At 41.0% G+C, this 72,089-nt stretch overlaps 1 protein-coding gene across 1 annotated transcript; it reads right to left on the reverse strand.

Moving 5' to 3' along the window:
• Positions 1–473: 473 nt before the first annotated feature.
• On the reverse strand, positions 474–49,261 carry LOC140725422 (ubl carboxyl-terminal hydrolase 18-like). Its single transcript, XM_073040862.1, has 13 exons — positions 48,688–49,261; positions 46,358–46,531; positions 44,331–44,478; positions 43,216–43,312; positions 38,917–39,062; positions 35,199–35,278; positions 28,111–28,260; positions 17,775–17,870; positions 17,431–17,583; positions 16,575–16,706; positions 14,493–14,566; positions 8,579–8,630; positions 474–3,037 (listed from the first exon to the last, which is right to left on the reverse strand). Exons 1-12 carry the CDS (start codon positions 48,916–48,918, stop codon positions 8,588–8,590), a joined length of 1,524 nt encoding a protein of 507 aa, XP_072896963.1. The 5' UTR covers positions 48,919–49,261; the 3' UTR covers positions 474–3,037; positions 8,579–8,587.
• Positions 49,262–72,089: the final 22,828 nt, after the last annotated feature.

A 72,089-nucleotide genomic window follows, 5' to 3' on the forward strand; every position in this document is an offset into this window, starting at 1 on the left:
CAGTATAATTTGAGTTGTTCTTCTGGTACTTTTACTTGGGTGCCCAATTCTTCAGACAGTAGTCTTCCTCCATCATGGACCCCACTTATTCTCTCCATCTTCTTTTACAAGATCAGCCTTGTAAAATATTCTTAACACTAATATTTATGTAACTGTGTGAGTATTAGGAAGAAAAGATATTAAGAACATTATTTAATAGTCCCACAACTATTTTTTACTCTCCTTTCTAATTTTGTACTGACAGCAAAGTTGGATTGGTTGCATTGGAATCCTTTCAGAGAATACAGGTATATAAATTGTAAACGACTGAAACACAGAAGTGATCACAAATCATCCCAATGATGACCGATTTCTAACCAGAAAATAAACCATTTATCTGAAGCATCTGTTTTCTGTCAATTAATCAATATTCCAGCCATGCTATGCTTAGCTACACTTAATTAAGCTTAACTTTAACATTAAAATAGTGTGCCATTGTAAAAAATGTCCAGAGTTCGCCAATATTTTTTCTGCAAATGTTGGATTTTTCCACAAAAATCTACAGACTTGTTTGCATTAGAATCATTATCAGCAAAGGAAAGTTTATCATGTAGAATATTGACATCATCCAATGTTATCAAATTATTGAAATGAATTGTATTATTTTCAATTTCTGTTTACAAATGAAATATATACAGCCAATATCACTCCCATAAGAATTTGCATTCCACCAGTAAAACAAGGCATTCTGTATGTTGACTGTGTATTCTCATATAATATTGAATTAAAAAATAGAAATCTACAGGATTATTGCCTGGGGTGCCATGAGTTTAACAGCAATTTCAGTTAAACAATAGTACTATATTGTGAAAGCCGTAAGCAATGTTGACATTTTCCTTAACCCAGTCTCTCTCTCCCACAACCCTCCAAGACTGTTTGGCATAAACAAGGTGCAATTGGTCAGGTTTCCATGTCAACCCAGTGTTCAAGCTAAGCCATAAGCTTTGTACAAATTAATCATAGGCTAAGGTGATATGACAATTAAGAATAAATACTTCATTTTTAGAAAGAATGTTTGTAAGAAATAATCCAATTTAAAGTTTACTCTCAGAGAAAATATTCTACTTTCTACAGAGATTGAAAATCAGTATTCAAGTCCATCACGACAAAAACAGAAGTAACTTATCAATTGTTAAATTGATTAAAATTTCTCCAAATGCAAGTACAAAATGTAACAACTGATTTACTGAAGACTAATAAACTCAGTCATTATTATTTTAGAAGTTATTTATTTTACATATTCTGATATGAAGTCTCTTGTAATTAGTATATAAAAATACAAAATCAATTCAGTCCTTTAATATAGTTTTTCAATCTTTCTCAAATATAACTAAAACAAAAATTTTGCTTTTAGTATTGAGGTTCAAGCTCAACATGAAATCCAAACAACAGTCATCACCCAAAAGTCTGTTCATTAATCATGTGCTGACATATGAATATTATTGTGGTAGAATATAATAAACAAGTACTGTATCACTGCCCACACGTGTAATGCCTTTTTCTTTGTCTGAGCCGGTAATTAATGAGAGAGGCTTCGGATAAAAAGATCTGAAGATGTTGTGTGATGAGAATTCACACTGAGCTGCAGCAGGGTCAGTCGCGTCTCCAGCTGGGAGTGATTGGAAATCAAGTTCTGCTCCCAGAATTAGCGTGGCACATGTGCACGTGCTTGTGCCACCTACCGATCCTCCTCCTGCTTCAGTCCTCGCTACCTTTCTATCACTGTCCCAGTTGCCCCCCCTTTACTCCATCCCTTCCTTATTCCATTTGATTGCCCTACTCTTCAGTATTCCTCTCCACCACCTCAACATCCACTGCCACTCATTCTCTTTGCAGCTGTTCCTATTGCCAGTTACTCTCCCCAGCTGCTTTCATGAATCCTTTCCAAAATCTGGAACTGAATTAGGTTTTACCACCCTTTCTGACCACTTGAGTTTCAAATCAAAATCTCCTGAATGCTGCAGTAACATTGCCCTCCGGTGCCAGACCTGTGTTTACCTGTACTGCAACCAAGTTTTACAGTATGATCTGTGTTTTCCCACTATTCAGAGTAGTGTTAAGGAAAAATACTGCATTTTCCTGTATCGTATCCATTATACTGTGTAAGATCTATGTTGTTCAGCAGCGAAAGATCTAAACTTACCAGTCTTATAACCATAACACGATGATCAACTGATCAGTAACATTGTTCCCCAATATTAAATGGTGGCCCACCTATTCCAACCAATACTGTAATTCCAGTTTTATACAGTGACAGACCCATGCCCACTGGTACTACACACCTTCATCTACAACTGCAGTTGGACTGATCTGGTACTCTCCCTGGTCCTAAAACAGGTAACTGATCCCTGGTCTTTGCCAACACCATTGGATTTCTAGCCTGTTAGAATCAAACAGACTGTGTCCAATAACATCAGAGTTTACTCCTTTTTAGTATAGGCTTGTCTGTTTCTGGGAACTGTTGACAAGCTTACAGCTGGAGCTGATAGTCTGGTTGACAGAAGTAGACCTTGTCAGGCTGTGGTGACTAAAATTTTTCCCAGGCTAGACAGTCTTACTGCACAGACTGCTGTTGTGTATTTTGGCTACAACAGCAGACCAGGATGCTTGCAAAATTAGAATTTAATAATTGGAATGGTGGAAGTCTGTCAAATCAGATATTTCTTTTTTTCCTGTAGCTTCTAATGGTTCCAACAAATTCAGAACAGGCCTGGAGAATCCAATTAGAAAATTCTGCTCTGCAGATACTTATTTTAGATCAATTTTAACTTATAATAGATTTAAATTAACTGGCCTAAGAGCATAGGATGCCATTTTACTAAAAATCAAAGCCATTGAAGATCACTGCAGACAACCCGCTAATGCCCAATTTAAATTTATGAAGCATTTCATTTAAATCTTTAAACAAATATAGGAAAGATAGTCAACAAGTAATGAGATACGAGATTCTGCAATATCTTCTTGACAGTTATATTCCTTCAGGTCTGCCGTGCTGTAGCTGCAATCAAATCAGCATGATTTGCATTATAAAAAAGGAAAATAAATTTAGAATAAACTTGGAAAATTCAGAAGTTATGACACAAATATTTATACTATATATTAAAATATGCCATGTATATCTAAAACCAATGTAGATGCAGCTGTTATAAATTATTTTGACAATTTGAAGATTTAACGGTGCTTTTGTATTATTTCAGTTTGGCACAATCTGAGAGTTAAGAGTTTATTAACATTAGTAAGTTTGAATTTTCAATAAGGAAAATCAATAAAATGCAGACATTTCTCTTAAAAGACCATAAGATATAGGAGCAGAATTAGGCCATCTGGCCTACTGAGCCAGCTCTGCCATTTCATCATGGCTGATCCAATTCTCTTCTCAGCCTCATCTCTCAACTTTTTCCCTGTATCCCTTCATGCCCTGACCAATCAAGAATCTATCAATCTCTGCATTAAATATACATAAAAGACTTGGCCACAGTTGCCCATGGCAAAGAATTTCAGAGATTCACCACTCTCTGGCTAAATAAATTCCTCCTCATCTCTGTTCTAAAAGGATGTCTCTATATTCTGAGGTTGTGTCCTTCGGTCTTATACTCTACCATAGGAAACATCCTCTTCACATCCACTCTATCAAGACCTATTACTATTTGATAGGTTTCAATGAGGTCACCCCTCATTCCGCTGAATTCTAGTGAATACAGGCCCAGAACCATCAAACACTCTTCATATGACAAGACACTCAAAACTGGAATCATTTTCACAAACCCCCATTGACCCCTCTCCAGTTTCAGCACATTCTTTCTAAAATAAGGAGCCCAAACCTGCTCACAATACTTCAAGTAAGGCCTTACCAGTGCTTTATAAAATCTCAATATTACATCCTTGCTTTTATACTCTAGTGAAATGAATGCTAACATTGCATTTGCCTTCCTCACCACAGACTCAACCTGAAAACTAACCTTTAGAGAATCCTGCACAAGGACTCCCAAGTCCCCCTGTGCCTCAGTTTTTTTGTATTTTATCTTCATTCAGAACACTTTCATTTTTTCTGCCAAAGTGCATGACCAAACCCTTCACAAGTGTATTCCATCAGCTACTTCTTTGCCCACTCTCCTAATCAGTCCAAGTCCTTCTGTAGCCTCTCTACTTCCTCAGAACTACCTGCCCCTCCTCCTGTCTTTATATCATCTGCAAACTTTGCAACAAACCCCTCAATTCCATCATTCAAATCATTGACATATAATGTAAAAAAATCAGTCCTAACACAGAATGACCCCTGTGAAACACCACAAGTCACCAGCAGCCAACCAGAAAAAGTTGCATTTATTCCCACTCTTTATTGCTTGCCAATCAGCCACTGATTTGTCCATGCTAGGATCTTTCCTGCTTGTTATTTCGTCAAAGAATTCCAACAGATCTGTCAGACAAGATGTTCCCTTGAAGAAACCATGTGCCTCCAGTTACCGAGAGACCGCATCCTTAATAATCAACTTCAACATCTTCCAACCACTGAGCTCAGACTAACTGGCCTATTGTTTCCTTTCTTCTGCCTCTCCCCCTTCTTCAAGAGTGAAGTGATATTTACAATTTTCCAGTCTTCTGGAACTGTTCTAGAACCTGGTGATTCTGAGGCAAAATTCAGTTTGCCAGTTCATCCGCCATTTTCTTCAGCATCATTTTCCAGTGGTCTGATATCCACTCTCACTTCTTGCTTATACTTTATATATTTGAAGAAACTTTGGGTATCTTCTTTAATATTATTGACTTGCTTACTTTCATATTCCATCTTTACCTTCTTAATGACCTTTTAAAATTGCCTTCTGTTGGTTTTAAAAGCTTCCAAATCCTCTAACTTCCCACTAATTTTTGTCCATTATATGCCCTCTCTTTGGCTTTTATGTTGGCTTTGACTTCTTTTGTTAGCCACAGTTGTGTCATCTTTCTCTTTGAGATGTATATATCCTGTACCTTCCAAATTGTTCCAGAAATACCAGCTATTGTTGCTCTACCATCACCCCTGCCAGTGTTGTTTTCCAATTAATTCTGGCCACCTCCTCTCTCAGGTCTCTGTAATTCCCTTTACTTCACTGGAGTACTGACACAGCTGACTTCAGCTTCTCCTTCTCACATTTCCGGGTGAATTCAATCATATTATAATCACTTTCCCTCAAGTCCTTTTACTTTAAGCTCTCTAATCAATAAGTGTTCATGGCACAACACCCAAAGCAGAAAAGCTGATCTCCTAGTGGGATAACCATGAGCTGTTCTAAAAGCTATCTTCTCGTAGGCTTTCTAGAAATTCTCCCTCTTGGAACCGAGCACCAACCTGATTTTCCCAATCTACCTGCATATTGAAATCCACCATGACTATTGTAACATTGCCCTTTTGACATGTATTGCAGACCATATCCTTACTACTGCTTGGGGATCTGTATATAATTCCCATCAGGGTCTTTTTATCCTTGCAGTTCCTTAGCTCTATCTACATTGATTCAACACCTGCTAACCTATGTCACTTCTTTTTAAGATTTGATTTCATTTTTTAAACCATCAGAGCAATGCCACCACCTCTGCCTTCCTGCCTGTCCTTACAATCCAATATGTGACCTTGTGCATTAAGCTCCCACCTATCAGCCATGATTAAATGATGCCTATCACATCATACATGTCAGTCTGTAACTTTGCTACATCTACCTTATTCTATATACCACACACATTCAAATACACCTTCAGCCCTGTATTCACCCATTTTAATTTTGTCCTCTTTTACGTTGCAACTCATCTTATTGACTGCAATTTTACCCTATCAACAGCCTCTCCTTACTAGACATTTCCTCTATTTGTAAACCAGCTACCTCATCTTTAGTACTATCATCCACCTTTCCTACAATACTTCCTGCACTGAAACGTACGTTGCTCAGGACACCAGTCACACCATGCTCAACCTTTTGATTCCCAACTTTGTCTGAGGTCTTATCAACATCTGTCCACAACCTCTCCACTAACTGTTCTGACACTCCGGGTTCTATTCCTCTGCAACTCTCGTTTAAACACCACTGTGCAGAATTAACAATCCTTCCTGCGCAGATATTAGCCCCCTCCAGTTCAGGTGCAAACTGTCCCTTCGGTACAGGTTGCACCTTCCCTGGAAGGGAGCTCAATGATCCAAAAATCTACACCAGCTCCTTAGCCACATTTTTAAACTGTATAATCTTCCTAGCACATGGCATCTAACTCCCTGAACCTTCTATGCAGAACCTTGTCACTCGCCCTACCCGTGTCATTGGTACCTACATGGACCACAACCTCAGCTGTTCACCCTCGCACTTAACAATGCCGAGGCCTCGATCCAAAATATCTGAGACCCTGGCACCTGGGAGGCAACATACCATCCAGGAATCTCGTGCTCACCCACAGGCCTCCTGTCTGTTCCCCTAAGTAATAAAACCCTATCGCCACAGTGAGCATCTTCTTCCCCCTTCCCTTCTGAGTCACAGAGACAGATTTAATGCCAGAGACCTGACCACTGTGACTTTTCTCTGTTAGGTCAACACCTCCCCCCCCACCCAACAGTATTTAAAATGATATACCTGTTGTCGAGGGGGATGGCCACAGGGGTACTCTGCACTGGCTCCTTAACCCCTTTCCCCTTCCTGGCTGTCACACAGTCTCTTGTGTGCTACACTTTGGGTCTAACTATCTCTCTATATGTCCTATCTGTCACCCCTTCAGCCAGCCGAATGATCCACAGTTCATCCAGTTCCAGCCCCACCTCCTTAACGTAGATTGTTAGAAGCTGCAGCTGGATGCACTTCTCACAGTTGTAGTCATCAGAGACCCTGGAGGTCTCCCTGCCTTCCCACATCCTGCAAGAAGAACATTCCACTACCGTGCCTAGCGTCTCTACTGTTCTAACTGCACAGATATAAAGGGAAGGAAAAATTTAAGCTAGAGCTTTTCTTACTTTTTGCTTTCTCTGAATGAAGCCTCTCTTTGCTGAAGTCGAGCTAAAGCCTCAAGATCATCACTTTGATAGTGTCCACTCAGACGACAGCCTTTGCACTTGCCTTTGCCTATCTTTAATTTGCTCTTGTTAAAGAATCACAAACGTGGATTGGTCGCAGGTTAATGTTTATTAATCGACCGCAACCCACTCATTGCTGTCTTTTCTAATCGGGCAGTGGGCCTGATTGAAATCCCTTCCTCTCAATCTTCCAATGTCCAGATTGGTCCAGATGACAGTGGATAAGAGTCAATGTCTTTGTGGTGTAATGGCAGTCTAAGATGCTGAACTGGAAGCAAATTTAGCATGCTGATGTTTAGGTTAATTTAATTTCTCAACTGTCCCATTATAGGTAGATTGTTGGCTTATTTGGTTGTTCTTGTTCAGAGCATGGCCTTTTTGCAGTGTTGTTTTACATTTAATATTCAGCATTTTACAGTAACATAATTTGTATATTGATGCCAGAATTGAATTACATTCTAATCAAACAGTTCCACAAGACGATCTATCATTCTGCAAACCTTACCTTTATTTTAAGATAGTGGCAATATCTTTTGTAAGTAACTTGCAAGAATAACTAAATCTGTGAAGAAGTATTTAACTCAAAACAGGAGCTGTCAACCAGAACTCCTTATTTGTGCATTCCTTTCTCCTTTTCATCTCACTATTCTCCCTACCTCTTTACAACAGAGATCAAATCTCAATCCAGCAATGATCCCCATCAAAATTCTAACAGATACACTGTAGGTTAACGCAAGTATCTTTAGAAGTCTGCTATGGAAAAATTAATTGTGCAAAAATCAAATACAGTATAACAATTAGCTTTATTCTCATTAGCAACTGCTGTATAACTAAAAGATGAAAACATTATTTCTAAATTCACATGATCTAATACCCTATATATCATATCTCTTATAAGACCAACTTTAGCCTAAACCATAAGAGTGGTTATGGTCAGATACTCATCAAACCAACTGCTTTGATCTTTAGCTCCAGATGTGTTAGATTGTATTTTTATTATTTCTTTGCAGGATTGGGACTTCACTGCATTTTTTTGTCGAAATTGCTCTCAAAAGAAGAGCTTATTAGGGGCCAATCAGTTTGGTGAATGAGGAGTCCAATACTGGGAAGATTTGGTAAAGATGCAAGATTTCTTTTTTGACAGAAAACTAATGAACTTGATAAATTTTATGTCAATCCAATCCTCAGTACTGAGAATAGCTTTAAAATAAAAATTCTGATCTAAATGACTAATGGAATTTAAATTCTCTATCTACCAGGACGCTATCAGAGGTCATATTTAGGGATCCACAAGAATCAATAAGGATGCTACTATGCCCCTTGCTTTCATGAATTTCATTTGTTTTTTATATTGTAAGCAGAAGAATCACATTATACTATATGTACACTAAAATGAGATTGAAGTGGTTAATAACAATGGAAAGATCCTTTATTTAAGCAAGATCATTGCCTGAATCTCTTTTCAAGTAAGGAAATATATTGTATATTTTCTTAAGCAATGAATGACTTACGTACCTAAGGTAATCACTCCATTGCACGGTAAAATAGAAGATAAGCTGTTCCACCCCTTTGTAGAATGCAAAACAATAAAGTTAGATAGTTCAAGGAAACACACATACATCCTTGCATTAATAACCATTGCATCAGGATTGCGATGTTTGATCTAAATCTAGGATAGGATATTCTGTTGGTGGTAGCATGGAACTTGCTTGTAACTTTGTCCATTGCTTGGAAACAGAGGATGGCAATGGTGTTTCGCATTGAAAAGTGAGACCTTGTTACATATGTGTTTCAAATTTGTCAATAACCCATTGTGGACTAGATTCTAAATGTTAAACTTGGCACCAAATCCTGCATGCCCATTTCAAATTTGGGAAAGCCAAGTATTTGATTGATCCAAATGAAACTCATAAACCCAAGACATCAACATTGTTTCCATCTCCCTAAGTGCTGCCCGACCTGCTGAGTATCTTAAGCATTTGCTGTTTTTAATTTCAGATTTTTTTTTTTGCTTTTCAGATACAGTATTTGACAAAATTAATCCAAAAATTAGTTCTGGACTTTCAAGATTCAAAAATAATTTTCACTCCAGGGTGAAACAGGCAAGTTTGCAAAGACTAATAATTTCAATTATACTGAACAGTTTTGTATTCACTCTTGGAATGCAGACAATGCTGTCAAGACCACTATTTATTTAATGGATATTATCAATTCTCCTTGGGGAACCACCTTCTTGAACTGCTGCAATGCATCTGTGATAAATAATGTCCGTTTTTCAACTTCTATACATAGCAATGTTTATTCTATATTGTACTATTTTGGTGCATATTTTTGGCAGAGGATAAACTTAAAATACCCATTATTCGATTCACAGTAAGCAGACAGCAGAGTAAATCGCTGTTTATCAGGAGAAAACCCAGATAGATTGTCTTTTAACGACTTGGAACAAAAGCCGCACGACTGCGCAGGCGTGTGACCTCAGAGAGCGGAAGGTTTAAAAAGAACACCGCCATATCCAGTGGGCAGTGGAGTGAGAGGGTGCAGAGTGATAGGCCTTTGGCTCAACGGGCTTAGGCGGAAACGGGAAGAGGCTTTCTGCAACCGTTGAGTCTTATAGTAAAGGGGTAAGTTTATTTATTGAGTAATAACAGTAGCATTAGAGGTATGCATCTAGGATTAGTGTTGTGCTTGGAGTGCCAGATGTGGGGCCCCTGGGAGACTCCCAGCCTCCTCAAGGATTACATCTGCACCAGGTGCATTGAGATGAGGCTCCTTAAGGACCGTGTTCGGGATCTGGAGCTGCAACTTGATGATCTTCAGCTAATTAGGGAAAGTGAGGAGGTGACTGATAATATCTATAGAGAGATAGTAGACAGCACCTCTGTGACAGTCCCCCCCCAGAAATCGATATATCGTTTTAGACACTGTTGGAGACGTTGACCTGACAGAGGAAGACCACAGTGAACGGGACTCTGGCACTCTGCCCAGTGCCGTGATCAAGAGAGCAAGGAGAAGTGCAGTAGTTATAGGGGATTCCATAGTGAGGGGAACAGACAAAAGATTCTGCGAGCCAGACAAGGATACCCGAATGGTGTGTTGCCTCCCTGGTGCTAGGGTACGGGATATCTTGGATCAGGTCCAGAGTATTCTGAGGAGAGAGGGCGAGCAGCCAGAAGTCTTGGTACATGTTGGTACCAATGACATAGACAGCAAAAAGAGAGAGGAGGTCCTGATGGAAGATTACTGGGAACTAGGAAGAAAATTCAAAAGCTGGACCTCCAGAGTAATAATCTCAGGATTTCTGCCTGAGCCATGCGCTAATGAAGGTAAGAATAGCAGAATTCAGCAGATGAACATGTGGCTAAGTAACTGGTGCAGTGGGCAGGGCTTCAAGTTCTTGGATCATTGGGGGAGATCACTGGGAGATTTTGGGGGAAGGTTTGACTTATACAAAAATGATGGGTTACACCTGAACTCAAAGTGTATTAATATCCTGGTGGGATTGTTTAATATAACTGTTAGGGAGGGTTTAAACTAAGTTGGCAGGGTGAAGGAAAACAGGGTGTTAGGGTCAAGGAAGAGGAAAAATGAAATGTCAAAGATACCATGCAGCAAAGATGGGAAGAAGGACAGGCAGGTGAATAGACAGGGTAATTTGCTGTGCGATAGAAATATAGTAAAATTGGTAACAGATACTGATCTAAATGTACTATACCTAAATGCCCGCAGCATTAGAAATAAAGTGGATGACCTTGTTGTACAGCTACAGGTTAAAAGATATGACTTAGTGGCCATCACTGAGTCATGGCTAAATGATGGATCTGATTGGGAGCTGAATGTCCAAGGATACACAGTGTATAGGAAAGATAGGAGGGTAGGTAAAGGGGGTGGCGTGGCCCTGATGGTAAGCAATGATATCAAATCACTAGAAAGAAGGGACATAGGATCAGAAGAGGTAGAATCCTTATCAGTCAAGTTAAGAAATGGCAAGGGTAAAAAGACACTAATAGTAGTTACATACAGGCCTCCAAACAGCAGCCGGGATGTGGACTACAAGTTACAGCTGGAAATAGAAAAAGCATGTCAGAAAGATAATGTCAAGATAATTATGGGAGATTTTAATATGAAAGTGGATTGGGAAAGTCAGGAAGGTACTGGATCTCAGGAGAGGGAGTTTGTAGAATGCCTACGGGATGGTTTCTGGAGCAGCTTGTCCATAAGCCCCGTGGGAATCGGCTGTTTTGGATTGGGTGCTGTGTAATGAACTTGAGGCGATTAGGGAGCTAGAGGTAATGGGACCCCTTGGAAGTAGTGATCATAATATGATCAAGTTCAGTTTCAAATTTGAAAAGGAGAAGCTGGTATCAGGTGTATCAATATTTCAGTGGAACAAAGGAAATTACAGTGATATGAGGGAGGAACTGGCCCAACTTGATTAGAAAAGTAAGCTAGATGGAGGGACAGTAGAGCAGAATAGGATGAAATTCCTACAAGAAATAAGGAGAGTGCAGGAAAAATATATTCCAAAAAAAAAGAAAATCATGAATGGAAAAATGGCACAAATGTAGCTAACGAGACAGGTTAAGGCTAAAATAAAAGCAAAAAAGACAGTGTACAAGGAAGCAAAAATTAGTGGGAAAACTGAGGACTGGACGACTTCTAAAAATTTACAGAAGGAAACTAAGAAAGTCATTAGGAAAGAAAAGATGAATTATGAAAGGAAGTTGGCAATTAACATAAAAAAGGATACTAAGAGTGTTTAAAAAATATATTAAGAGCAAAACAGTGACAGGGGTAGATATAGTACCGATTGACTGGAGAAATTATAATGGGTAACAAAGAGATGGCAGAGGAACTAAATGAGTATTTTGCATCAGTCTTCACAGTGGAAGGCATTAGCAACGTACCTGATAGCCAGAGGTCTCAGGGAATAGAATTAGGTACAGTCAAGATTACTAGAGAGAAAGTGCTTGGGAAGCTAAACGGTCTAAAGACAGATAAGTCTCCCGGACCGGATCAGGTGCACCCACTGATTCTGAAGGAGGTGGCTTTGGAGATTGTGGGGGCATTGGAAATGATCTTCCAAGAATCAACAGACTCTGGCATGGTTCCAGAGGACTGGAAGGTTGCAAATGTAGTTCCGCTGTTTAAGAAAGGAGGGAGGCAGCAAAAAGAAAATTACAGACCTATTAGTCTGACATCGGTAGTTGGAAAATTATTGGAGTCGATCCTTAAAGACGAGGTTATGAAATACCTCCAGGTGCATGACAAGATAGGCCCAAGCCAGCATGGTTTCATGAAGGGAAGATCCTGCCTCATCAACCTATTGGAACTTTTTGAGGTCATCTCAAATAAGACTGACAAGGGAGAGGCTGTGGATGTTGTGTATTCGGATTTTCAAAAGGCCTTTGATAAGGTGCCACATAAGAGGCTGCTTAATAAGATGAGAGCCCATGGAATTACAGGCAAGATATTGGAATGGGTGGAGCATTGGCTGATAGGCAGAAAGCAAAGGGTGGGAATAAAGGGATCCTATTCTGGTTGGTTGCTGGTTACTAGTGGTGTTCCGCAAGGGTCGGTGTTGGGGCCACTTCTTTTTACACTGTATATTGATGATTTAGATTATGGCTTAAATGGTTTTGTGGCTAAGTTTGCGGATGACACCAAGATAGGTGGAGGAGCAGGAAGTTTTGAAGAAACAGAAAGGTTACAGACAGACTTGGTCAGTTTAGGAGAGTGGGCAAAGAAATTAGATACCATGTTGAGAAATGTACAGTTGTACATTTTGGAAGGAGAAATAATCGGGCAGATTATTATTTAGGGAGAAAATTTAAAAATCGGAAGTGCAAAGGGTCTTGGGGGTCCTCGTGCAGGATACCCTAAAGGTTAACCACCAGGTTGGATCGGCAGTAAGGAAAGCGAATGCTATGTTGGCATTCATTGCAAGAGTTATAGTGTACAAGAGTAAGGAGGTGTTGGCTCTATGGGGCACTGGTGAGACCTCATTTGGAATACTGTGTGCAGCTTTGGGCCCCCTATCTTAGAAGGGATGTACTGATGTTGGAGAGAGTTCAGAGAAGATTCACGAGGATGATTCCTGGAATGAAGGGACTAACATATGAGGAGCGTCTGTTGGCTCTTGGACTGTATTCATTAGAGTATAGAAGAATGAGAGGGGATTTAATAGAAACATTTCGAATGTTGAAAGGGTTGGACAGAGTAGATGTGGAAAGGTTGTTTACCTTGGTGGGTGAGTCCAGGACAAGAGGCCACAGTCTTAGAACTAGAGGGTACCCACTTAAAACAGAGATGAGGAGAATTTCTTTTAGCCAGAGGGTCGTGGATTTATGGAATTCATTGCCACATGCAGCTGTGGAGGCCCAATCTTTGAGGGTGTTTAAGGAGGAGATTGATAGGTATCTTATTAGTCAGGGTATCAAGGGATATGGGGAAAAAGCCGGAAATTGGAACCAGATGGGAGGATAGCTTAGCTCATGGTGGAGTGGCAGAGCAGACTCGATGGGCCAAATGGCCTACTTCTGCTCCTTTGTCTTGTGTGATCTTGTGATTATGTTAAAATGTGAAGTTTTACATTAATATGTTCAGTATAAACAAAAAGTGATGCAAATATTCAGAAATTCAGACAACATATTTTAGAGTAAATAATTGAGCCAATATTAGAAATGAAACAATTTTTCAGATGCAGGAGAAATAGTGAGGGGGGGGGGGGGGGTGAAGGCAAAGATAATACAAAAGCTTTGTATTAGAGATAAAATGACAAAAGAGGTGAAAGAAGATGGAAATGTGACCGGGTAAAGAAATAAAAGTTGGCCAGCAGGAGTACAGCTGCATCAAAAAAGTTTAGTTTATCATGACTGCCTGGCCTGCTGAATATTTCCAACAGCCACAGTATATTAATTTAGTTTTAAATACAATACACCTTCTAAAGCTTTTCTCTGGAAAAAAAATGTTAAAACAATGATAAAACCGTAAAATTTGTAACAGAAAGAAACCATTTTGCTCTACTCTGCCATTTAATCATGGCTGATTTCGTTTTTAAAATCCCATTCTCCTGCCTTCTTCCCATAACTTTTGACCCATTTACTAGTTAAGAACTTATTAATCTCTGCTTTAAATACATCCACTGACTTGGCCCCCACAGCACTGTAGCAATGAACTCCACAGATTCATCACCTTCTGGCTGAAGGAATTCCTCTTCATCTCAATTTTAAAGGGACATTCTTTTATACTGATGCTGTGCCCTTGGATCCTGGACTCTCTTATTGATGGAAACATTCTCTCTACATTCACTCTATCCAGGCCTTTCAGTATCAATCCTTTGATATGATCATTAAAATTAAATTAGAATTAAATTAGGCACTGATATCTAAATTATGCAAAGTACATGGGATACATTGCAATAACATACCTTTCAAATCCACTTGAAAATTCTGAATGAGTCTGTGCCGATCCAAATGTACTTTTTACATCTTCCCATGTGACCTATCAGAGATAATTAATAATACAAATTAGTGCACACGATGTGATAATCCAGGTATAACGATACTAGCTAACTGATGGAACACATTTCACATAAATGGCAAGTGTCAGACTCAGATTCCATTAAGTTTACTTCTCAATTTCATGAGCAATTAAAGGACTGCAGTTTCAAAGGTACATTTAATGTCAGAGAAATGTATACAATATACATCCTGAAATTCTTTTTCTTCACAAACATCCACGAAAAGAGGAGCACCCCGAAGAATATCAGTTAAATGTTAGAACCCCAAAGCCCCCACCCAGCTCCCCCCATGCATAAGTAGCAGCAAGGCAACAACCCACCCCCCACCAGCAAAATAAATCAGCTCCCTCCACCAAACACACGAAGCATGCAGCAAAGCCTCATTAAAGACACAGACTTGCAGTACCCCAAAAACTCTTTCCCTAATTGTGTATCATTTGTGATTAAGTATTAAAATGAATATCAAGCAGTTGTAAATCAAGGCAACTGGACAGGCTAGAAAACGTTTTGCCACTCATCCAAGAGGCTTCTTCAGTTCTAATCCATGGTGGGTAGTTTTCTGGTTTATAAACTCTGAGTTGTTTAAAGGTTTCCCAATCACATGAGGGTTGTTAAGAGTCGTTAAGGTAACGCCACTAGTCCTACCTTTGCATGAATGCAGGAGTGAACTGCTGTGGAGATGCTGGGGCAGAGACGTTAGGACTGCATGTTAGGGGGTGGGGTATGACACCACCTATCAGCTACTTACAATGGCCCTCTCATCACCTCTACAACTCTTAAAGGCCTTCATGTGATTGCTAAACAACTCACAGAGTTTATAAGCTGGAAAACTAGCCACCATGGATCAGAACTGAAGCCTCTTGGATGAGAGGCAAAACGTCTTCTAGGCAGAACAGCACGTCTAGCAGCCTTGATTTACTACTGCTTGATCAACGATGACCCAGATGACTGTGAACCTTCACAGATATATTCTTATTGAAGGAATTTAATGACGCCACACTGATTTTTTTTTTAAGAAGCTGGATTTATTAAAATAGGGAATAGGTTTACTAAAGGTATTAAGAGAAAATCTTCAATGCTGGAAATCCAAGCAACATGCATCAGATGCTGGAGCGACTTAGCAGGCCAGGAAACATCTATGGAAAAGAGTAAACAGTCAATGTTTCAGGCCAAGATGAAGGTTTCGGCCTGAAATGTTGATTGTTTATTCTTTTCCATAGATGGCAAAATTCACAATGCATAAAGTTAGTATTGGTGGAAATTGAAAGAAACACAGAAACATGGTGGGTAGTTTTCCAGATTATAAACTCTGAGTTGTTTAAAGGTATAGCAGTCACATGAAGGCCTTTAAGAGTTGTAGAGGTGATGAGAGGACCATTGTAAGTAGCTGATAGGTGGTGTCATACCCCACCCCCTAACATGCAGTCCTAACGTCTCTGCCCCAGCATCTCCACAGCAGTTTACTCCTGCATTCATGCAAAGGTAAGACTAGTGGCGTTACCTTAACGACTCTTAACGACCCTCATGTGATTGGGAAATACACCATAGATATATCAAACAACTATGGAATTACAAACATTTTGCTTCTTTGGTGGATTAGAAATTATATTTTTCTTAAACATTTTTATGGTAACGATAAGAAAAACCCATAGATGCAATATTCCACATGTAGTTTGACTTTAACTGGAATGGCATCGTTGGAGTCCTGAATTAAACAATCTTGCATAAATAACTACATTTAGACCATAAGACATTGGAACAGAATTAGGTCATTCAGCCCATCAAGTCTGCTCCACCATTCCATCATGGCTGATCCCGGATCCCACTCAACCTCATACACCTGCCTTCTCACCATATCCTTTGATGCCCTGACCGATCAGGAAATGATCAACCTCTGCCTTAAATATTTAAACATGAAACACTGATACATGTACTGAATAATCCAATAAATAATTTCTCTTATATATCATTGAGACAACTGATACTTACCTTACTGACAACTTCATCCATGAAGCAATACCAGTCCATTTCTGGGAATCTCCTTATATAAGCATAATAATGACCAAATAACGCACTGCCTGTATGTACAATCACAGACAAGAGATGGTACTGAAGCTTGCTCTACAAAAGGGAAAAGCAGTCCATTAGCAGCAGCTTATTTGTAACAGAAGCATTGACAAGAAAAGACAATGCACAAGTTACCATACAAACACGATATAATGGAGAAAGAATAAGTAGGAAGAGCAGTCAAAAGTCAAATTTGGAGAAATAGGTTTTGGGGAAACAAAACGAGAATTCTTTTGGTATGATGAATCTATTGACTTTTAAGTAAAACAGCACTGGGAGCATACAGGAGGTGGAAGATTTGGACATTGTGAGGGATTAGCAAGGACTAGGTGATGGGTTAGTAGGTCTTAATGGCACATGATGGTGTTGGACCAATGGGGGAGAACAGGAGGTCAGCAAAAAAGATGGTTATTTCTATTTGGATGTGACCGAGGAAACAGGAAGGGCTGAGGTAGAAGATAGTACAGTGGTGTCTGCAAGTGATCTTAAATAAAATAAATTAGAAACTTTAAACTCAGATGTGGGATGAATTGAAATCCAAGTGTACAGGTCACATGAATACTATGGTTCACCCTATGTATTTGCCCGGCATTACAAATGGGTAAATAATATTGCTAAGAAAGGATTAAAGTTAGGTTCTTTGAAAAACCAGAAGGATCAGCACAAGAAACAAATTGTTTGAATGTGTTGACAGTGGTTGAATTGGTGGAAATGGAAAGGGAAACATTCAGAGAGGCAGAGTACCAAAAAGATGGTATACAATTTGCATTAAACACACCGTTTGGCTATGAGACTCCTCCATAAAATTTTTCATATCCAAGGTCTCAGGAAATTCCATAAAATCATAAATTTTCACTGTTCTCCCTGCGGAAACTTTGAATCGTTTCAGTTGTAAACACAGTATTTGTGGATAAGAAACCTTACTGTAGCTCTGTAAATAAATGAAGATATTGTTAATATTAACAGTAATTAATTTACTTGTTAAGAATTTTCATTTTCTATTTAATGAAAAATACTAAATTCAGCTGAGAATTACTCAGCACTTCAATAAAATTAAGTTTTACTATTTGACACTAAAATTGTTAAAGCTTTTAAATTTGACTTCAAAAGATTAGTACTTGCCTTGCTTGTGATTGTCCTTGCTTCACATTTATTACAATAGCACTTATTATAAGCGTCTAATATTTGGGGTTCAAAGAAGGAGGCAAGAGAATTCTCCTGTTTACATGGAAAATAAAGATGTTCAGTATTAAATGAGAACCCTTGATCCACCTATCACAAAGAAAATAACAAATTTATTTTTTTCGGATGAGACATTAAAGAAATGCAATGAAACAAATTAAGGATGAAAGCAGAAATGGACTAATTGAACATTCAGAAGTGAATTTTTGCCAATATATTTTTGGACTTAAATTTTCTAAGATATCTTTTGGACAGATTTCTTATTTAAACAAAATCAAATGTGAGATCAGATTCTACACAGCCCAGCTAGAAGAGCTGCTGCTTCACTGCTCTGCCATCCTTGGTTCAATCCTGACCTCCGGCACTATCAGAGTAAAGTTTGCACATTCTTCTACAGACCAAACGGGTTACTCTGGAATGCTTCAATTTACTCCCAGATCCCAAAGAAGTGCGGGTTTGTAGGTTTTATTTGCCACTGTAACTTGCCCCTAGTGTCAATAGGCGTGTAGAATGTGGGGGAATTGTTAGGAACACGAAGAGAATAAAACAGGTGTGTGCTTGGGTTTCCAGCATCTGCGTATTTTCTCTTGTTAGTGAACCAGTTGGATGTTTGGGTGATTGATCAACTGGTGCAAGCTCAGTGGGTCAAAAGGCCTGTTTCTGTGCTCCTTGATTCTATAATCCCAAAACTATACTATGGCCCAAATAATCAGCTGTCCCATTTGGCTGAACTTTCATGGAAATAGTTAAAAGGCATAACAAAGAGAAACTACTGGTTAACTAAGTAACTAATGATGTATTTAAATGAAATACAGAACAAATGTGAACACTACCAATAGAACTACAGCACTATACAGCTGTATATTCGTTTCTAATTGTTATTGACAGAAGAATCCATAGCTGCCACGTTCTTTTGATTGACTAAATGAACAAGATCAGCGCAGACACTAAGTACAGATAATGGACACCTTCATTACCTTCATGCATAAAGTAAAAATATATAATAAAATCATCAAAAGTCACTGCTTTTTTTTAAACATCAGTCTCCATCAGTCCAAATAGATAACACAACAGATGCACACACAACTGATGATATTTAAAAATTGTTCACTTCATAATGCCTTCTGGCATCTCCAAACCTGAGTGCTTAAAACCACAGTGAGCAAAATAGTTCTGAATTATCTTACTGCTTATTATTTGCCAGCTATCAGTGATAAAAATCACTGCTTCTTGAGCAGAAACACACACAATTGATGCTATTTAAAAATTGTTCACTCTAAGCATTGTGTAGAGTCTAACAGCCAAACAAGTGCACGTGACTGACGTAAGAAACTGTACTGCAGCAAGCTTCTGTCCCAATTAAGTAGCATAGTGTCACAAATAAACAAAGGGAATCACAGCTATTTTCTTGATTAGTTTTTATACTTTAAGAGTGTCCCAAGTAAGCAGCTGCTCCAATTAACTAATAGCCCAGTTAATCAGAATCCACAGTACTCGTAAAATTGAAACAGTCAGTCCATGAAGCTGTGCTGACCTATATACATAAATAAAATTCTATCTTCATCAATTTGTTTGTCACCTCAGAAAACTCAATTGGATTCATGAGACATGACCTGCCTCTCATAAAGCTATGCTAATAAGAGTATGCTACATCAAATGTTCATAAATCCTGTCTATAAGAATCCTCTCCATTAGTTTGCCCTCCACTGATGCAAGACACTCTGGATGATAATTCCCACGATTATTCCCATTATCTTCCGCAATATTTGCCATTCTCCAATCTTCCAATTCCACTCCTGTGGCTAGGGAGGCCACAAAGCCAATCGTTACACTCCAGCAATATCTTTACTCACTTCCCAAAGCAACCCGGGATATACCCCAGTGGTCCAGTGACCTTATCTATGCTAATATTTTTCAGAAGCTCCAACAATGCCACTTTCTTACTGTTGACATGCCTAACACAGTGGTTGCCACCCCCTTGGCTCTCAGACCATATCCCCAACGTTCCCCCTCTCCCTTTTCAGCCATTACGTAAAAACTATAAAGAATTTTGATTTACAATACACAATGGAAGAAAATAGGAACTGCAAATTCAAAGCAGTAACAAACAATTGCAAAAATGATTTAATACTATTTAAAGGTACAAATAAATTATTAATTTAATTATAATGAAAACAATTTTCGTGAACAGTTTCAAAGGTTACATTAGTAGTCCGACTATTCACTGATTCATTGCTTTTTCACTTTTCAATGGGATGGATGGGCTTGGTGCAGTGATATCAGCTTCTCAACATCAGGCTGAAAGTCACTCAGAAACAGTCTCAGACCCCTACTTTCAATAATTTGCAGTTTGTTATGTTGCTTTGAAAGACGTTGGGAACTGAAACATCACTCAACTAAATATGATGTTGGAAAGGTAATAAAAGAACATCTTGAGCTTTCTCCACAGTGCAGTAGAGTGCTTAAGATTTCTTTCTGCAGCCAAAATCTTAGTATCTTTTTCAACTTTGGCTTCAGTTCAAACTCAGTTTGCAGCAAGATCAGTTCTTCCTCCATCCTGCCCGTTAATTCCTCATTACTAGTGTTCAGGAATAGATTTATTACCCAATCCAGAATTTGGATCGAGAGAAGATCCTGAAATCTCTCTGACATGTCTTTATTCAGCTTACCCAGGAGAACACAGTATACTTGAGATCATAATCAGGTATTATTTCTTCCACTTCCAGAAAGGCTAGGGAATTTAAAAGGTCACAATGGCCAATTTTACACTTAAAAGGGGCTAACTTGGACAGAAATATGGAGATGACTAATTTGACTTTGATAATATTCATATCACTTCCTTGCAATTGAAGATTGATTAAACTTTGCAAATAATTGCCAAATATGCAAAGTCATGCCCAATATTCTTGACTTGATTACTGAATGATCAATTTAACTCTTCAAAGAATTATCACATTTTCAAAAAGTGCATAAAAATGTCTCAGGCGGTTTCCTTTTGAGAAACACAAGAGATTCTGCTGATACTGAAAACCCAAAGCACCACACCTAAAATGATGGAGGAACTCAGCAAGTCAGGCAGTATCTATGGAAATTAGTAAACAGTTGACATTTTGGGCCAAGATCCTTCTTCAGGATTAGAAAGGTAGGGGGAAGATGCCAGAGTAAAAAGTTGGGGGGAGAGGAAGGGAGGCTAGCAGGAAGGTGAAAGAGAGGTGGAAAAGGTAAGGGGCTGGAGAAGAAAGAATCTGATAGGAGAGGAGAGTAGACCATGGGAGAAAGGGAAGAAGGGGGGGCACCAGGGTAGGTGATAGGCAGGTGAGCAGAAATGGGAAGGGGAAAAGGGTAAAGAAAATAAAAGTTACCAGAAGGAGAAATCGATGTTCATGGCATCAGGTTGGAGACTACCTAGACAGAATATGAGATATTGCTTCTCTATCCTAAGAATGACCTCATCAAGGCAAAAGACCAGGACATGTTGGAATGGAAGTGGGGACAGGAACTGAAATGTTTGGCCACCGGGAAATTCTGCTGTTGGAGGATGGAGCAGAGGTGCTCGACAAAGTGGTCACCCAATTTTTTTTTTACATCGGGTCTCACCAATGTAGAGAAGACTGCATCAGGAGCACCGGATGCAATATGCAGCCCCAACAGTTTTGTAGGTGCAACACGTACAAACAAGCTAGATGAACTCAGCAGGTCGGGCAGCATCTGTGGAAACGAGCAGTCAACGTTTCGGGCTGAGACCCTTCATCAGGACTGAAGAGGGAGGGGGCAGGGGCCCTAAAAAGAAGGTGGGGGAGGGTGGGAAGAAGGCTGGTGGGTGTCAGATTAAAAACCAATCAGAAGAAAGATCAAGGGGTGGGGGAGGGGTTAGGCAGGAAAGGTAAAGAAGGAATGTAAGGGGAAAGCACTATGGGTAGTAGAGGGAGGCAGAATCATGAGAGAGGTGATAAGCAGCTGGAGGAGGAGGCAGAGTGAAACTGGGATGGGGGAAGGGTGAGGGAGGGAATTACCGGAAGTTGGAGAATTCAATGTTCATGCCAAGGGGCTGGAGATTTGTAGGTGAATTGTTGCCTCACCTGGAAGGACTGTTGAGGGCTCTGAATGGAGCTGAGGGAGGAGGTGAATGGGTAGGTGTAGCATTTCTGTCACTTGCAGCAATATGCTCCAGGAGGGATATTACTAGCCATATGTGAAGAAGGACAATTGGACAAGGGAATCATGTGGGAGTGATCCCTGTGGAAAGCGGAAAGTGGGAGGAAGTAAAGACGTGTTTGGTGGTAAGATCCCATTGAAGATGGCAGATGTTGTGGAGAATGATGTGCTGGATTCAAAGACACATGGGATGATAGGTGAGGACAAGAGGAACTCTATCCCTGCTAAGGTGGTGGGAAGATATCTGGGAAATGGGGGACATGTGGTTGAGGGCAGAGTTAATGGAGGAAGGGGAACCTTTTTCTTTGAAGAGGGAGGTAATCTCTGATGCCTTGGAAAGGAGAGCCTCATCCCGGGAACAGATGTGACAGAGACAAAGGAACTGAGAAAAGAGAATAGCATTTTTTACAGGAGACAGTGTAGGAAGAGGTATAATCACGATAGCTGTGGGAATTGGTCGGCTTATAAAAGATGTCAGTAGACAGTTTGTCTGCAGGGATAGAGACAGAGGGATCGAGAAAAGGGAGAGAGGTGTCAGAAATGGACCAAGTGGATTTAAGGGCAGGGTAGAAGTTGGAGGCAAATTTGATGAAATTGACGAGCTCAGCATGGATGCATGGAACAGAATCAAAGCAGTCATCAAGGTAGCACAGGAAGAGTTGGGGAGAATTACCAGGGAAGGCTTGGAACGTGGACCTACATAGCCAATGAAAAGGAAGGTGTGGCTGGGGCCCATGCAGATGCCCATGGCCAACCCTTGATTTTGGAAAAAGTGGGAGAAGCCAAAGGAGAAACTATTGAAGGTGAGGACCAGCTCTGCCAGACAGAGGATGGCGGTGGTAGCGGGGAACTGGTTGGGTCTTTTGTTAAGAAAGAAGTGGAGAGCTTTAAATCATTTCCGATGGGGGATAGAAATGTATAAAGACGGGACATCCATGGTGAAAATGACATGGTCAGGGCCAGGGAATTAAAAAGTTTTTGAGGAGATCAAGAACATGTTAAGTGTTGTGGAAGCAGGTGGGAAGGGACTTAACCAAGTGGGATAGAATGGAGTTGAGGTATGCAGACATGAATTCAGTGGGCCATGAGCAGGCAGAGACAATGCACCCACCCAGACAGTCAGGTTTGTGGATCTTGGATAACAGGTATAAAGGAGCAGTTCAGGGTAATGGAACTATTGAATTTGGTGGTAGTGGATGGGAGTTCTCAAAAGTTGATAATATTAGTGTTGGTGTTAGAGACAATTTTCTGATGGCCCAGAACAGGGTTCTTTTCAATGGGTAAGTAAGAGTAGATGTCTGAGTGTTGTCACCTGGCCTTAACAAGGTAGAGTTCAGTCTGCCGCACTATAACAGCACCCCCTTTTTTTGTGGATTTGATAATAAGGTTGAGATTGTTGTGGAGAGTGGAGGGCAGTGCATTCAGATGGTGTAAGCTTGAAGAGAAAGGAGTGCAGAAGTCATGTCGGCAATTAGAGGTGAAAAGATCCGGAGTAGGCAGAGAAGCAGAGTGGAGTCTCCAAGCAGAGGAGGGTTAGAGACAGGAGAATGGGTCAACGGTGTGGGAGAATTTTTGTCTAAGAAGTGGCTTCTGAGATGGAGGTGATGGAAAAAGATCTCAGTGTCCTGGTGCAAAACTTTGAGAAGGCAAGAGAAGTTCTCAAGTCAAACCAATTGATATTTCAAGGAGAGGAGTGCATCCTTTTGAGAGATATCTGACTTAAGTGTGCAACAGCAAGCAATGAGACTGTTCATCATTCTCAATAGAAAACTCTCGAAATAGTCAAGAATTGAGAGCATGGGACTTGATTCTATTTACCACTGTGATAACAGTATTTAGTGATTTTTGCAGCCAATCACATTTTTTTTGTGACAAGATATTGTCTGTGAATTATACAGGGAATGGTAAATATGTTAGGTACAGCTCTTTTCAAGAAAGTAATAAACCCATTGTGGCATCCTGTCATTGATGTTGCCCCATTGGTTGCACAAGCAAGAATGTTGGTAAGTGGAACGTCCTTTTCTTTGAAAAATTGCCCAACAACCCAAAATATTGACTCCTCTATCATATCTGTTTCTTGTCCCTTTTCAAATAACAACTCTTGAACTATGCTTTCATCATTTATGAAGGGAACATAACCAAGAAGAAAAGATTTGTTGCCTGGCAAAGTTGACTACATTTCATTGTTATGCATGTCATTCCCACAGAAATTATCTTTTCTCCAGTATGAATTGGATACCTGAAAGCTTCAGCTTACTATCTTTGAAATGCCTTTCAAACTCATTTTGTGGAATCACTAAAACAGCTGAACCAGTGTTTACTTTCATTTAATTAATTTGCTGTTCATTGCTGGCATAAGCCATTTTGTTTGTCTACTGTTAATTTTCACACTAAATCTCAAGGCTACTCAGTCCTGTATTTTCTGCAAGGTGTTCCTTTAAACCTGCATTGGTGTATGTGAGCCCCTGCCACAGCGGTAACACAGCTTGTTTGGAGAGGCCGGTTTCTATTTAGAAGTTGCAATTTTGTTCATGCTCACTTTCATTCCTGACTGCAACACAATTGTGTTTCTGTCTGCAGTTTCCATTGAAACAGTGATTTCAACTGCTCTTCTAAATGTGAGTTGTGCTTCAGCTAAGAGCCATTTTTGAATGCCTTCTTGTAAGATTCCACAAACTAAGTCCATTACTAAACTAACAGTACTCAGTGCTCAGATATTCTCGTCAATTCAGCCATACACTGAAATGGACCCCGCTTTCTTTTTGATTCTGCTTATGAAAACTAAACATGGGAGCAGCCTGAGAGTGTAGTGATTAGCACAATGCTTTACAGTTCTAGAGACCTAGCTTCAATTTTCATCACTGCCTGAAAGAAGTTTGTACACTCTCCCCGTGCCTGCATGGGTTTTCTCTGGGTGCTCCAGCATCTTTTCACTATCCAAAGACTTCCTGTTTGGTAGGCTAATTGGTCATTGTAAATTGTACTCTGATTAGGCTAGGATTAAATCAGGGGACTGCTGGGTGGTGTGGCTCAAAGGGCCTATTCCATGCTGTATCTCGATAAATAAATACATAAATGAATGAATAAACAAAGCATTCTGTAATAAATTCTGTCTTCGGTTTTAAATGTTCCTGCACCACTTTGGCAATATCAGCAAAGCTCATTTCCACTGGTTTGGTTGGAGCAGTCTAACTCTGAAGCAAACGTTATGCCTTTAAACCCAATTCACTCAGCAAAATTAGTACTTATTTCTTATTGGTTGTATTTGCTGCACAAATCACTCTCTCACCTAGATGGGGTCAGTTGTGCTGTGAGGATTACATTCCTTGACTTCTCTAGTGCCTTTAACACCATCCAGCCCAAGATCTTAAAGCACAAACTAACGGAGATGGGAGTAGACTCTCACATGGTGGATTGGATAGTGGACTACTTGACAGATAGACCTCAGTATGTGCGGTTGGGAGACTGTAGGTCTGACACAGTGGTCAGCAGCACAGGAGCGCCACAGGGAACCGTACTCTCTCCGGTCCTGTTCACCCTGTACACATCTGACTTCCAATATAACTCGGAGTCCTGCCATGTGCAGAAGTTTGCTGATGACACGGCCATAGTGGGGTGTGTCAGGAATGGACAGGAGGAGGAGTATAGGAAACTGATACAGGACTTTGTGATATGGTGCAACTCAAACTACCTGCGTCTCAATGTCACCAAGACCAAGGAGATGGTGGTGGACTTTAGGAGATCTAGGCCTCATATGGAGCCAGTGATCATTAATGGAGAATGTGTGGAGCAGGTTAAGACCTACAAGTATCTGGGAGTACAGTTGGACGAGAAGCTAGACTGGACTGCCAACACAGATGCCTTGTGCAGGAAGGCACAGAGTCGACTGTACTTCCTTAGAAGGTTGGCGTCATTCAATGTCTGCAGTGAGATGCTGATGATGTTCTATAGGTCAGTTGTTGAGAGCGCCCTCTTCTTTGTGGTGGCGTGTTGGGGAGGAAGCATTAAGAAGAAGGACGCCTCACGTCTTAATAAGCTGATAAGGAAGGCGGGCTCTGTCGTGGGCAAAGTACTGGAGAGTTTATCATCGGTAGCTGAGCGAAGGGCGCTGAGTAGGCTACGGTCAATTATGGAAAACCCTGAACATCCTCTACATAGCACCATCCAGAGACAGAGAAGCAGTTTCAGCGACAGGTTACTGTCGATGCAATGCTCCTCAGACAGGATGAAGAGGTCAATACTCCCCAATGCCATTAGGCTTTACAATTCAACTGCCAGGACTTAAGAACTTTTTTAAAGCTATTATTAATGCCTTTTGAGTTAGTGATTTAGATGCATATCATATTATTACTGAGTTAAGTATTGTATGTAATGAGTTTTTGCTACAACAAGTGTATGGGACATTGGAAAAAATGTTGAATTTCCCCATGGGGATGAATAAAGTATCTATCTATCTATCTATCTATCTATCATTTGCTTCAAAATGCTGTTCAATCCATTCAGTACAGAAAATCCAGTTATCTGCTGAATAATCAAATGCATCAATCTTTCAATTGTAGCTAGCCATTTCTGCTTTTTTTTTTAAACAATTACTGTCACCCAGCAATCGCTGTTTATGAATTCCTCCATTTCCTGCCTTTTTTTGCCAGTTTTTGCATACGTTGGGCTGTGTATTCTACTCGCCATTCCTCACTGTTTTTTTAGTTTAATGTCCCACTGCATTTCAGCAGGTCAGTAGTTGTTCCGGATTCATTTTAAAAAAAAACCTCATCGCCAATATTAGGTTTTGTAACTTCAAAATATTAAACTAATTCAAAGGAAGACACCGGACCCCAGGAATGTGGGTTTAATTTTGTGTTTACTTGTAAGCGAGGCATGCATGTATCACATGGTAGCGTGATGACATATGCAATTCAAGTATTTCTACATATAACCCATAATGGATTATTTTAACAAACAAGAATGCTTAAACAACCGATATACAAGATTATTCAAATATAACTTATATTAAATGCACTTAACAATGCTGACTTCACATTCTTTAATATCCCTGTCCTAATGAACAGTGAAGGAAAATATTTATTAAGGACTTTTGTCTACCTCCTCTGACTCCAAGCACATTTCCCCCTTTATCCCTGAGCAGTCCTATGCTCACTCCAATCATCCTCCTGTTCTTCACATACAAGTAGAATGCGCTGAGGTATTCCTTAGTCTTCTCATGTCCTGTTCTAGCTTTGTTAAGTCTCTTCTTAAGCTCCTTCCTGGTTATTAGGAGCCCTGTCTGATTTTTGCTTCCTAAACTTAAAGTATGCTTCCTTCTTTCTCTTGATAGCTAATCCCCATCTCTTAGCAACCATCGTTTCTTCATCCTACCATCCTTTCCCAGTCTCAGTGGGACAAGCTTAATCAGAGTCCCATGCAAGTGGTTTCTAAACAACCTTCACATTTTTGCTATGCATTTCTCTGAAAATATCTCCTCCTAATTTAAGCTTCCAAGTTCTTACTTGATACCATCATAATAATCTCTCCCCCAATTAATGGCCAGCGCAACATAATTCCATCTACTGATTCATGCTCTCAGTTCATCACCTTCATTCATAGTATTTCTCACATCAAAGTAAACACATTTCAAACACTGGGCAGGATGGTTATTATTGACACAGGTTATTTCTCAATATATATGAGCTGCCCAAGATATAAAATATACACTAGTTCTTTATAATTTGGAACATCAATTATTCACGGACAAGGGATTTACGTTTTTGAGATAACAGCCTTTTTTCTAACATAACTTAATATATGATTTCCATTGAAAGAAAGTACACATGTGTGCTTTATCATAAGAATCCCTTTGTACTAAAGCTTATTTAGTAATCAATCTAAATGATTATAGGGTCTGACTTGTAGAATTCATTCAAGTAACAGGCTAACTTCAGTCATCAATGAGATAACACTAGGGGCACCATGGTGCACAGAAAAAGGCAGTCAAGACTGGAATCAGAATTTTGTTCCAATTTGAGTCCAAAAGGTTTAGGTTGATGAATTGGGCTATAGTGTCAATACAAGATCAAACATTAAAACAAAGCATTTCCAATGAAAATATGATTTTAGAAATACTTACTATATTCTTATGAAGCTTTTCCTTTGTTGCATCATACATAGAAAGGGGAATAGTCAGCATGCTTCCAATCTGCTTGGTTTCTTGTTGACACTGAGAACACTTTGTATATTCCTCAATAGTGATGGTGTAAAGTTTACTAATATCTGCAACCTACAGGAAAATGTACAAAAAAAATCATTAATTACAGTTCCCTGTTCTTTCCTGGCTTCGAGGCACAGCTGTAGCCTTTTTAAATCTAGGTCATTAAATGATATCACATCAGGAAAAGCCAAATAATGATCAGTTACTGCCAATATCTGATACTCCATTTCAGGGACTGTCTTCTAGGAAAGCAGAAGTGAATGTACAAATTTTTTTCTGCCCATTCTCTGTGCACTACAATTCAACTTATATATTTTACATTTTAACTGGCCAAATGGCAAACATTTGGCTAAGAGCCAAGCAGCATAATTTCTCTTTGAGCTGTCTGGCAAAGTATTATTTAGAAACAATGACATTTCGGAGAACATTCCACTATAATTCAACAGTTTCTGATGCAAAAGAATAATTCCCTTTCTCGATACTGTTTTGGAGATAAATCAAACTCAAAAGATGCAGACATAAATTAATCACTATCCAAAAGAATGAAGATGTATTAATAAATGCCTCTGGTTATTTTTTTTTCTGGAACATCACCTTTTCTTTTCTTTTTACAATATTTTTACTCAGAAGAAAAAACAAGATTTACAGAGTGCAACACATAGGTACATCTCAACATAAATTGTGTACATTCATATATTATAATAAAATCGATCAAAATGTTATAGCATATCACATAGAGGTATACCACTCTGTAATCAAAAATTTAAAGATAGGTCATACATCATAAAATAAATTTTTTATATAAAACAAGTCAACCCCCTACCAACTACCAAAGAAAAAAGCTGATGGATGATAATGGATAATTAGAAAAAAAACCATATTCATTTAAAGAAGGGAAGATAGAAATATACATAAAAGTCTGTGCACTGTTAAACTTTATAAATTGGAAAAGTAATTTAGGAAAGGTCCCCAGATATCATAAAAAGATTGTTTCGAATTTAAGACTGAGCAGCGGATCTTCTCTAAATTTAAATAAGACATAATATCACGTAGCCATTGAAGATGTGTAGGAGGGGCAGACTCCTTCCATTTAAGCAAGATTGCTCTCCTTGCTAAAAGAGAGGTAAAAACTAAAACCTGTAGGTTAGGAGTGTTTAAAGTTATATCTTCATTTGCAATAATACCACACAACGCAGTAAGGGAATTTGGGTCAAATTGGACCCTAAAAAGTTGTGAGAAGGTATGGAATACTTCCCATCAAAACTTTTCAATTTTAGGGCAAAACCAAAACATATGAATTAAAGAGGCATCAGCAGAGTTGCATTTATTACAAAGTGGAGAAACATTCGGATAAAAACTGGACAGCTTCTGTTTAGAAATGTAAGCTCTATGAACCACTTTAAATTGTAGAAGAGAATGATGGGCACAGAAAGATGATTTATTAAACCGTTTAAGAATTTTATTCCATCTTTCATCAGAAATCTGACAATTTAGGTCATTCTCCCAAGCTTTTTTTATTTTATCTAAAAAGTCTTGTCTAGAATCAATCAACAAGTTATAGATACCGGTAATAGAACCATTAACAAAAGGTTTTAAATTTAAAAGATCGTCCAGTAAATTTTTATCAGGACCTATAGGAAAAGTAGTTAATTGGGAACGCAAGAAATCTCTAATTTGAAGGTATCTGTAAAAATGTGTTTTTGGCAGTGCAAATTTAGTTGACAATTGGTCAAATGAAGCAAGAGATCCTGAGATAAACAGATCCCAAAAACACTTAATACCTAGTTCATCCCAATCCTTAAAGACTTTGTCAGTCGTGGAAGAGATAAATAAAAAATTAAGGAGAATGGGAGATGATAATAAAAAACTAGCTAAACCAAAAAATTTTCTGAATTGAGACCAGATCCTTAAATTTTGCTTAACAATTATGTTATCTGTTGTTTTATTTGCTGAAAAAGAGTATGATCCAAGAACAGAGACAATAGAGGAATTTTTTACAGAATTAACTTCTAAGGAGATCCATGATGAGCAATCTTTACGATAAATATAATAGGACCAAAAAGTAATATTCCTTATATTGGCAGCCCAATAGTAAAACCTAAAATTGGGTAAGGCTAATCCACCCATCTCTTTATTTCTTTGTAGGTAAACTTTACTTAAATGAGCTTGTTTATTATTCCAAATATAAGATGTTAAAATTGAATCTAAAGAATCAAAGTAGGTCTTAGGAATAAAAATAGGTAAAGCCTGAAAAAGCCTGGGACATCACCTAATTAAATGTGATATTTATTGAACAGGGGCTTGTGTTGTGGCCTTGTCACTACCATAGGCTCTGACATTCCAGACATTTACACATTGTAACACTTCAGTATTTCAAATTCTTTGAGTTTGCATTGGAACAAATTTTTGTACAAATGCAAATCCTAATTTTAGTGGTGCTTGTGATAAACTGGATAATCTGCTTTTCTGGAATGGCAGCCGTATTACCTGATGTAGTCCAACATTTTTGCTGCTTACTTAACCGCTCCTTTAGAGCCACTCTGTCCAAAAATTATTAAAGAATAAGAGATGCTCGAACATTTTTGTTACAACTCAGCTGATGTTGCATTCTAGCACCCATGTCACTTCATAGGACTATCTCTATCTGATAGAATCTATTCCTCCAAAATTATCTTGGAAGGTAGAAGCAAATTCTTCATGACCAATCTGCTCTATTCAAAGACCAAGCAGAAAATACATGCCTGGGTCTACAGATCAACAGTCCACCAGCCAAAAAAAAATAGTAAGGTGGGTGCAGATGTTTAGCTATGAATTTACAGGATTATGTTTTTGGTTCTTTAAATAAGTTATGATGGAGAAATTAGAGAATGACATTTTGTAATGTGATAAGGGTGGAAGATGTGCTATAGACAATCCCTGTCATTTCTACTCTATATGATATTTCCAAATTACTCATTCATCTTCTGTCACTGTCACCTTTTAGCTAAAAAACATTTACAGTCCCAAACCAGTTTCAACTGATGCTGTTAAACCACTGGAGAGGAAGAATAAATTTAATATATTTTCCATTTAATGCCATGACCAAGAAAGTCATTAGGTCCACAAAGCTGTTTAATCATCTCCTTAAAGAATTCTAAATTCTTTAGTGCCAATTCCAAAACAGCAATAGATGGCTCCAAAATGTGAAATTAAGGGAGTTAAGAGATTATATTTCCCATCTATCCTCACATTGCTGACTGCAAGAAGTACCTCTTAAAGAGTCACATCACATAAGCAATACTCTTTGGCAACGCATTAGAATATGCTATAATGATTGCAGAGTCACCCTGGTGGAGGTAGTGGATGGGACAGAGAAACCAGCAAGGCTTTTAATGAGGAGTCAGCAGGAGGCAGCCTCAGTGCAAATGATATTAATGCCAGTTAGCTTTTAGAAAGTTGCTTCTAAGATTTGAATTAATTCCCGATCCAATAATTAAGGAACCAGTTCCCGATTTGTAGGATTTTGTCTTGCACTTCCAGCATTTAATTCTGAGGTCTAACCTGTTGAAGTGACCTGGTGGTATGCACTTGGATCCACTTGAGAATTATACATCAGCGTTGAGTGTCACTCCTCCTGTGACTGCAAGAACAGTATCCCTGACCCCTTCTTACATCAGAGCTATTAAATTGCTTCTTTTGGGAATGATTGACACCAATTGTTACTGAGACAATTTTGTTCAAAACTTTGCCAAAAACTAATATAGGCCAGTTGAGCAGCAGAAAAGCAGCACAAAAGTTATACAAAAACAGTTACAGTAGAAACAAGCCCTTTATCTGACCTCAAAGCTTACCCTGATCTTATACCAATCCCATTTTTATATTCACTTTATTTCCATCAGCTCTTTCCAGATTCCAATAGTCACCTACACAGTAGGGACAACTTATAACAGCCAATGAATAAACCAACTTGCATGTATCTGAGGCATGTGAAGCAACCAGAATATCCAAAGGAAACCCACATTGTTATAGGGAGGACATACACACTACACACAGATATACCACATGTCTAGATTGAGCTTGTGTCATTGGAGATGTGAGACAGCAACTCTACGGTATCACTCACATCCAAAAGTCCGTACCTGATTAATGGCTGTTAACTCTCCCAAATACAATGCAAGGCTGCTTATTGCAATTTTTCATCTTATAATACTAACGTGTGTGGAATCTACACAATTATACCTGATTTAATTAAAAATCTAAAGAACACAAAAATGATCAGGCATTAACATGACTGAAACATAGTGATTTCTGATTGATTTCAGCCACAATTGCAATTATTACAGATTCCTAAGAGAGAAAAGCCAATGATCTTAAAGGAACAGATTATAATTGAGTTCTGTTTAGAATCTACTACATTTCACATAGAGTACACAAGTTAAGTTTAGTAAAGTTTAATCGCCAAAAATAAAAGTAATTGATCTGTGACTATACTTACTAAATACAATATAGGTTGTATATAGTCCGGGGGCTTAAAAGAAACAGCTGCATCTCATAAGTGAAATGAGATTTGTGAATTGCGTGGAGGGACAGGGCAATTGTAGCACAGGAAGCCATTTGTTATTAATTGCAATACTCTTTACTGCATTTGCTGATGATGCTATTGTTATATCATGTCTTCAATTGTATTATGCTTATTCAAACTGTATTCTTGGTCATAGAGCATGAGCACAGAAATTAGCCCTTCAGCCCATCCAGTCCATGCTGGACTGTTATTCCGCCTACTGACACGCACCAGGATCATTACCCTCCATACCCCTCTAATCTGTGTACCTATCCAAACATCTCTTAAATGTTGTAATCAAACCCACATCCACCACTTCTGTGGCAGCTTGTTATGCACTTGCACCACTGTCGGAGTGAAGAAGTTCCACCTCAGTGTCCCCTTAAATATTTCACCTTTCACTCTTAACCTATGACCTCTAGTTCTAGTCTCACAAAACATCAGTGGAAAAAACCTGCTTACATTTACTCTATCTGTGCACATTATAATTTTGTATACCACTATCAAATCTCTCCTCATTCTCCTAAACTCCAGGGAATAATGTCCTAATCTATCCAACATAACTCAGGCCCTCAAGTCCCAAAACCATCCTTGTAAATTTTCTCTGCATTCTTTTGAAAATTATTGATTTCCTTCCTTTGGTTAGGTGACCAAAACTGCATGCAATACTCCAAATTTGGCCTCACCAACATTTTATACAGCTTCAACAACATAATATCCCAATTCCTCCACTTAATGCCCTGATTTATGAATGCTAATGTACCAAACGCTCTCATTTAGAACCATATCAACATGTGACACCACTACCAAGGAAGTAGGGATCTATATTCCCAGATCTCTGCTATTCCGCACTCCTCAGCGGCCTACCATTCAATGTGTAAGTTCCACTCCAGTTTGTCCTCCCAAAGTGCAACACCTCACTCTTGTCTGCATCAAGTTTCACCTGCCATTATTCAATCCATTTTTTCCAGCTGGTCCGAATCCTGCTGCAAAGCTATGATAGCCTGCCTCGCTCTCCACTACACCTCCAATCTCGGTGTCACCTGCAAATTTGCTGGTTGTTTAGACATTATCATAGCGAACAACAGCAGACCCTGTGGTACACCAGTAGTTACAAGCCTCCAGTTGGACAGGAAACCATCTACTATCACTCGCTGGCTTCTCCCGCTAAGCCAATGATGAATCCAGTTGACCACTTCATCTTGAATGCCAAGTGCCTCATTTGATCTCAACTGCCTAAACCTAATGTGCGCCTCACCATTGCTCGAAAACCAAGGTTCCCTAAAGCTGTTAGCTGTTCCTTTTATTCTAACAGGAACATACAACCTCTGTGCACTCAAAATTTCACTTTTAATTGCCTCTCATTTACCAAGCATTTATTTGCCAGAAAACAACCTAATCCACTCCTGCCAGATCCTTTCTGATATCAAAACTGGCCTTTCTCTTCTGTAAGTGATTTGCATGAAACTCTACTTTATTCTATAGCATACCATGCTATGCTCTGTGTAAATGCAAAAAAAAAAGGCAAGTAACAATTACAATACTTCATTCTGGTTGGTGCTAGATGGGTTGATTTGAGTATTTCAGAAACTGGTTATTTCCTGGGGATTTCACACAAAACAGTCTCTAGTTTACAGAAAATGATGTCAAAAGCAGAAAAAAAACATACCGTGAGCAGCAGTTCTGTGGGTGAAAATGCCTTGTTAGTAAGAGAGGGTGGAAGAGAATGGCTAGACTGATTCAGGCTGTCAGGCATCAAGCTAACAAGAAGACAACAGTAACTCAAAAAACAATACATTCCAACACTGGTATGCAGAAGAGCATCTCTGAACACCCAACACGTTGAAACTTGAAGTGGAAGGGCTACAGCAGCAGAATATCATGACAGTTTACTCAGTGGGCATTTTATTAGGTACAGAGAGAACCTAATAAAGTGGCTTCCTTCACCATTGGCAAACGAGAAATGAACAAATGAACAAATGAACAAATGAACAAATAAAATTGCTACTCAGTAGAACAGCACTAAACTTCATACCAAATGTAGAAAACTTTTTTTTATAGAGAGGCAGGCAGCAGTAGAAAAGTGTGACTATAACGTCTATGTTTAGGAACCAAGAATAATAATTTCGCTGAGGATGGAACAGGGGGCAACAATAATGAAGGTTAATGACCAATGTACGAAAGGACAAGAGTTACTTAGGCTTCCCTTCCTAACCACCATCAGATGAAACATGCTTAACAGGCATATGTTTGGACCAGTGGCTAGGTTAGCATTGAACTTGGGAGTGATGTTCTTCACTACTCGATAACTGACTGAAATTTGGTTCTGCCAAAAATACATTTATAAAAAGTGACAGAAATTTTGTAAAGAAAAAAACTGACAATCCGTATTTGTTTCATTTAAGTGTTCAATACTGCTTACTTTTACATCTACTTATAAAGGCCATTATATTTCTTCAGTACTTACAAGGTCTGTTCCCTTCAGTTGATCTTGTACTAGACAGAAGATGGCACGAAATAGTTCTTCAGCATCCATTTGAACCCTGACTGAAAATAGATGCAGAACTAAAATATCTTACAGAATTGGGAAATCTTTACACCGATTGCAAAATACAACAATTTCACCTTGCACCCTTTTTGTTTAGCAGTGGCTCCAAGGATTCATACTGTAGGTTGAAATTGAATTTAAGGATCTAGCTACTGTATTGGTAAAGTCCCTTTTTGTTTTACAGCTTATAGTCCACCGCATAATTCTTAGAACAGAGAATGTTGTTCATAGTATTGTGTATTTAATTTGTAAGATCCTTTGAGTAGATTTACATGTGACATTTTGAATTAAAGGTCTCCTTAATATTTTTAAATAAATGATACCACCTAGCATTTTTGTAATCTATTAATACTGTACATTAAATGTAACTGCAGAAAACAGAAAATTTGCAACAAGAGGCCAATCAGCACATCACATTTATGGTTGTTCTGTTCAAGATCAAGGTACTGCAGTGCATTCCAGATCCCAACCAACTACCGCATAAAATCATCCTTTTTCTTTTTGGTTCCTTGTCCCTGCTATTTGCTCTGATTCTGGGAACAATCTCTTTCTGTCTATATGGTTTGGTTCTTAAATGATTTAAAATACTTCCGTTGGGTCCCCTTGTGATCTCCTCTGCCCTAAGCAGAACAAATGTAGCTTCTCCAAAGTGTCTATGCAAATAAATTCCCTCATAATTATTCCAGTAAATCTCTTCTGTACCCTCTCTTAAAGAGTGACATCCAGAAATGCGAGCAACCTTCAGTTGTGGCTGAACCATTGTTTTATGAAGCTCCAGACTTCTGTAGATATGTAACATCATAAATCAGTTTAAATTATTTACACCTGTAGCATCACTTAGAGCCATAGAGTCACAGAACACAGCAGCACAGAAACAGGACCTTTGGCCCATCTAGTCTGTGCTGAACCATTAATCTGCCTAGTCCCATCGACCAGCCCCCTGACCATAGCTCTTCATAACCCTCTCATCCGTGTACCTATCCAAATTTCTCTTAACTGTTGAAATCGATCTTGTATCCGCCACTTGCACTGGCAACTTGTTCAACACTCTCACCATTCTCTGGGTGAAGAGCTTTTCCTCATGCTCCCCTTAAACAGTTCACCTTTCACCTTTAATCCACAACCTCTAGATGGAGTCATGCCCAACCTCAGTGGGAAAAGGCTGCCTGCATTTACTCTATCTCTCCCCCTCATAATTTTGTATACTGTACCTTTATCAAATCTACCCTCAATCTTCTACATTCTAGGGAATAAATTCCTAACCTATCAACCGTTCCCTATTACTTAGGTCCTCAAATCCCAATAACATCCTTCTAAATTTTTTCTGCACTCTTTCAATCTTGTTTCTATCTTTCCTGTAGGTAGGTGACCAAAACTGCACACAATACTCCAAATTAGGCTTCACCAACACCTTATACAATTACAACATAACATCCCAAATCCTGTACGAAATACACTGATTTATGAAGGTCAATGTGCCAGAAGTTTTCTTTACAACCCTATCTACCAATGACGGCAGTTTCAAAGAATTATGGATCTATATACCCAGATGCTTGTTATACCGCACTCCTCAGTGGGCTACCATTCACTGTGTAAGTTCCACTCTAGTCTGTCCTCCCAAAGTGCACTTGTCTGCATTAAGTTTCACCTGCCTTTATTCAACTCAGTTTTCCAGCTGGTCCAAATCCCGCTGCAAGCTATGATAGGCTGCCTTGTTCTCCGCTGCACCCAAATCTCAGAGTCACCTACAAATTTGCTGATTGTTTACACATTATCATAGCACCCAACAGTGATCCCTGTGGCACACGACTAGCTTCAGACCTCCAGTCAGAGAGGCAACCATCTACAGCCACTCTTTGGCTTCCTCCGCAAAGCCGATGTTTAATCCAATTCACTACTTTATTTTGAATGCCAAGCAACTGAACCATAAGAGACGTTGTCAAAGGCCTTGCTAAAGTCCATGTAGACAACATCCACTGCCTTGCCTTCAGCAACTTTGCTGGAAACCCTCTTGAAAAGCTCTGTAAGACTGGTTGGACAAAGCTTGCACAAAGCCACACTGAGTATCCCTAATCAGTCCGTCTATCTAAATACTTGTATACCCTGTTCCTCAGAATACCTTCCAATAACTTTCCACTACTAATTTCCTGGCTTATTCTTAGAGCCTTCCTTAAATAACAGAACAACATTAGCTATCCTCCAATCCTCTAGCACTTCACCTGTAGCTAAGGATGTTTTAAATATCTCTGTTGGGCCTCCTGCAGTTTTTGCAGTAGTCTTTCATAGGGTCCGAGGGAACACATTATCAGGCTCTGAGGGTTTATCCACCCTAATTTGCCTCAAGACAGCAAACACCTCTTTTGTAAACTGTATAGCATGACTTTGCTGCTGCAATGTCTTACATCTATAGACTCTGTGTCCATTCCTAAGTCAATATAGATGCAAAAAATCTATTTAAGGTCCCCCCACCTCTTTTCAGTTTTCCTTTCTTCTTGCTTTTGTTAAATAATGGCCCATGAGTTGTAGCCCAGGAGGAGAGAGATTCTGCACATATTTCTACTCTTGATTAAATCCATCACCAAGCATGGCACTAGTGCAGTTATGTAGTGTAGCATGTTAATGTATTAACTTAATGAGCCCTGGAATTGCAGCACAACCAAATGAAGAACACAAACAAGAGTTATAATAACTTTAGTAAAATGAATGAACAGGGTTAATAGGAAAAGGAGTGTTATTTACATGGTCTGTGGGCATTACAAACCACTGGTGTAATTTTATGTTGCAGCGCTCTTCCAAGATATCATTAAATAAAAACTTTAACTGATAAATGTTAATGATCCCATTAACCTTTAGATTTAAAACCAGAAGTGGAGAGAGTGAGCAGCTTCGAGTTCCTTGGTGTCAAGATGTCTGAGGATCTAACCTGGTCCCAATATAGCGATGTAGTTATAAAGAAGGCAAAACAGTGGCTATACTTCCTTAGGAATTTGAAGAGATTTGCATGTCAACAAATATACTGAAAAACTTCTATAGTTGTACTGTGGAGAGCATTCTGACAGGCTGCATCACTGTCTGATATGGAGGGGCTACTGCACAGAACCGAAAGAAGCTGCAAAAGGTTGTAAATCTAGTCATCTCCATCTTGGGCACTAGCCTACAAACTACCCAGGACATCTTTAGGGAATGGTGTCTCAGAAAGGCAGCATCCATTATTAAGGACCTCCAGCACCCAGGGCATGCCCCTTTCTCACTGGTACCATCAGGTAGGGGCACACACTCAGCGATTCAAGAACAGCTTCTTCCCCTCTGCCATCTGATTCCTAATGGACATTGAAGCTTTGGATATTTCCTCACTTTTTTAATATACAGTATTTCAGTTTTTGAACATTTTTGAAAATCCATTCAATATACGTAAATGATTTACTTGTTTATTTATTATTGTTTGATTTTACTTATTATTATTTTTTTCTCTCTGCTAGATTATGTATTGCATCGAACTGCTATTACTAAATTAACAAATTTTACTTCACATGCCGGTGGTAATAAATTTGATTCTGATTATATCATCATATTTTTACAGACTCTGCATTTTAACAGGCAAGTAAAATATCAAAACTACTGCTAATAGTACACTTACTGTTTATGTAGTTTAACTCTAAGCACCTACTAAACTTTGAAGATGATGCAATTCTACGGTCAGTGTCTTTCAGGCAATGGAACATTTTATGAAGCTGATCTGGGACGTGGTTAGATTCATCTTTCAGAATGTCTTCTTGTTGGCATCTTTAACAAAGGAACAAAACAATTGAGTATCCCTTCTGCTAATACAACACCCAGTGCGGCAATGCAAATCAGAAACACGAGGCATGGATGATACTTCATCCATGGGTCAAAGGCCTGGGAACAATTATCACTGTTTGAATACTACCAAAAGTGTCAGCCTCGGCAAAAACTGGGATTCAAACCTTGGTCATTACTGTTCTGTCTTGGTTGCATGTTTGCTGTCTAAACTACTGTGTGGTTTAGTATCATCATGCAATACTCATCATTTGAAATTATGCGTTCTCATTTTAAATTTATGCAGCTACTTCACATAAACAACAATAGTTACACAATTTGCCCTAAAATTTACCGTTGTGGAAATAGATCTTCATCTTAAATTGAAGATGAATTCAATTTAATTCATCTTCAATTAAATTGGGAATTTGAAATCTGCAGCTCAAAAGTGATCTAGATACTGGTAGGCCATGAACACAGAGGTATTGTTGGACTCCCTGCCTGAAGTATCTAAAATGTTTCAATGTTGTTTTAACTCTGCTGAATAGGTGCAAAGTTAAGAAGCAAAGCACGATGGTCAGTTAAACCAAAAATAATGCTGACTGAAAAGAATCTTGTGCTGAAATAAGATTATGTTTAAAGCTTATAGAATGTGATAGTCTGAACACTTAACTTACACTGTCTAGTTAAGCTGGCACTTAAAACAAAGTTGGGCCAAAATACTGGTTACAAAATAGAACAGAAGGACTTCAATAACCACAGAGCTTGGTTACTGTAACAAAGTAACTTTTTTTTTTACAGAATTCTACAGAATATGTATAAGGATCTAATTCAAGATAAAGCTCATTAAGAAACTGATTCATCTGACGAAGAAGAGACTGGCAAGTATGAAATGAAACATTTTTCTAAGGACTAGGGAAGATATCTCAGGACAGAACTATCAGGTAAGATTAGAGCATGCAGTTAACAAGGCAGTGCAGAAGAAAGAGACCACGTTATAATCACGCCAAGGTGCTAAAGGACAGATTGTCTTTTAGTTAAGTATTTCTTTGTTGCACTGAATTTGTTTAACAATGTGGGTATGATAATCAATGTATCCACTATGGTTTGCTGTATTCCTTTGCAAGTTTCTTGAGCTAAGTTGAATTACATCCCGAACGGAGAACATGCATTACCAAATTTTACCTGCCAGTAGATGGCACTATTGCCCAGCACCTGTTACAGCTGGCGCTGACAGTGTTAGTTGTCAGTCAAGTTTATTATCTGTAATTTGTTTGGACTTGTTTATTAGAAAAAAATTGACCCACCAATGAGAAACCGTTTAATACACAAAAGCAGAGATAGGGTATTTTCCAAGAACCAGGGAAAATATCTCATGAATCTGGTAACTGATGGCAGGCATAGAGTGGGTGGTCTGAAAGGGCAGTGTCTGTGCTGCATCTCTATGACTCCAAGGACGATCAAAGAGGAAAATAATATTACGTAGTTAGAGAAATGCAGCAAGCATATCTAGAAGGGAGTGCACAGTTAACGGGATAATGCTTGTCAGCTAAGTTGCAATTAACCCATCAAAGTTGTGCTGCCCATTTTAAATGATTGCTGCATAAGTTCAACAAAAATTGCTTTATTGACTTTATATATGGATCATCAAGAAGCATAATATTACCATTAACTAGCTCTTTATAAAATAATGCACACTGAGATAATGGTGGCAGTGAAATGATTAAATTACTGGACTAGTACATAGAGACTTTGACTAGCAGTCTACAGTAAAGGTATGGAGCACTACAGCACAGAAACAGGCCTTTCAGCCCATCTAGTCTGTGCCTGCTAGTCTTCTGCCTAGTCGCATCTATATGCAACTGGACCACTGCCGTTCAAAACCTTACTCATCCACATACCCATCCAAACTTGTGTTAAATGTTACAATTGAACTTGCATTTAACACTTCCACTGCCAGCTCGTATCATGCTCGCACACCACTCTGAGTAAACAAGTTCCCTCTTCGATCTCCCTTACATATTTCACCTTTCGCACTAAACCTATGATCTCTAGTTCTAGTCTCACCAAAACTGAAGGAAAAAAGCCTGGTAGAATTTACTTTATCTATATCCTCATAGTTTTGTATACCCCAATGAGATCTCCTCTCATTCTCCTATGCACCAGTGAATAAAGTCCTAACCTATTCAATTTTCCCCATAACTCAGGTCTTCGAGCCCGGGCAACAGCCTTACCATTTGCCCTACCATTCACTCTGCATGTCTGACCCTGGTTTGTCCTTCCAAAGTGCAACACCTTACACTTGTCTGTATTAAACTGCATTTGCCATTTTTCAACCCATTTGCCAAATCCCACAGTAAGGTCTCACTGTCCAGCATGGTCCCAATCTTGGTGTCATCTGCAGTTTACCACATTATCATCTAAATCAGAAAGATAGATGATAAATAATAATCCCAGTACCGATACCTGTTGCACACCACTAGTCATTGACCTCCAGTCAGAGAGACAACAAACTACTACCACACTCTGGCTTCTCCTCCTAAGCCAAAGTTGAACTCAATGGACAACTTCATCCTGAATGCTGAGTGACTTAACCTTCTCAACCAGCCTCCTATGCAGGGCTTTGTATACAACATCAACTAACTTTCCTTCATCAAACTTCCTCGTAATCTCCTCAAAAAACTGTAAGACATAACCTGCCATTCATGATGTCATGCTGACTATCCCTAATCAGGCCCTGTCTATCCAAATACTTATATACTGTATTCTGCCCCTACAACAACTTCCAGTAATTTATACACAACCGGCCTCAGGCTCACCGGCCTAGAATTTACTGGCTTATTCTTGGAGCTTTTCTTTAACAACAGAACAGCTATCCTCCAGTCCTCTGGTACTAATTTTAAATATCTCTGCCAGAGCCCCTGAAATTTCTGCACTAATCTCCTGCAATGTCAAGGGGACACTTTGTCAGGCTTGGGGACTTATCCACTCTGATTCGCATGCACCTCCTTTTTCATAATCTGAATATGGTCCATGATCTCACTAGTCTTTTTGCCTCAGTTCTATAAACTCTGTGTAAATAAACACAAAAAAAATCTATTGCTTACGGCTCCATGGATAGATGGCCATGCTAATCTTCAAGGTGTCCAACTTTATCCTTTGTTTCCCTTTTGATCTTAATATGTAAATAGAAGCTCTTGGGTTTCTCTTTCACCTTGTCTGCCAGAGCAAACTCATGCCCTCCTGATTTCTCTTTTAATTGTTCTCTTGCACTTCTTATACTCCTCAAACATCTTACTTGATCCTAACCGCCTAATCCTGATTTCAGTCTCCTTTTTTCATATCAGGGTCTCAAGATTCCTCAATAATCTAGGTTCCCCAAACTTGGCCTTTTGATGTCTTCCATTTATCAAGGATCTCCGTTGGAAAACAACTTATCCCAATCCACACCTCTCAGATCATTCTGATACCCTCAAAATTGGCCTTTTTCATCTAGAACCTTAATCGCAGGACCCGTCCTATCCTTCTCCATAGTTAATAAGAAACTCATGGAATTATGATCACTGGATACATACGCATACTTCTGTCACCAGTCTTGTCTTAATCCCCAAGAGAAGATCCAGTATTGTGTTCTGTATAGTTGGGACTTCTACATATTGAATAAGGAAACTTTTCTGAACACATTTGACAAATTCCATACCATGCAATCCTTTTATAGTTCTGTTGTTAAGAAGGCAAGGACAAAGTTAATTTATGTTTGGTTAAATTTATAAGCATACATATACTAAGTGACTTTTATAATTTGTAAATAGTTAATTGTTTGTATAGGTTTTGTTACTAATGATTTGCATTGGCCCATAACTTTTTGAAAACGGGAATATAGAATTATATGTGTGTGCCTTTTAAGAATTGAATGTACCATGTGGTATGATCTTTGATACATCGCTGTACTGCCCACTGCTGCTGTTTGAGAGATGACCAGCTTCAATAAAGGATGCTTTGTTGATAGTTCAAAGGACCAAAGAGCCTGTGACACTATATGTGCACAGTTCAATTACACGGGCATTTATAACATTTGCAAAATCTAGCTTGAGTGAAAACTCAGGATAAGATTTGATCTAAAACCAAAATGCAAAAGGCCAACTAAACTAGAACTCACCTCAAAATCAAGTTTCTGTATTCAGGAGTCATAAACAAAGTCTGCAGAAGAACATTCACACAGCAGCTGTTGCCCATGTTTCTGAGCCCCACAAACACTATGAAAAATAATGTTGTTAGATGTTAGATGTACACATGATGATATCCTTTACCTTTCATGATATGTTCCTTCAAAATTCTACTGGGCAGAAGTAAACAAGATACTATAACAAACACATAATCAATATGAAAACAAATGCTAATAAAAAGCATTCCCAATTGGTGGCTCTTAATGCACAACACAGAAGTGTTGGCGATTTAGCCTCTGCCTCCAGAATATATTACGCTGTCTTCAATGGAGTAAATTTAAAAAGCAGAGTGTAACAATGTAGGTATTTTAGCACCACTGAATGGGGATTATTTTCTTTGCCAGTAAATTACCACAAACAGGAATGAAGTAACTAATTAACCTATTTAAAATGAATTGCTGAGGTATACTTCTGGGACTGGCAATTTTTAATGTACATTTAGGATTCTTTACATTCATCTGAACAAGCACAAAATGTCACTGTTTAAAATTCTGTTTGAAAATGGACTCACTCACATTTACCCTGAAGCTTTAGTGTAACCTATATCTTCAGATGAATGTTCAACTATCACTTGGCTTCAGTACTGTGACGAGCCATGGTAAAATTCTGGCATTTAATACCACACACTGCAACTCATTTCCCTATAGCAACTGTAAAATTTCATTGAGTATTTACAATCTAAACCTAAACAACTGACTCTAAATGGGGTATGAATAAGCATCATGACCTTCTGTACCACAGTGTGCTGAATGCATATATAGAAATGATACACATCGAAAATAAAAACCAAATGAGACTATTCCAAATCTGCAGGTATTTGTCCTAGCCGAGTTAAAATAGGAATTCATTGTTTCATAGATCAGGGATTAAAAGCAATGGGGAACTGACACAGAGGAGGAGTTGAAGCCTGGGGTAGATCAGTGTGGTCATGATGAATGGCAGGACAGGCCTGAGAAACCAGCTACTCTATTCTTGGGTGTCCTTTGTATGTGTGGAAGAGGACGTATGAGGCATGGTAAGGGAGGCTACTCATCTAACACACACATACCTCTATCACCACTGTACTGTGTAGATCTCCTTTCTTCATGCTTGACATCGACGATGTTCTTTTCACAGTTGCTGATGCCTGTTGTTGAATGACTTTGGATTTCATTTCTGGTAGAAATATCCATTGAATCGCTGTTTAATTTTCTTTCCTGAAAAAGATCAATATGGAGTAGAGTCATTTTATATGCAACTCTATCTACAGTTTGAGACTAGAAAGCAATTGCTGATAAAGTAGACAATGAAATATAAATGGTAGATTAACAACAAGTCAAGGATCGTGAGATCAAATACTTGAAATAATGTTTACAGGCTAGAGTCAAGTGCAACCTGCATGCACATCTTGGAAAGATGATTACATTCCAATATAGCTCCATATTATAGCCAGTAAATATAGCAATGGATAATAATTATTAGAATATTCAAATTCCACATTACAGGAGATCCTAATGACACAGGAAGAATCTCCTAAGTTCTATTAAAAAAGCAAATCAGGTTTACTCTTGCAAGTAGATTTTAATAATCTGTTTAATCACCAAGTGTGGTAGTTATTTCCAAATAGCTTTATATGAGCTCCAAAATACTTGAGGGACAGGAGAGCAGCTCATTGGAGGGAACAGTAAAGGAAAGAATTCACTCTCACCCTGAAATAAGTTACTAAACTAGGTGTGCTCTAGAAGTTCAGGCACACTAAAGGGATATCAACCTTCATGAAGTAACTCTGAAGCTTTTTAAGACTCTCAATAACTTCAATGGTCCTTATTCTAACTATTGACTATGAACAGGCAACATGTCTGACACCTTAGAATGTAGAACACTACAGGACAGTACAGTCAAGCCCACAATGTTGTGCCTACCTAATAACCTACTCTATTATCAACCTACTCCTTCCCTCTTCTATAGCCCTCCATTTTACTAACATCCTTTCATTAAGAAAAATAAAATCACCATCCCCTATCATGGGAAATAACAATGGTACTGCTCATTTCAATAACTCAATAGGTTCCCCGATTCCTCTGACAGGTGAATCTCTGAATTATTGGCTTCTGAAACTGTCATTGCTTTATTAAATGGATTAGGTTTTAACTTGTTATGTACCTACCACAAAAGTTTTAACCAAATTAGCACGCAATCTGCCTGATGTTCAAAATGCCATAACCTAGGTATTTCCCAACTCTCAACACAAGCCTATCTTTAATTGATCTCAGGTAGAACATTACTTGAATGGGTCAGCGACAGCAAGGCAGGCATGTGGAAAATGTCATGGTTAGAGTGTCATTTTGCTTTTTTTCAATTCTTTGTTCAAGCTCATAGCTCAACACATTTTTCAGAAGCACGGCCATGATTTCTGCTGGTTAAAACATGTAAACTTATGATATTAATTGTGAATCTGTACTTACCCACTTGATGCTGTATTTGATACTGTGGATTCCCAATTCAGAAGGGCATCAAGGAACAGTGAGATCACCTTATTCACACTATAACTACTAGTTTATTTGAATACAATAAATTAGGTTACTGAAAACATTACTGAAAGTGAACTATATCATCTTGGTAATGTCCTACAGTATGACTACAATTCCTTTTGTTTACCGCAATTTTTGATGACTGCAAATTATGAAAGCTCTCTGCAACTATTGCAATGGCTACAGACAGGGAGCCACATGTCTTCTTTGGGAGGCTGAATCATCTGAATGAAACATATGTCAATGCAATTAAGCATTGAGCAGAATATCAGTTTAGTTTTATACTTCTACAGTTGAACAGCCAACATTGATATGAAAGCAAAAAACGCTGTAAAAAAAACTCAACAGATGAGGCAAGATCTGTGGTTACCAAAAATGAGCTAAAATTTCAGGCCGATGGCCTTTCATTGTATCAGCTATGATTGGCTCCCTCCATGACTGTGAACTTTTACAGTTCTTTTGACTTGAATGGCTTATCTGGTGGTGCCAGTTTTATTTGCAGTAAGAGTTACAGTTAACAAAAGGCATACAATTCAGTAATTCTTTTATTGTTAAATTTACATACACTGAAGTCTTGGATTCTTGCATTTGCTGAACTTGTGTTTGTTCTGATGATTGGATTAGTAGTCTTCACTAAACAGGCCGAGCATTGATTGCACTTGTCAGTTGTGTTGCCCATCAGGTACGTTGGTTGTCGATCAGCTACTTCGTGAACCTGGACCGGACTGAAGCGAGTTCTCTGCAAGAATCACCAAAGTAATATAAGGAAGAAGAGAGAAGGACATGCAATTATAAAGCCTATTGTGCCGCTTTTACATAAAAATTAAAATCATTGTTGAATTACTTTGAAATAAATTATTTAGAATCATAAGTTCATTTTGTATACAAGTGTTATAAGAGCAAGGAATGACCTGAGGTTTGGACAACTTAAGGTCCAGGCCAGATTGAAATGGTCGGGGTTGGAGGTGAGAGATGGACTAGTTTGGCTCGCTGCTCTGTGGGGTTTGCTCGAATTTGTGCTGGACTGATGCTGTGGCCTGCGACTAGGCGACGTCTAGATCAGCTGCAGTGATAGCTGGTGTTGTGAACTGCAGTTCTGAATGCTGTTTGTTTGCTTTCACTGTATGTACAATTTGTTTTTATTTCCCTCTCTCTCTGCACACCCGGTGTTTGACAGTCTTCTTATGTTTTTTAATGGGTTCTTTGTTTCATGGTTGCCTGTAAGGAGATCAATCTCACGGTTGTACAAAGTATGCATACTTAGATAATAAAATGTATTTTGAACTTTGTTGATGGTTCGTATTAAGAAAGATGAATTACATTTACCACATTGCAAATATGTAGCATTATTATTCACCACCCAGTAATAAATCTTTGGGAGATGACAACAGTAACAGGATCTAAAAGGCATCTGGACAGGTACGCAGATAGGTAAGGTTTTGATTGATACGGCTCAAATGTGGCAAATGAGACTTACCTAGATGGGCATAATGTCAGTGTTATCAATGTTAAGCTTGTTTCTGTGCTACATGCGAACATTTGAAATAAAGCCAAGCTATCTGTGGCTTTTTGTTGTTACTCTGGGGAATTAAAGCTTTCGAAGATAGATCAAGGAAAATAAGACCTACTGTGAATAGATCATCCAAGCACTGTGTAGCAGAGTAAGATTAACTTGTGTGTGAGATGCCACCGTCTCAGTAGCACTCTCAAATGGACAGCAGAGTGGCAAAGCTGGTAGTTGCAGAATCACAGCACCCAGGTTCAATCCTGACCTTTGGCAATGGCAACGTGGAGCCTGCACATTCTACTTGTGACTGCATAGGTTTATTTCAGATGCTCCGGTTCCTCCCACATTCCAGTCACTAAGTTGATCAAATAAGGGTGGAGTTGTTAGAATGTGGCCAGGAAAACCTGGAATTAGTGTAAATAAATTCTTAATGGTGGGCATATACTCAGTAAGACAATGACTCTCTTTCCATGTCTTATGATTATATAATGGTATTTAAGCGTGGGCAGTTACACTTCTTATATTGGTACAATCCTTTTAAAATACTGAAACATTCAGGTAATCCAAAACATAAAATCTGAAATAAATGAGGAATTGCTAGAAGGCAGTGTCTGTAGGAAAAAAAAAGCAATTTGAAATCATTTAATGAAAGGTCATGGACTTGAAATATTTAAATGAGTCCTGATATTTACTGGTTTCCATAGATGCTGCCTGGCCTGCTGAGTTCCTAAGGCAGTTTGTGTGTGTTGCTTTGATTTCCAGCATCTGCAGATTTTCTCCTTTGAAATGTTAACTCAGTACCTCTCTCCAAACAAACTTCCTTACCTGCTTGGTTTTTATAGTCATTGTCCTGTGAATTTTATTAGGGCAGGTAAGTTTACACTAGTGTCTTAAAGAATTGAGGAGTGCAGTGAAGAGCAAGGCAGACAGGTTTACAGAAAGAATTCCCAAACTCCAGGCACAGCTGTGATAAATGGATCCATAAAATCTGACAGTAGTCAAGAGCCTGGAATGTGAAGATTGCACAGAACACGGAAAGCTGTAACATTAAATAATTTGTTTTAATCATAACGTGGACACTGTGTTTTGCACTTGATTTTCCTCTAACAGAAAACATCCTATATTTTTAAATTGGATATAGCTCTAAAAATTAAGACATATCAAAATGAGCATGGCTATATATATTAACTATATACTAAAAAAATTCGAGACTGCAAGTTTTTATCGTTTAAAAATGCACCAGAGAGCGACAGATCTTGAAGTAAAAGAGAAGTGGAGACAGTATGTGAGGCCGAGGAGAGAGCAAGCTCAGTGGTGTTCTTCCCTCTGGGTCTTTAAGATAGTTTGTGGCAGCGACAAGCCGGAACGGGGTCAAATTCTGTCCTTACCTGAGGGGTGTCTGTCGAAAGTGCGTCCCTGTAGTCTCCATGGAACGAACGTTGTGTGGTGTAATCCCTGAACAAGTAGTTTGGGGAAATGGTTTGGGAGTAGGATAGGGCCCAGGGGCCGCTGCTCCTCCTCTGATTCCTGTCGGTGCCTCGGGGATGCCGTTCCTCGATTGCAGACCTGGAGTGAGTACGATCTGGCCCTCCAGTCCTTGTGTATCTACCGTACGACATATTTGCAGCCCCGGAGTCTCGCAGTTAATGAAGCCACTTGCATACGCCGTTTCCAAGCTACCGAAAGTGAAACTGTGCTCTTTCATTTCTTCGTCTTGACGACGCCCGCCCGCCCGCCCATCACAAACAAATCTCTGGGCATTCTTTGCGCAAGAGCACGAGGAACCTATCAGCGCACTAATATTTACGGGATTTTTCTGTCTCAGTTCAGACGTTTAGTAGTCACAGGTTTTTTTTCAGCCAGATTAAAACCGAGAGGACCTTGGGCTGAACATGATTCAGTGTTAAACGCAGGCACGCTGAGTATTCAGTCGGCTGTGTCCCAGATCTGTGGAAGCATCGATAGTGAGCCCCGTGTCACATGTTGTCCTTTTTTTGTTTACCCTGATTACTTAGTGGTTTACTAGCAACTTAACTATATGGTATGTTTATGCAATAACTCACTTTAGGTATTTCACACCAGGGCGGGCGTGTAATTTTGATTTTTTCGTCTCAAATTGGAACCATGGCAGGTTCAATATTGCTTCTCTTTTACCATTGCACTCAAGAAGAAAACAGGAAACACTCGGCATTTCAAGAAGCACTCATGGGTTGATTGCTTGTTATCAGTTGTAGTGCAACATTGACCTGAAACTGATGCCTAGTTATTCATATAATTGAATACAATATCTCTCAATAGTGTCCTGTTGTCTCTTGTTCATGATTTTACAAATATAAGGTAACACTATAAATCAAATTCCATTCATTCATCCAAAAACTATGGAAAATTAATTTGTTTGTTAAATGCATATGACAAGCTATTTTACAAGCCTATATTTACAATCTGTGCATAGTGAAATTGAAAACTAATCTCTGCAGGTTTTATTTATCATTATGGGTCATGATGGAGAACAGGCAGAGAGAGAACAAAAAGGGGAGGGGGAAAATAAATAAATCAGGGATGGGGTAAGAAGGGGAGGAGGGGCATTAACGGAAGTTAGAGAAGTCAATGTTCATGCCATCAGGTTGGAGGCTACCCAGATGGTATAAGCAGTAAATTCAACAGAATTTAAGATGATACCATGCTCGGAAATTGATTAGTTCCAACCTTACTAAATTCAGTTGTTGAATTCAATTCAATTTAACTAAATTCAATTGCTCTCCATGTAGTCTACAGTCCTGACGGTTAGGTGACTAACAGAACAAGCAAAGCCATCCACTTGAGCTAGTCTCACTTGCCTATGTTTGGCCTATATCCCTCTGATCCTTTCTATGTAAATGTACATGTAAATGCAATGTATAGAATGGTGTGTACATTATGCTTTTATGGCCTTTCTAAAACTTGTTCTACTGTGCAGCATCCATCCTGCCTAAGCATGTCCAGGCATGTCTGGACATGTTAGAAAACTTTTCAGCCTACATTAAATTGACTTAAATTATGTATTGAAACAACAAATATAGGCTATTTAAAAAAATGGTACGTGCGAGGGAAATTTCGCGGTGACTTTCATGATCAGCAGCCCAAAAATCTATATACACCCAAAATTATTCAGGAAGAAAGATCTTTGTTGTCCTCCCCAGCTTGCATCATTTCAGGAGACCTGAGCAGGGAAAACACAGAGCTCAAAGCTACAGTTGATTGGGAGATCCAGGAAGTTCCAGGCAAGAGCAAGAGAAGGATAGTGGACTCAGAGAGAAGATTTGATTGGAGTGGCGTAGAGAGGACTGGTGACCAAAGCAGGAAAAAATGGAGGAAGAAATGGAAGACCATGCAATCAAAACGTCTGGCCAGATTCATTGAAACTCTCAAGTAGAATTCAGTAAGTGTATCCTCACAAAAATCTAGGCTTTATAAGACACTTGTGAGGCCTCAAATGGTGTACTGTGAGCAGGTTTGGGCCCCTTATCTAAGAAAGGATATGCTGACATTGGCGAGGATTCAAAGGAGGTTCACAGACATTATTCTGGGAATGAAAGACATCATATGGGAGCATTTGATGGCTTTAGGCCTGTACTCATTGGAATTTTTTTCATTTTTTTGGCAGCTGAGGTGAGAGGACTGTGTCAGTGTCAGAGCCCTATGGAAGTCAGGAGAGGAAGGATAAAAGGAGCAGATTCGGGGAAGACCAGACTCTTTGGGTTGCGCAGGTGGCAGAAAATGTTGGCGTCAGAGGCCTAACCTCAGCTGCAAGTAAAAGAAGGGTATTGGCTCTTGTCTGAGTGTGCCAGTGATAGATTGTGGAGGCTTTGGCTTAACAGGCAAAGGCCAAGTTAAGAAGACAGGTAGTCAGGATGGAATGTTCCTCCTGTCAGATGTGGGAATTCAGGATACCCAATGGTTTCCCTGATGACTATATCTGTGGGAAGTGCACCCAACTTCAACGCCTGACTGACCAGGCCAGAGAGTTGGAGCTGGAGTTGGATGTATTCAGGTTCATTGGGGAGTCTGAAGAGATTACAGATGAGACTTTTGAAGAGGTAGTCACAACCAGACTACAGTCTTTGGACAGTAGATTGGTGACCACCAGGAGAAGTAAGGGGATTAAGAAATCAGTGCAGGGTTCCCCTGTGGCTGTTCCCCTCAGCAGCAAGTACATGCCTTTGGATACTGCTGGGGAGAGGGGGGTGACCCATCAGATTACAGCAGCAGCTTCCAGGCTGGTGGCACTGTGGTCAGCTCTGAGCCTTGACAGGGAAGGGTAAAATCAGGTAGTGTGGTAATTAGAGGGGACTTGATAATTAGGGGGACAGAAAGGAGATTCTGTGGCTGCAAAAGAGACACCAGGATGATGCGTTGCCTCCTGTGTGCTGGGATCCTTGATGCATGAGAGAGCCGCTGCAGGATATTCTCAAGGGGGAGGGTAATAACCAGCGATACAGCCAGTGGTGCATATTGGCACCAATGACATGGGCAGAAAGGGGGAAGAGGTCCTACGCTGTGAGTATATAGAGTTAGGAAAGAGGTTGAAGAGAAGGACCTTCCAAGGTTGTAATCACCTGATTATTCCCTGTGACTTGGGCTAGTGCAGGTAAGAATGGGGTGATAACACGGATGAATGAATCGCTGCAGAGATGGTGCAGGGGACAGGGTTTCAAGTTCTTGGATCATTGGAACCTTTTCTGTGGAAGGGGTGTCTTGTACAAGAGGGACGGGTTGCACCTGATCTTGAGGGGAACCAATATCCCGGCCACAAGGTTTGCTGATGCTACTCAGGGGAGTTTAAACTAGTTTTGCAGGAGTCTGAGGACCAGAGCCCCAGGTCGTTAATAGAAGAATCGGACCAGAAGGTAGATGTCAACGAAGATATTGAAAGGCAAAATCACAATAACATATGGTGGGTCAGATAGTTTGAAGTGTGTATATGTTAATGCTAGGAATATTATGAGTAAGGGTGAGGAACTTAGAGCATAGAGCAATACTTGGAACTACGATATTGTAGCCATTACTGAAACTTGGTTGAGAGAGGGGCAGCAATGGGTGATTAATATACCAGGTTTTCAAAGTTTTCGAATAGGTAGAAGTGGTGGGAAAAGAGGAGGTGGAGTTGCACAACTAATCAGGGACAATATCACAGCTGCACTTAGGAGATGTAATGGAGGGGTCAGACACTGAGTCCATTTGGGTGGAGCTCAGGAATAGGAAGGGTGCAATCACACTGATGGGATTGTACTACAGATCCCTCTAATAGCCACCAGGATGTTAAGGAATGGATATATAATCAGATAAAGGAAATGTGTAAAAATAATAGGGTTGTCATGGGGGATTTCAACTTCCCCTGATATAAACTTGGACCTTAGTCTAAGGTAGTGGTCGCCAACCCATCGATAGCGATCGACTGGTCGATCTTTGAGACTTTCCTGGTAGATCCTGAAAAAAAAAAGAAAAATAAATACACAAATAGTGTTGAGAGATTGTTTCCGGGTTGCGGTGTTTTAGTTCCGTTCTTTCTGCCCAGTGCACATGTGTGTAGCTCCCCTGCCACGCACTACACAGTGTACTTCAGTGGTCCCCAACCACCGGGCCGCGAGGAAATGATCTGAGTCAACTGCACCTTTCCTCATTCCCTGTCATGCCAACTGTTAAATGCACGCAAAGTCATCAGTCGCCTAAACGCAGTGATACCCTCGCACCAGGGATCACTGGTTGGCCTTGGGTAACCGGCCGCCTCACGCGGCCGGCGAGAAGTGCCGTTGCTACTGGCCTGGAGTGCGGACAATGGGCGCTGCCTCTAAACCTGTTTAGCACACCAAATGTTTGTGGGGAACCCAGTGCTAAAATATTCTCAAACGACCTAATTCGTGCTCAGGGTTTCGCAAATAGCAGAGCAGCTACCTCACTGCGATCTACTGAAACAAATTTTTGTCTGCCAATAGATCCTACAAGGGGGGGCGGGCCCGCTCCCTGTCGCACTCCTCGCTCGCTAGGTCCGTCGCTCTCTCCGGACTGCGATCGCTGCGGTCCTGGTACGGGGACCTCCGGCCCTCACCTTGTCCTCTCACCCCACCACGATCAGCTGCACCTGGCCAAGGTGTCTGGCAGCAGGCGGGCGGGAGGCTGGAGTTCGGGCCCGGTGGCTGTCTAATGAGGCAATGAAACACTCAAAACTGCTTCGGCATCCTGAGTCCAAGCGCCCTGCACTTAAGGACAAACACATTGAGATTTTTTCAGCAGAAAAAATGTGAGTAAGCAGGACAGAAGTAAATGCTGAGAGCCACGAAAACTAAATTGCGGAATAGACTGGACATGAGGAACCTGCTTCAAGTATCCCTGTATTCTGGTCGTGATCAACACCCACCCCCTGTCGGCCGGTCCGCAAGAATATTGTCAATATTAAACCGGTCCGCGGTGCAAGAAAGGGTGGTGACCCCTGGTGTACATTATTTCTACTTCCGGGTTGTGGGGTTTTACTTCTGGTTTCTGCTCGGTGCACATGCGTGTGACTAACCGATTTAGTAGGGTCGATCTTACCTTTCACTGAGGCCGAGGTAGGGGATCTTGGACTTAAAAAGGTTGGTGACCACTAGTCTAAGGGGTTTAGATGGGGCTGAATTTGTTAAGTGTATCCAGGAAGTTTTCTTAAATCAATATGTGGACAGTCCAACAAGTGGAGGGTCTGTACTGGATCTGGTGTTGGGTAATGAGCTTGGCCAGGTGACTGAACTTTCAGTGGATGAACAGTTAGGGAATAATGACCAGAACTCCTCAACATTCTGTGATAAGTGGAGTTCCGCAGGGATCTGTGCTGTTTGTAATGTATATAAAGGACCTGGATGAAAATGCAGATGGGTGGGTTAGTAAATCTGTGGATGATACCAAGATTGGTGCAGTTGCGGAGAGTGTAGAAGACTGGCAAAAAATACAGAGTAATATAGACCAGTTTCAGATATGGGCTGAGAAATAGCAGATGGAGTTTAACCTAGATAAATGTGAGGTATTGCACCTCAGCAGGGCAAATACAAGGAGACTGTACATTGTTATGGGCTGCTGAGTAGAGGGATCTTGGGATCCAAGTTCATAGCTCCTTGAAAGTGGCCACAGTGGATAAAAATGTCACGACCACAGATTTGGCAGTGCAGCAGATTCAGCAATTGTGCTCATGAATATGCGCGTGTCAGCTAATTATTATTTCATTGTGATAGTATTTAACTCCATTCATGTCATCGTAGTATTTGTCGAGACTTGGACACAGCAATGCTTCGCTGCCTGCTTGCAATCGACAATAGACAATAGACAGTAGATGCAGGAATAGGCCATTCAGCCCTTCTAGCCAGCACCACCATTTACTGTGATCATGGCTGATCATACACAATCAGTACCCCATTCCTGCCCTCTCCGCATATCCCCTGACCCCGCTATCTATAACAGCTTTATCTAACTCTCTCTTGAAAGCATCCAGAGACTTGGCCTCCACTGCCTTCTGGGGCTGAGCATTCCACATATCCACCACTCTCTGGGTGAAAAAGTTTTTCCGCATCTCTGTTCTAAATGGCCTACCCCTTATTCTTAAACTGTGGCCTCTAGTTCTGGACTCACCCATCAGTGGGAACATGCTTACTGCCTCCAGCGTGTCCAATCCCTTAATACTCTTATATGTTTCAATCAGATCCCCTCTCATCCTTCTAAATTCCAGTGTATACAAGCCCAGTCGCTCCAATCTTTCAACATATGACAGTCCCATCATTCCAGGAATTAATCTTGTGAACCTACGCTGCACTCCCTCAATAGCAAGAATGTCCTTCCTCAAATTTGGAGACCAAAACTACACACAATACTCCAGGTGGGGTCTCACCAGGGCCCTGTACAGCTGTAGAAGGACCTCTTTACTCCTATACTCAATTCCTCTTGTTATAAAGGCCAGCATGCCATTAGCTTTCTTCACTGCCTGCTGTACCTGCATGCTTGCTTTCATTGACTGATGTACAAGAACACCTAGATCTCGTTGTACTTCCCCTTTTCCTAACTTGACTTCATTTAGATAGTAATCTGCCTTCCTGTTCTTTCCACCAAAGTGGATAACCTCACACTTATCCACATTAAACTGCATCTGCCAAACAGCTGCCCACTCACCTAGCCTATCCAAGTCACCCTGCATTCTCATAACATCCTCCTGACATTTCACATTGCCACCCAGGTTTGTGTCATCGGCAAATTTGCTAATGTTATTTTTAATCCCTTCATCTAAATCATTAATGTATATTGTAAACAGCTGCGGTCCCAGCACCGAACCTTGCGGTACCCCACTGGTCACAGCCTGCCATTCCGAAAGGGACCCGTTAAATGCTACTCTTTGTTTCCTGTCAGCCAGCCAATTTTCAATCCATGTCAGTACTCTGCCCCCAATAGCATGTGCCCTAAATTTGCCCACTAATCTCCTATGTGGGACTTTATCAAAGGCTTTCTGAAAGTTCAGGTACACTACATCCACTGGCTCTTCCTTGTCCATTTTCATAGTTACATCCTCAAAAAACTCCAGAAGATTAGTCAAGCATGATTTTCCCTTCGTAAATCCATGCTGACTCGGACTGATCCTTCTACTGCTATCCAAATGTGTTGTAATTTCCTCTTTTATAATTGACCCCAGCATCCTTCCCACCACTGACTTCAGGCTAACCGGTCTATAATTCCCTATTTTCTCTCTCCCTCCTTTCTTGAAAAGTGGGACAACATTAGCCACCCTCCAATCAGCAGGAACTGTTCCTGAATCTATAGAACATTGGAGGATGATTACCAATGTGTCCACGATTTCTAGAGCCACCTCCTTAAGTACCCTGGGATGCAGACCATCAGGTCCCGGGGACTTATCAGCCTTCAGACTCAACAGTCTATCCAACACCGTTTCTTGCCTAATATAAATTTCCTTCAGTTCATCCATTACCCTAGTTCCTTTGACCACTATTACATCTGGGAGATTGTTTGTGTCTTCCCTAGTGAAGACAGATCCAAAGTACCTGTTCAACTTATCTGCCATTTCCTTGTTCCCCATAATAAGTTCACCCGTTTCTGTCTTCAATGGCCCAATTTTGGTCTAACTATTTTTTTGCTATTCACATACCTAAAGAAGCTTTTACTATCCTCCTTTATATTCTTCGCTAGTTTACCTTTGTACCTCATTTTTTCTTGGCGTATTGCCTTTTTTGTTATCTTCTGTTGCTCTTTAAAAGCTTCCCAGTCCTCTGGTTTCCTGCTCATCTTTGCTATGTTACACTTCTTCTCTTTTATTTTTATACTGTCCTTTACTTCCCTTGTCAGCCATGGCCGCCCCTTACTCCCCTTAGGATCTTTCTTCCTCTTTGGAATGAACCGATCCTGCACCTTCTGCATTATTCCCAGAAATACCTGCCATTGTTGTTCCATTGTCTTCCCTGCTAGGGTATTGTTCCATTGAACTTTGGCCAGCTCCTCCCTCATAGCTCCATAGCTCCCTTTGTTCAACTGTAATACTGACACATGTGATTTTCCCTTCTCCTTCTCAAATTGTAGGTTAAACATACCATATTATGGTCACTACCTCCTAATGGCTCCTTTACCTCGAGGTCCCTGATCAAATCCGGTTCATTGCACAACACTAAATCTAGAATTGCCTTCTTCCTGGTAGGCCCCAGTACAAGCTGTTCTAAGAATCCATCTCGGAGGCACTCCACAAACTCCCTTTCTTGGGGTCCAGTACCATCCTGATTCTGCCAGTCTACCTGCATGTTGAAATCCCCCATGACAACTGTATCATTACCTTTGCGACATGTCAATTTTAACTCTTCATTCAACTTACACCCTACATCCAGACTACTGTTTGGGGGCCTGTAGTTAACTCCCATTAGGGTCTTTCTACCCTTAGGATTTCTCAGTTCTATCCATACTGACTCTACATCCCCTGATTCTATGTCCCCCCTCGTAAGGGACTGAATATCATTCCTCACCAACAGAGCCACCCCACCCCCTCTGCCCACAGTCTGTCCTTTCGATAAGACGTATATCCTTGAATATTCATTTCCCAGGCCCTGTCCGCTTGAAGCCATGTCTCTGTTATCCCCACAACATTGTACTTGCCAATTTCCAGCTGAGCCTCAAGCTCATCTACTTTTTTCCTTATACTTCGTGCTTTCATATATAATACTTTTAATTTGTTACTCCCCTCACCTTTCATATCACTTCCTATTTCACTTGGCCATACTATATGATCTCTTCTTGAGCTTTCTGCTACATTGATTCTGTTGTGCTTTTTAACTTTTCCTATTTTCACTTTCCCTTTAACGCCATCTTTATATTTCCAGTTCATCCCCTCCCTCCCACTACTTAGTTTAAACACATCCGTGTTGCTGTGGCAAACCTGTCTGCCAGAATGCTGGTTCCCCGCCTATTAAGGTGCAACCCGTCCCTTTTGTACAATTCATCCCTACCCCAAAACAGATCCCAGTGGTTCAAGAATGTAAATCCTTGCTTCCTGCACCAGTTCCTCAGCCACACATTCAGATCCATTATCTCCCTGTTCCTGCCCTCTCCAGCACGAGGAACTGGAAGCAAACCAGAGATAACCACCCTGGAAGGCCTGCTTTTCAGCCTTCTTCCGAGTTCTCTGAAGTCCCGCTGCAGAATGTCCTTCCTCTTCTTCCCGATGTCATTTGTGCTGACATGCACTACCACTTCCAGCTGTTCACCTTCACCCTTGAGGATTCCCTGCAATCGGTCTGTGATGTCCTGGATCCTGGCACCAGGGAGGCAACACACCATCCTTAAATCTCGCCTGTTGCCGTAGAAATCCCTTTCCATACCTCTTACTATGGAGTCCCCTACTACCACAGCTCTTCCTGATGTTTGACTCCTCGGCTCTGCTTTGGCACCAATTTTCGACTCACAGACCTGTCCGCCTCTCAGACTGGCAGTATCTTCTGTCCTGACAGCTTCCAAGAGGGTGAACCTGTTTACAAGAGGTACATCCCCCGGGGTCTCCTGTACTTCAAGCATCCTTTCCTTCCTCATCGTCGCCCCCCCTTCTCTCTTCCGGTATCTTCGGTGTAACAACCTCACTGTAGGTCCTGTCCAGAAAACTCTTGTTTTCGCGGATAAACCTGAGGTCATCCATTTCTTTCTTCAGTGCTGCAACATGCTCCTTCAGAAGCTGAATCTGGACACACTTTCCACAGCTGTAGCAGCCAGTGGCACCATCAGTGTCCCTGACCTCCCACATCATGCACGTAGCACACTGAACCAGCTTAGCGGTCATGTCTTCACCCTCTCCGATTGTGGCATAGTCTCCTCCCTCAGCCTCCTCGCCGAAGACTCTCGAGCCAAAGACTGGCACTTTTCACACCAGGCACTTCCCTCGACCAGGCCGCTTCCCAACAGGCCTTGCCTGAGAAATTGGACAGTCGATTCAACTGGCTCTGAAGACTAGTGGCATTCGCTTTATTCTTAGCTATTCTTTTCAGTCGCAGTGTTGGCTTCGTTTCCATTTGAAAGCGTAGCTAACGGTCCTGTATGGCCAAGTGTTTTCTTTTCCCTTTAACACTGTTCGCATTAAAGTCTGTGAACTATCGACCTGCTTCAGTGTCTCTCACTCCGCACTTGGACCATATCCAAACCAGGTGACAAAAAAGGCTTAGGGAGTGCTTGCTTTTATTAGTGGAGACATTGAGTTCAAAAGTCAAGAGGTTATGTTGCAACATTATAAAACTCTGGTTAGGCCACCCACATCTGGAGTATTGCATACAGTTCTGATTGCCCCATTATAGGAAGGATATTGAGGCTTTGGAGAGGGTGCCGAAGAGGTTTACCAGGATGCTGCCTGGTTTAGAGGGCAAGTGCTATCGTGAGAGGCTGAATAAACTTGGGTTGTTTTCTCTGGAGCGCCGGAGGCTGAGGGGAGATCTGACAGAGGTTTACAAGATTATGAGAGGCATAGATAGAGTGGACAGAGAGTATCTGTTTCCCAGGGTTGAAATGTTTAATACCAGACGGCATGTATTGATGTGAGTGAGGGTAGGTTCAAGGGGGATATGAGGGATCAGTTTTTTTACTCAGAGTCATGGATGCCTGGTATGATGGTAGAAGCAAATACATTAGAGGCTTTTAAGAGACATTTGGATAGGCACATAGATGTAAGGAAGGTAGAAGGATTTGGACATGGTGTAGGTAGGAGGGATAAGTGTTTGGGTGATTTTAATTAGCTCCTTAGCTGGTTCAGCATAATATTGTGGGCCAAATGCCCTTTTCTGGTGCTGTACTCTTCTATGTAATTTAGATGAATGAGAGGGGATCTCACTGAAATCAAATCAAATAGTACAAGGCCTACATGGAGTGGATGTGGAGAGGATGTTTCTTTTTGTGGGGAATCTAGGACCAGAAGGTGTAGCCACAGAAAAGAGGGACATCCACTTAGAAAGGAGATGAGAAGGCATTTCTTGAGCCAGAGGGTGGTGAATCTGTGGAATTTGTTGCCACATGCAGCTATGGAGGCCAAGTCATAGGGTGTACTTAAAGTGGAGATTGTTAGATTCTTGATAAATCAGGGTGTGACAGGTTACGGGGAGAAGCCGGGAGAATGGGCTGGAGAGGGAATTGGATCAGCCATGATCAAATGATGGAGCAGACTCGATGGGCCAAAATGGCCTAATTCTGTTGCTACATCTTATGGTCAACCATCCCTGAATTGTGACTTACGATTATGATGTCTGAACAACATCAGAATATTATTTTAAATAGGGTTCAAACATGTTGCGCAATATCCCATCTGTAAATTAAGTGTGGATTTTTTAGTATAATGTAAATAATGTAACATAGACGACAAAAACGTGCATTGCTACACTATTTATTGTGCATTATGCACCTTGGTTACTACTCTGCACACACACACCCTATGTATTGCTGGATTTGGTTCTATATATGCTCAACTTATCATAATTTCCTCATGGGATTTTGCACTTTTAACTGGTAGTTCATCAAAAAATTAAAAAAATAAGCATTATTGCGATTTTGCTGATGACTTTGTCGAGCATTTTCTCAAAAAAGGAAAACGCTGCACAGAATGGGGGTGTATTTTCTGAAAGACTTTCAGCATGAAAGGATCAAATTAATACAGTTGTTCCATGTATAAAGATGCGGAGGTACTCATTGTTGGGATTTTGGGATTAGCTTTCAGAGCTCCCATTAAGCTCTAACAAAAATGAACCATTTTCGAGCTGCTGTTGCAGTAGACGAAACACTGTCTGCAGTGAGCAACCCGAGAATCACCCCCCCACACCCCCCCACCGACATATCTTCACTTGCCCAGCGCCTTCATACATTCCTGCAGATGAGGGAGCAAAGACGATGAAACAAAAAGGTAACAAGAGCATTGTCAATGTCCACAGTTGTTAATAACCACTTTTCTGGATGTTGTGTGTTGATTAATTTTCCACCAGTTACTTTGAAACAATCAAAACTAGCCCTCTAAGTGAGGAATATCGTCCACGATGGTCTGGTTTACTGCAGTATTTATACACGGTGGTCTTTCTAAAGTGTGCAATTGTTGCTGCATTGCATTGTGCATACAATATATACTATACAATTGTTATCTTTAAAGTCTAAATGTACAACATTTTACAAACGCATCCCTTTTTAATATATCAGCCACTGCCGTTCCGTTGATAGTTTAAGTGATGTTTTGCTCATAGCCTGACCTCTGTAATTTATCATGAATGCTGCAATATTAACAAGCCTTCCAGCACTGCTTTGTTGAGAAGGTGGGATGTCACTACTATAGGGAGAAGCACACAGTTTGTAGCCATTATAGTCTGGCAGATATGATTCAGATTAGTTTATTGTCAGTAAGATGAGGTGCAATGAAGTTCCTTGTTCATGTGACACTCACAGAGTAAACGGTTTACAACGATAAATAGCGCAGCAATGGCAGAACCACAGAATGGTGTAAAATATAGAAGTACAAACTGAAGAGGTGCAAAACGAACTTCTAAAGTGAGAGTATCACAGGAGGTAGAATTAAGGGGTTGAGAATGTGACCACACCACCAGGAAGGGGTGTGAAAGAAGTGAGTTGTTCAGAAATCTGATAGCAGCAGTATCTTCTCCTAGAGAGGGAAGAAAGGAAAAGCCAACAGCTGTGGTGCACAATGTACAGAGGAAATTATAAGGACATAGTGAAGGGACATAATGTAGACAGCCTCTAAAATGATCAAGAACTACAAGAACTACATCTGGGACCTGCGAGGTTAGGCTGAGGGCATCAGCAAATTCCAGACACGTTGAGATTGGATGCTGCAGGCTCACTTCAGACTCGCAAATGAGAGAATTCAATAGAAATTATTCAATAGAGAGGGTGCAGAATATGAGTCAGGATGGAACTAATATTAAAAGATGTGAAATACTTTTGCCTACAATATAATCCTAGACTCTGGGCATCTGAAAAGCACAAGCGGATGATACTGGAGGTTTCCTTTCTTTGTTGTGTTGCTTCACATGGTCACAGAAAGCAGCACTGGCAGAAAATCATTGGGTCACAAGGCCTTAGAACCAGGAAAAATCATATTGGAAACACAAGCGACTGGACAGATGCCGGACTCTGGAGCCAAATATAAAATACTGGAGGAACTAAGTGGGTCAGACAAACTCTGTAGGGGGAAATGAAGAGTTAATTTTCAGGGTTGAGGCTTTTCATTTCATATGGACTGGACAGGATGAAGGGGCTTTACTTGAAACATTAACTGTTCCTTTGCCTCTGCAGATACTATCTGACCCACTGGGTTGCAGTCTAGAAAGTAGCCACAATGGGGTGTCCACCAAATGGAAACACATTGAACAGCCCCTTATGTTGAGGGCATATTGACCACTTTGAACACTGGAAAACAACACTTGGTGATTGCAAGATTTCAGCGCAGACATCGTGAGCCAAAGAGCCTATTTCTATGTTGTTCGGTTCTATGCATTCTCTGCGTGACCTCATGGGCTTCCACAGATGTTTCTGTTTATTCCCACACTGCCAACTTAAGCTTGTTGGCATGTTAATTGGCTACAATAACTTGTCTCTGAGACAGATGGGTTGCAAGTGTTACCAGGTTCGGATGTGGCCCAAGTGTGGAGTGAGACATACTGAAGTAGGTTGATGGTTTACTGGACCCAGTGGGGGACCGTGATTCTATAGAGCCAGGTGCCGAGATTGACTGAGGTTCGGTGAATATAAATTTTAGAAAGAGTTGAGCTCCAACTTGTACACATTTGACTGTTTAATTATAATGGGTCCTTTTTTTTCTTTCTTTTCTTTCCTAACCCTTCAGTTAAGATTCATAAACATAATTCCTTTAATTGTATGCAGCATGCTGTCTGTTATTTCTTGGCACTGAGTTGTAATTTTACTATGAGAAGTACTTATCCACCATTTTAGGAGGTCCAATTGGGTTCCGAAGATGACTGGATAGCCGGAAGACTTGCAACAAATACCTCAGCCTCCTTTACTGACTTAAACCACTTATATTTTCCAGTATTAAAGGCTTCTACAGTTATATTAAAAGCAAGAGGATAGTGAGGGATAAAATTGGTCCCTTAGAGAATCAGGGTGGTCAGCTATGTGTGGAGCCGAGGGAGATGGGAGAGATTTTGAACAATTTCTTCTCTTCGGTATTCACTAAGGAGAAGGATATTGAATGGTGTAAGGTGTGGGAAACAAGTAAGGAAGTTATGGAACCTATGACAATTAAAGAGGTGGAAGTACTGGCGCTTTTAAGAAATTTAAAAGTGGATAAATCTCCGGGTCCTGACAGGATATTCCCCAGGACCTTGAGGGAAGTTTGTGTAGAGATAGCAGGAGCTCTGATGGAGATCTTTCAGATGTCATTAGAAACAGGGATTGTGCCGGAGGATTGGCGTATTGCTCATGTGCTTCCATTGTTTAAAAAGGGTTCTAGAAGTAAGCCTGGCAATTATAGACCTGTCAGTTTGACATCAGTGGTGGGTAAATTAATGGAAAGTATTCTTAGAGATAGTATTTATAATTATCTGGATAGACAGGATCTGATTAGGAGTAGCCAGCATGGATTTGTGCGTGGAAGGTCATGTTTGACAAACCTTACTGAATTTTTTGAAGTAGTTACGAGGAATGTTGACGAGGGTAAGGCAGTGGATGTCGTCTATATGGACTTCAGCAAGGCCTTTGACAAAGTTCCACATGGAAGGTTAGTTAAGAAGGTTCAGTCGTTAGGTATTAATGCTGGAGTAATAAAATGGATTCAACAGTGGCTAGATGGGAGATGCCAGAGAGTAGTGGTGGATAATTGTTTATCGGGATGGAGGCCGGTGACTAGCGGGGTGCCTCAGGGATCTGTTTTGGGCCCAATGTTGTTTGTAATATACATAAATGATCTGGATGATGGGGTGGTAAATTGGATTAGTAAGTATGCTGATGATACTAAGGTAGGAGGTGTTGTGGATAATGAGGTGGGTTTTCAAAGCTTGCAGGGAGATTTATGCCGGTTAGAAGAATGGGCTGAACGTTGGCAGATGGAGTTTAATGCTGAGAAGTGTGAGGTTCTACATTTTGGCAGGAATAATCCAAATAGAACATACAGGGTAAATGGTAGAGCATTGAGGAATGCAGTGGAACAGAGAGATCTAGGAATAACAGTGCATAGTTCCCTGAAGGTGGAGTCTCATGTAGATAGGGTGGTGAAGAAGGCTTTTGGAACGCTGGCCTTTATAAATCAGAGCATTGAGTACAGAAGTTGGGATGTAATGTTAAAATTGTACAAGGCATTGGTAAGGCCAAATTTGGAATATTGTGTACAGTTCTGGTGACCAAATTATAGGAAAGATATCAATAAATTAGAGAGAGTGCGGAGACGATTTACTAGGATGTTACCTGGGTTTCAGCACTTAAGTTACAGAGAAAGGTTGAACAAGTTAGGTCTCTATTCATTGGAGTGTAGAAGGTTGAGGGGGGATTTGATCGAGGTATTTAAAATGTTGAGAGGGATAGATAGAGTTGATGTGAATAGGCTGTTTCCATTGAGAGTAGGGGAGATTCAAACGAGAGGACATGATTTGAGAGTTAGGGGGCAAAAGTTTAAGGGAAACACGAGGGGGTATTTCTTTACTCAGAGAGTGATAGCTGTGTGGAATGAGCTTCCTGTAGAAGTAGTAGAGGCCAGTTCAGTTGTGTCATTTAAGGTAAAATTGGATAGGTATATGGACAGGAAAGGAGTGGAGGGTTATGGGCTGAGTGCGGGTAGGTGGGACTAGGTGAGATTAAGAGTTTGGCACGGACTAGGAGGGCCGGAATGGCCTGTTTCCGTGCTGTGATTGTTATATGGTTATATGGTTATATTAAGCGTGATTCGTAAATCGGCAGGAGTGCAAAGAGAGGGTTTAAAACCACGATCAAAAAGCACTTTCATTACGCCTTTAAACTCAGCGCGCATCTTTAAGGTCTGGGGTGCAAAATCTTCCACAAAGCGAATGATTGTATTTTGGAAAGTAAAAGTACCTCTGCGACGTGCCTCCATAATCAGACGGTGTTTTACCTGGTATTGATGAAAGCACAAAATTACCGGTCGCGGGCGGGAGCCCAGAATTCCGGGGGGAACGTAGACCCTGTGTGCCCTTTCGAGCTCAGGTGGGTTCGGAAGCAAATCTTTCCCGAATATCTCACAGAGAAACTCGACGAAAAACTTCACGGTTGATCCCTGTTTGGTGGCCCCTGGCAACCCAAGAATTCGAAGGTTACAACGTCTGCTGCAATTTTCGAGATCCACCATTTTGGAAAGGAGTTTATTACATTTTTCCTCTAGGCTGGAACAGAGAGTCTCCAAGTATCGAACACGACTTTCTAAATCTTCAGAAGTCGAATCGATGCGAGATAAGCGTTCAGCATGATCGTCCACTCTATCGTTGATCCGATCCAGTTTGGCTTCCAGCTGTTTGAAAGCGGTTCTAAATTCCTTTAAAATATCGTGTCGGTGTTGTTCCAGCGCAGCGAGGGTCTCAGCCGACAGAGCCGGAACTTCCTTTCTCCCGGATTTAGAACTCTTACTAGACATTGTAAGGTAGATGTGTTCACAGGCAAGTAAAAGAAACCAAAGAAGTTCCTAACTAAGGTTTAAAAAATGGAGACATTTAGTGCAAAGATAGCGACATTAACGGAACAAAAGTTCGGAGCAGCTAAGCAATCGCCATCTTACCGGAAGTCCCGGCACTGAGTTGTAACAGCAAGTTACACAGCATTCTCAGAAACTGGGGTTTGGGGTGGCAGAGCTGTCTCAATCCCATGGCTTTGGCGGGACCGCAGAGTGTATTCCTTAGACTTACGCAGCCAGGGAAACCAGGGAGGTTTCATTTGTGGGGGTATGGTCTGGGATCGATTTTATTGGATGCTGTGTGATTGCCCAGAGCACTGATCCAGTGGGTTGTGTGTTTAAGCCATTGTTAGTAAACTGATTATGATATGTGGTTCTGGACACTGCAGGAGAGTGTAGGCGAGGGTGCTGAATCGGAAGTCGAGTTTTTTGTAGTTAGGGGCGGAGACTTTGAAGGCAAGTTGCTCTCATTTTTATGGGCAAGGGGAAGGAGTGGTCTGATATACAAGGTCGAATGAGTCCTCCAGCGAGGGATCAGCATTCTGAGTTGGTATTGGCCCTTATGTCCCTGATGGATAAATGGCAAAGTGCCAGTCCCAGTTATTGTAGGCCGAGGATGTTCTTGGGAATAATGTCCACCCCTGACGGGGAAGAGGAGTATGAGACTTGGGCGGAGCAGACCTCTCAGATGCTGGATGAGTGGCAGTGCTCTGATGATGTAAAAAGACAGTGACTGGTAGAGAGTCTGAGGGGAGCTGCTGCTGACGTAGTGAGATTCTTAAAGGCACAGAACCCCTTTCCTACTTCTGCAGGCTGCATGCAAGCACTAGAAAATGTTTTTTTGGTGTGACAAGAATCCCAATAGAACTTATGGCGGGGTTTTGAAACATGTTTCAGGAGAATGTGGAGAAAATTTCTGCTTACATCTTTCGACGAGGGAGGGGGTTGCGTGGGTAGGGTGAGCCATTCAAACGGCTGAGGTGAATCAGTTAAGAGTGAACCAAATGGCAAAAGGCACGTAGTCACAGGACTTGATTGACTGGGGTCTCCAAATGTTTTGTAAGATGCACACCCCTCCCTCGGTTGTTGAGCTGATCGGAGAAGTAAGAGAGGAAGAGAATGCGATGTAGGCCCGAGGGGCCTCCATCAGCAGGGTACAGTGCTCAGTAGTAGCCTCTGTTGCTGAAGTGACCGCTGACAGCCCACCCCCCAGGAGTGGTAATGGAGCTGGTGGCAGAGTTTAGGACTGAGATGCCCCGGCTGTTTATCGATGGGTGAAGCCACCCTGCATGACAAAGGTGACAGGGAGTTGGACCCCTGAGGGGATGGACTAAGCAGAGGGCTGTAAGTGAATGGTGTCCCTCGAGAAGGGGAGCGATCGGTATTGTCTGTTATAACTGTGGTGAAGAGGGACACTTCAGGCAGGAGTGTGAGGGATGGAAAACCCCTCAGAGAGAGAGCCCCTGGGTACCTAAGCGGAGAGACCCAATGAGCGAATGGCCTGGTGTTTCGGGTGCAACACGTTCCCAGCAATATATCAAGGAACACCCTGGAGCAAAACACTCTATTCCTGAAGGCTCAGTGGGGCCAGGCTCCAGTGTATCGCTACAGATTGAGGGTATTTATGTTAGAGCCATACTTGACACTGGCTCTCGGGTTACTCTGCTGTACTGTTCGTTTCACAGCTGGTATTTGATGTATTTACCATTGGCGCCACTCAGTGCGCTAGAGATCTGGGGTCTTAGTACGGATGATTATTCGTACAATGGTTACCTGTCATTGAAGCTGGAGTTTTCCGAGGCAGATGTAGGAGTACCTGAGGTCCTTGATACATTACTGCTGGTTTGTCCAGACCCGGTCGAGAGGGACGAAGCTTTAATTCTTGTGGGGAAAGTACTCCTGTTGTGAGGAGGCTAGTGGGAGCCTGCAGGGAGAAAGTTGGAGGGAGCTTTCTGAAAACATTGTCCATTCACCCTGTGTTTCAAGCTGCATTTGAGGAAGTGCGTGGCCGCACTGGGCTGATTGATGAGCATAAACGAGGGACCGTATGGTACACCTAGTCGAAACCAGTCACGCTATGGCCTGGGGAAATAGCAAGAGTGATCGGAAACTCCAAATTTCCCGGAATTCCAGAGGCTGAGGCCCTCTTGTTGGATGCTCTGGAAGACCACGATGAGGAGTCATGCTTACCTGCTGGGTTACTGTGAAGCCCGAACTGCAGAGGGCTTCAGTTGCACAGGTGAACAGGATGATAGTGAATGTCAGGAACACTTTGGAGAGGGAGGTCATCCTCAGGCGGGGGTGCCAATGGCACACCTCTTCCCTGTGACAGTAATGTCTAGTGTCCCTGTGAGACAAGCCCGGGAGAAACTCTCTCTGACAAGGGAAAGTTGACTGCCGAGTCATTCAACTTTGGGGACTCCCCAGTACCTGGAGGTTGATAGTGAAGATGTTGAAGCTAGAAGATGTCTTTTCTACTGACGAGTTTGATGTGAGTTGTTCCAAGAGCACTCACCACACCATCTAGGTGACAGAGGACACCACATCCAGAGAAAGGTCACGGTGACTGGCACCTGCAGAGGTGGAAGACGTTTAGCAGCATTTGTGGAAGCAGAAGGAAGCTGGGATCATCATGGAGTCCAAAAGCCCCTATGCATCTCTAATAGTGGGGGCCAGGAAGAAGAATGGGAAGGTATGGATGTGTGTGGACTATTGGTCTATGAACAGGCATACAGTCCCTGACCAGTCCTGAGAATCGAGGATGCGCTGGCCTACCTGAGTGGTGCAAAGTGGTTCAGTGTGCTAGACTTGAGGAGTGGGTATTACCAGATACCTGTGAGTCAGGCTGATAAAGAGAAGATGGCATTCATTTGTCCACTGGGATTCTTCTGGTTTGAAAGGGTTCCCCAGGGCATGTCGGAAGCCCCAGCGATTTTCCAGCATGTCATGGCAAAAATGGTGGGGGATATGAACTTGCTTGAGGTGTTGGTGTAGCTGGATGATCTCATAGTGTTTGGGTCCACCTTGGAAGAACATGACACGAGGCTACTGAAGGTGCGGGGCTGCCTGAAAGCTGAAGAGTTAAAACTTTCCCTGGACAAGTGCCAGTTCTGCAAGATGTCTGTCAACTATGTTGGGCATACAGTGTCATGACATGAGTAGCCATGGATCCACCTAAGGTAGAGGCGGTGACCACATGGCCAAGGCCCCAGACTGTGAGCACCCTGCGCTCATTCCTTGGGTTCTGTGGGTACAATTGGAGGTTTGCAAAGGACTACTCTAAAGTGAGTCACCCTTTAAATCAGCTTCTGTGTGGTTACCCTCCCTTGGGGAAGAAAGGGAGGAGGATGACAGGAGAGGATGGCAGAGGTTATCTTAAACCTTCGGAACCTTTTGGAGCAAGATGGGATGTGAGGAGGCCTTTTAGACACTGAAGAAGCTGTGGACGAAAGTGCCTGTGCTGGTTTTTGCAGACACCTCTCCCCCCTCCCCCCCCGGTTGCCGTATGTATTGCATACAGATGCCAGCAGAGAGGGCTTAGGGGGTGTCATGTATCAGGATCAGGGCACAGGGTTGAGACCTGTGCTGTTTGTCAGTGGGAGTCTGTCACCCTCTGAGCGAAGCTACCCCGTGTACAAATTCCTGGCATTTAAATGGGCTGTGATGGGTAAGCTAAGTTATTATCTATAGGGTGCCAAGTTCCAGGTGAGGATGGACAACAACCCATTAACTTATATCCCGACCTTGGTGAAATTGGATGCGACAGGTCATCGGTGGTTGGTGGCATTGTCTGCCTACAATTTCAGCCTGAAGAATCAGCTGAGCAGTCCGAACATGCGCATGAAGGGCTGGACAGGGACAGAGAGTGGGAGAGTGTTCCTGTCCCTGGAGTCAAAGCCATGTGCCAGTTTTCCATCACGGAGAAGGGCAGAATTGAGCAGTAGGTCATTTGGGAGCTTCTGATGACACCACTCCACAAGCTTACTGCAATCTGACTGCTCTGAAGACAAAGCAGTTGCCAGAATTGGGGAAGCAGCTGCCACTCAGTGAGATAACCTGTGCATCGGTACCGTTTAGTCAGTGGTTGCAAAAGGGGACATTGGCCAAGCAGACATGAGGAAACACTGCCCTGTCTCTACTACTGAGAGAATGGCCCAGACTGGAGTTGAGGAACTAGATTCTATACCGGGTCATGTCGCCTCCTGACCGGCCTCAGCATTCCCAGCTGCTTCTGCCTGAGAAATATCGGAGAGTTGTCTCATTTCATGATGTTTCTGGCCATTTGAGATTGCTCAGAGATCGGTTCTACTGGCCCCAAATGAAACCAGAGGTTGAAAAATACTGCAAGTCGTGCATTCGATGTACACAGAGGAAGACACTGCCTACGAGGGCCGCTCTGTTGTCCCATTTGCAGAGTGTGGGGCCCCTTAACCTGGTGTGTATGGATTTCCTGTCAATAGAGCTTGATGCCAGCAACATGGGAAATTTCTTGGTTACTGCAGATCACTACACCAGATATGCGCAAGCCTTCCCAGAGGGTATTCACCATGGCCAAAGTGTTATGGGCGAAGCATTTCATTTATTATGGCCTCCCCAAGTGGATACATAGTGATCAGGGACAGGATTTCGAGAGCAGGCTCATACAGGAGTTACTGAGCATGCTTGGAGTTGAGAATTCGAGGACTACACCTCAAATTTGAGGAATTTTAACATCCGCAGGGTGATCCCCAGCCCAAGAGGTTCAATTGGACCTTGCTAGATATGCTCAGAACCTTGAAGGTCAGTAAAAAGAACAAGTGGAGTCAACATATTGAGCATCATGTCCACTGCTACAACTGTACACAGAATGAAGCTACTGGCTACTCGCCGTATAATTTGATGTTGGGGCACGAAGCAAGGTTGCCCGTTGACCTCTGTTTTGGACTGGTGAGGAAGACCTACCACTGAAGACTTCTCTGAAGTACGTGTCTGATATGAGAAGGGAGCTGAAAAAGACGTGAACTAGCTGAGGTCTCGGCTACAAAGCAGAATCAAGGAAATAAGAGGAGGTATGATCAAAAGGTTAGATCCTCCCAACTAATGCCTGGAGACCGAGTCCTCATAAAGAATTTAGGGCTACCTGACTGTAGTGGAGAGTCAGATGCTAAATGTACCAGTTTTCCGGTGAAACCAGAGGATGGGAATGGACCTGTCAAAATTTTCCACTGGAACCACCTTCTACTTCTGGGACAAGAGGACCCAGAGCCTGACCTGGACCCTACACCTAGTAAGTGGATTCTGAAGTGACGTGGGGGAATTGAAGGACCAGGAGTGGAATGGATTAGAACAGTCCCCACTCCTGAATGTGATACGGACTCATACGGAATGTGATAAGGAAATGGGGATGTCGTATATGCTGCTCTCCGCAAACTCCCCAATAATTGATGAGGCGGTTCCCAATGGTTCTCACGCTGAGGCGGCTGAAATGGGGGAAACTATCAGTGGACAGGTAGGTTTGTGGTTCAAAAATGACGGGAGGCTGGACTCTAAAGTAACTGGGCATGAAGTCGAGCTCAGCTATCTGACAAGAGGACCTGAGTTTTTGGGACACACAAGTAATGGACAGGAAGGAACCTCCCCAGGTAGACAGGAAAGAGCCCAGGGAGAGTCTGAAGCTGAAGAAGTAGATGATGGGGTAAGGAGGTCCCAAAGAGTCAGGAGACCCCCCAGACAGTCTGGTCTATGTCACACCCAGGGAACCAAGGTGGCACCTATCCCCTTAGTGAGCTATGTCACTGTCATTTACACCTGAGTTGGACTTTGTGCTTTATATGAAGAGGTGATAAATTATCCCAATCTCATGAGGACATGGCTAATTTTGGTGGGGGGCGGGGGAGGAGAGTGTAACGCCCTGGGAAAGGTTTCACTGTGAACGTAATGGTCTTTCAGTGATTGTGTTATGATTAGAGATAATGGGTGCTTTGGTTTAATGGACTTGGATACAGATTAGCATACCACTTGCTAATAGTAACATCAACAAATTGTCCACTGGATAAAGGAAAGAATGAAGTGGCAGTGAGCAGACAAGGGATCGATCACAAGTTTTGTTTGTATGTAGAAGCCCTTACTTCACTCTACCACAAGGTGGAGTAAATGCTCACACACACGAGAAAATCCGTAGATGCTGGAAATCCAAAGCACTCACACTCAAAATGATGGAGGAACTAAGCAGGCCAGGCAGCACCTCTGGAAAAGACTGATGGAGGATCTGAGCCCAAGACATCGACTGTTTACACTTTTCTATAAATGCTGCCTGGCCTACTGAGTTCCTTCAGCATATGGAGTAAGATGCTGTTACGTCAAATGAAAATGAAGTTCTGTTCACTTGGACTATGTAAGTATTTAGCAAGCATGTGCCCTTTCCCTGTTAGGCGCAAGCGCACTGGAGGTAAAAAAGGGAACTGTGGGATTGTGGTGGTGGCCCTCAAGTATTGAACCGAGGTGTTGAAAGTAAAGTTGTTTAAACAAAAGAGAAACATGTCTTTGCTGTTTGGGCATTAACGGTGGTAGTAGAGGACGTTTTCCAGTTACAGAATCCTGCCTGCATTTGACAAGAGCAAGCTGTAAGAAAGCTGGAAAAATGAACTTGGAATATGGATT

This window comes from Hemitrygon akajei, chromosome 3 (assembly GCF_048418815.1).
Source record: "Hemitrygon akajei chromosome 3, sHemAka1.3, whole genome shotgun sequence".
Classification (NCBI taxonomy): Eukaryota; Metazoa; Chordata; class Chondrichthyes; order Myliobatiformes; family Dasyatidae; genus Hemitrygon; species Hemitrygon akajei.

Bases quoted from the DNA above. Each gene is read 5' to 3' on its own strand.
- LOC140725422 (XM_073040862.1), bottom strand. From the start codon at position 48,918: ATGTCGTACGGTAGATACACAAGGACTGGAGGGCCAGATCGTACTCAC. The intron at 39,063-43,215 runs GTGAGTTCTAGT...CCTTTGTTAAAG, and splicing joins TACAGAAACTTGATTTTGAG to ATGCCAACAAGAAGACATTC. The intron at 16,707-17,430 runs GTGTGTTTAATG...TCCCTTTTGTAG, and splicing joins AGGAGTCTCATAGCCAAACG to AGCAAGCTTCAGTACCATCT.